The following is a 72,089-nucleotide window of genomic DNA, read 5'->3' on the forward strand; positions in this document are numbered from 1 at the left end:
TAGCATCCGTACATATGACATTTCCCCCCTATTTGTCTGCTTCTAACAATATTTGAATAGAATTATAAGAATGATGGGAAATTTCATAGTTGAAATATTGGCTTCATTCAGATCCATTTGAATGTTGTCATTAACTTTAAGGATAGTAGGATTTCACTTTGGCAGTATTAGGTATCTAATCCATGCATATTTTACCTTCCTGTATATTTCCTTGTCCTTTTCTTTTCTGTTCCTAATGTGCAAAATGATATGTCTACCACTATGTAATCGAGAATTTCAGAGTTTTGGGTAGGGTATAATGTAATCCAAGGATAAGATCTTTCTAGTAAACATCTCTGCTGAAATGCAGAACTATGTAATATGGTGCAAAAATTAAGGCCTTTTATGGTGAGTTTCAGCCAAGTCAGCAGCTAAACACCCATAAACCACGCCCTCATTTCCGCTGTTTTCTTGCTGGGTGAGATGTTTGAGATATCTTTGGTCAGTTCAGTCAGCCCTCCCAGCTGTGTCTTCATCCAACCTCTTCCTCACCATCAGCCCACTTGCTATAGGGGCATAGTGAGAAACAGAGGCAGCCTTGATGCTGTGTGAGCACTGTTCAGTAACAGTTAAGACACTGGGATATTCTCAATGCTGTGGTAATCACAAATATAAAATAAAAAGCACCATATGGGCTGCTTTGAAGAAAATGAGCTCCATCCCGTCTAGACACAGTACATTTGGCATCTATCAAATTTCTATTTACCAAAACCAAAAGTGTGTTAATCAAGCAATGGCATTTTAACCAACACTGCATGCAGGACCTGTCAAAATAAGATTAAAGAGCTTTGTGAATGAAAGCCTGCAAACAATATATTCCAGTGATCCTACTGATAAGATCTCAAAAACTAGTGGAATAATGGTTGAAGATTGATTATAAAATGCAAGTCAGTCTGAGAATGACAGAGGTGCAGTGTCTTGATATGTCTTAAAAGTTTATCCTCCAGTGATGCTTGCAAAATGGCAAGAAATGAAAGACAGTGAAGAGACTGAACATTTCTAGTCCTCATAAAAATTCAAGTATTAAATGTAAGAATTATTTATTGTCAGAAAATTTAACATTTCTTAGTGCTAAACTTTTTATCTTAGCTGTTTGGTGTGTACAGATGTGACCTGCTTTTTTATTTAAGTCAGGAACCTATGATAAATAACATTCAGTGTGAGCAGATGATGAATCCTGGAGATACTGCTAAAAGCATTCAGTAATTTCTCTGATACTAGTGTAGCATGTGTGTGGCATTAGAAACATGGAAACAAACCAAGCAACCAAATCGGAAATGTTTTTGAAATGCATTGGCTAGATGGATCTAGATGGATGTTACACTAGGGATCAAATTCATCCTTTACAGTGTCTTCTGGTGATATTATCGTTCAGGTAAAATATTAAAGTTACAAGAAGATGTTGCCACAGTAGGGATTTGACTAGAAATGAACGCTGCTTATTTCTTTCTCTGTTCCAGTCAGTTGGTTCACATAGTCCTTTATTTTCCTGCTGTAATTCAGACAATATCTCTGAAGTATACAATTAAGAATTATTTCTGTTATTTTTGAAGCAAACACCATCTGACCTGAGATGTTTTAATCACTCTTATTTCCACAAAACTATGTTAGGAAAAACTATGGCACAGTAAGTCATTTTACTTACAGGCTATCTTAGAAAATTTTTCTTAACATCTTTATGACCATAGAAATGTAAAGATATATTGAGTTACAAGGGACTGACTTAATTGGTTGCAGTGCATTTGAAATGTGATGTAGGATGATTTAATCAAACTGTGACAGTAATGGAGTTAAGCACTCTGTCCACTAGAAAATGATATAATCTTTCACTGCATTCCTAAGTGCCTGTTTATGGTTCTTTTGGAGGTGCTGTATATTGCCATCCATTGCAGAGACTACAGAAATGAAAACTGCTACTGCAAAGCATGAGAAATGTGTCAGATGCCACAAGATAAATATAATTTCAGGGGTGATAGATATTAACTGTTTAAAAAAAACCCATAATATTGAAGTGTAAACTAGTCATACTAAGATGAATTAAAACAAAGATGCATATATTCTATATTTTTCTTGTCAAAGCAGGATTTACAATAAATTAAAAAAAAAAAAGAAAAACCAAGCAAGTAAACAAAAAAATAAGTATCAACATTTTCTCCTTATATTTTTTTAGAATGAGAACTGCCTAGTTTCATCTGTCTGTCCTCAAAATTATGGGAGTGGACAAATGCATAACAAAGGGGTAAAATTTCTCTCTGATTTTCCACCTATGACATTCAGAAATCAACTGGCTGGACTGTAGTGTCATTGTGAGGAACTAAACACATTCAGTCTCTGCTGTGTTTAGCTACCAATTAACTCACCCACTGTCACCTCTAGGAAACTTTCTTTGCAAAAATCTGTCTTTAAAAAGATAAAATAATTAATGTCAAAACTGCAAACAAATGTGCCTTCATATGAACCTTTTAGGAAAGTTGCATTAACAGCTCTTAGGCAAGTAGCTTACTTTGCTGTGCCCTGGTATTACTTATTTTGCATTAGCAGGAAAAGCAACTTCAAGAAATAGTTTTTCTTTCAAGCATACTCAGAAAAATGATGGTGAAGGAATGCAGGACTTGTGTGCCTATTTTCTGATATGCTGGAGATGGAGGGAAAGTACCTAGAAAGGCAGCTGAGTGGTGGTTGTGGACACGAGAACAGGACATGTTTAAATTCACAGTGCCGGGAGTTTGGAAATGATTGACTTGAGACATTCTATGCCCGATGTCACAATTGTAATGTTAGTGATTCAGAAGAAAACAACAAATTAACAAACAATACTTCCTCCTCCCCACCAAAACCAATCTGCAACTGAGAATCCAGATCAGGAACACAAATGTTTAAATATTACCTAGGCAGCACTTACAATACCCAACTGTTTTCTTGGAGATTGTTCAAGATGAAGATTTTCTTTCCTAAGGCCTATTTACTTTTTTAAAATCCAGAACTGGCTCTTTGTTTCTGGTTTGTAGAATTCAGTGAGCTATATCTATACATTTGTCCAGAAGCTGAAAGATTTATATTGGGCCACACTGAGACACACCTCAGATTTCCTTGCAATGAGCAGGTCAGCACAGGTATATCATGCCTAACTGTCATTCACATCTCTCTGTGACTAAGTTAATATTAACTGAATGATTCATTCTAATCAATAGAAGATTATTTGAATAACTGGAGAATATTCATCTTGGACCTCTCTACTTCTGAATAATTTAGCCTGAAAGGTAGATTACTCTCCTTTGAGGTCTGATGAGATCATCAGGCAAAGAAACAGCCCTAGCTTTCACTACTGGAAACGATGAATGCTATTCAGGACTGAACCATCCCAGAAGACTCTCAGAAAACATAGCTGAGCCAAATCACTTACCAAATTTCTAAAATAATTCTGTTAACCAGCTATTGATTTGGATAATGTCTATGAAATACAATATTTGAATAGTTGTGTTCATGATAAGAAGAGCTTTCTATTAAAAATTCAGTGCAGGCTTTTGGCAATGAATAGCAAATCAGAATTATTCACATTCTGTTTAACACTTAGTACCTGTGAAAGGAACTTAACCATTTCATGTACGTGTCACAACTGGAAGGGGACAAGAAACAAAATCCGTTCTATAACTTATTTGTCATACACTGTTCATTTTATTTTAGCTCAGTAGCAATGTCAGGGAGAAGGAACATGAAATAACTCTTGCATGCATACATTCTCTTTATAGTGGTATTTCTAGATATATGAATAGTGCTGTCCTGCTGCTGTATATTTGAATTAGCATTATACTCGGTCACTCTCTTGATTAGCTGGGTTCCTGCACCAGAGATTGTGTGGCATATTATATATCTCATTTTGTTATTTCAGATGACAAAGCCTAATTTAATTGTAAGTACTCCTGGGATTTATGGGGAAGTTGAAGCTCAATTTTTAAAATCTTTAATATGGTTGCTGTAAAACTTAATTGTACTGTCTGGCTCTTTTAGTGGTAAATTCTAATTAATCTAAAGTGTAGAAAAGAAACAGAAGGCTAATATAAAACAAAACAAAACAGAACTTGCTTTTGTTCATGTCTGCTTCTTAATCTGAATATAACCTAATGAGGCAATGTTAGTTCAAAGCTTAGCCTGACCATTCTTTCTAAATGGTTAATATAACAACTGATTTTATTCTCTTAATTTTTTTATGTACACTGTAACATAGCGAAGGCTATTGATTTAGTCAATGAACACTTACTCATGTCCAGACCAACCCTAATTGGATGGACATAAAATAAAGTGTAATACAATAATTACTTGATTGCCTATGAGAAGAGATAAACACATGAACTGAAGTTGTCTTCCTCTGGGAAAGCGGTCTGTGCAATTGTCTGTCTGAAGTGCCTGGAATTTGCTAAAACTGGGAAGGGATAAGGTATGGGAAATTAACTGGTTTGCTGTTGTACTTCATTTGGATCTCAGATGCTTCTGCAAACAAGCAAAATTGCTTCCTATCTAGTGAAGACAGCTGCACACAACAGCTGCATAAAGTTCCCTCAGACTCCGGGTTGCATGCAGACTCTCAGAAGCACATGTATCTGGGACATATCATTAATTTTTCACCTCTATTTGCTACAGTGAGTCATCATGAAAATTTCCTGATGTAATTAACACAATTGTTTTAAATTCTGTATTTTGGGGAACGTGATCCACTTGCCTCCCCTCTGCTAAACTCCTTATGGTCAAGCTTTCATAAATTTTCAAGGGTGAGCGCTGTAGAACTACCTAGAATTAAACTGCTGGACCTTCAGTAGGTAGAAAATTTTTAATCAGAAATACAATGACGTGTTTATGCTGCTTTCAGCAACTCTAAACGTGCAGTCATCTAAGAGATGACTGAACCTCTGCCAAAAGAAAAGAATTTCCATTTGTTTTAATCCCTGGCTCCTATTAGAGGTGAAAGAAGTGAAAGCATGAAAGCATTACCACCAAACTATCTTTCATTGCAATACGGATGGTAGAGAACAAAAATATTTTCTCTTTCTCTTCTCTGAAGTGGAAGGAATGAAATCATGTTTTCCCATACAGTCTTCAATCTCTGGTACTGTAGTACACATGGCACTGTTTGAAACATAAATGCTAGACGCCAGTAAGGGATAAATTATACTGAAACCTAGGGTTTGGGACTGTGGGCAAGGTGTTTCCTTGCATTTGAAAGGGTGTGTGTGCAGGAGTAGATGACACCAAGGTGGGAGGTGCTGTATAGCATTGATTGTTTTGAGGACTGGAAAGGTATAAAAGGGAATCAGTGGGCTTTGGAAAGCCATGCAGTTTTAACAGCTTTTTGAGGTCAGGCCCACTTTTCCTGCTGCCTTTGGTCATGAACTGAAGTGCACTTGCAGCCATCTCTCATGATCCCTTCTGTAACCACCTCCTCATTCTCCACAGGGTGCAGCTGCCTGTGAAGACCTAGACTGGGTATCATTCAGCTTCATAACCTTGGCTCAGACCTTCAAGGAAACTGCTAAGTTGAGACGAAGTCTGCAGACCAAAGGTATGCAAGATAAAAAAGATAAAACTGCAGATTGTTGGAACTGGATCATTAGCAGCTAAAGGTTTCAAGAGGAAGAACATCAGCATGAAATTGTATTAAATCCTGAATGAAAACAACAAAGTCAGTGAAAGATGATCTGCTGCAGGGGTAGTGGAAGCTGGCCTTTCCCCTCCAGGATGGTGCCTGCTCAGCCTGTGAAGAATCCGGGTATCTTATCATGCCAGAATGCGTGTTGGTACTTAGTCTAATAGCTTGTTAAATCGTAGATATCTCTGTATGCATCACCCAATAAATAGCTGCCTTATGCATCTTAGAGATATTATTTTGCTGGCAGATACTCTTTGTGCAGCACTAGAAATGATTGAAAAATGACCCAAGAAAAAGGGTAACACACCTAGGCAAAAGGCTCCTCTTCCTGTGAAAGGAGAGATTAGGGCACATGACAAGAAAGTTCTGTATTTAGAGCAAAGCATTTGATGTAGCCTCAGATTATTGCTTTTCCCTCTGATGTTTTCATCTCCCTACTGATGCTGGAAGTGAAGCTTTTGGAGTGACTGATGTGTGTAATCTGTGACTAGATAGTTCTACTGTGTATACATACACTTACATATGGCCACTTAACAACTAAAGTGTCAAAAATACCTACTATACATCACAGTAATAGTGAACACTGGCTAATATAAACCTAAACTGGCTAATATAACAGGAAGCAAGTTCAAAACTCATATCAAAATTTCAGTTTTTAGTGATCTTGCTATGTCTAGGTATTGCAATACCTCACCTAAAGTATCACTCTAGAGGAGTTTATGATACAGTGTTAGATAGGAATGATTTTTCCATTTCAGCCCTGAATTGCTAAAAGTTCTCCAGAAATGCATCTAAATGTTTTTCTTAGTTAAAGCATGCACAAAAACAAGTACAAAGAAAAACTGAAGGAATAGTAAGAGGCGCAAAACAAATTTACTTAAATATACTTAAAGAGGTAATTTCTAATACCAATCATTTCTCCATTAACAGTGACAGTGTACAAGTAAAACCCCTCTGAAATTTATGTCATGGTTTACAAAGCATATTTTTACCATCTATAGGGACACATTATCTTTTGATATATTTTCCAACTCCACAGAAGAACATTACTCTAAAGTCACACTCGATTTAATTTCTAAAGCAACTTCCTTTTTTAAAAACACAGATTAAAACACTCTAAAGAGGGAAATTGTTCAGAATGTTCCTAAATTATTAAATTGGATTGTATTTACTTCTTTCAAGAGACGTATCTAGAAATACACAAACTCACTATCATGGAGATAAATTCAGATTATACATTCTAGTAGAACTACTCTAATTTTAGTAGTCCTACACAGGCACTCTGGTAGGGCTACTGTGTTTTCAGTAGAGATGGATAGGTATGGAGTATTTAAGTAATGATTACAAAACTTGTTCATTATCGTTACTACCAGGCTTCCCCTCCTGCTTTTAAGTAGCACTATTTCAACAACTGTGTAAGTCTCATAGACACCCCAGCATTAACCAAGCATATACAGACTGATATGACCTTCATTTTTATATCTTTAGTATAATTGATTATCAATGACATTGACTGGCATAGATGGTATTGAAGATGCTGGATATGGCCATATATTTGGTGGAAACAGAAACATCACAAGTGAAGTAGCACTTTGTGCTATATTTCAAGTCCTTGTCAGCTTTTCCATTTTAATGAATCTTAAGTGACAGATACATCAGCTGGTTAGATTTTCTAAAAACAAACTTGACACAAATTTAGGTATTATGTATATTGAGTTCAAGTGTGCTTTCAAAGAAAATGCTTGCAATTATAGTCAATGTTTCATTGAATTAAACCACTAGGAAAGCAAAAAGCAAATATGCTTTGTGCCATGCAATACATGAGGAAATTGAAAGAAAAAAAAAAGGTAGACAAAACCTTGCAGATCAAAATTGAAATTATGAAAATAGCAACATGAAGTTCTGTATATTTTATATAAGATTTGGAAAACTTTCAGTGTATCTGCTTTAAAAGCACAATGTTGTGTCAGACCCTTTTGACAGAAAAATGTACACAATTGTATTGAATAACACAACATTGTTTGACAAAAGAAGCACAGTCCTGGAATTCCAAGAGGAGTGAATTCTGTCATGAATGTCTAATAAGCAAGAAAAATGATCGGGTGGTCTGGGCAGTGATTCTGAGTGACCAGTCTCACAACCTCATGAGGTTCACACAGGTCAACTTCTCAAGCTTGTCCAAGTCCCTCTGGATGGCATCTTGTCCATCTGGCATGTCAACCACACCACTCAGCTGGGTGTCATCTGCAGCCTTGAAGAGTGTGTACTTGACCCTGGTGTCTGTGTCATCACTGAAATTTGTCTGTATTCATAAAGATTTCCCAGTATGATTCAAACACAAATTTGTCCCACTTATTTTTTTTTCAGAGCTTGACAGTAGATGGTGTGACATCTTACTGATTGTTAGAAAAGCAGTTTGAAAGGAAAAAAGCCTCATTGTTAGAGAAAGGTGCAATCCACATCATTCTCCTAAAAAGAGAATTAGTAGAATACTTATAAAAGTATGAAATAAAAGTACTGATTTTTTTTTTTTTAGCAGTCCTATGGTACCTGTTAGTAGAGCTGGATATATACACAATTAAAATTAAACAAAATCTTCCTGCTAAAAACTAATGAGAATTGTGTGTTCAGTCAGAAATAAACTTGAATAATGTTTAATATTCAGATAGATTTTTTCCCCTTCTTTTTGCAGGGTTAATTGGGGTCATGGCATTATCTGAAAGATGGAGAAAACTTTGCTCAATTTCTGATTTGTAAGCATGGGAAATCTTTCTGGTTATATGAATGGGGATAAGTATGTTATTTACAAAGACTACTATGATGAACAATGGACTAAATCAGAGTATGTGTAATGAAGATGCTGAAGTAAAATATTATGCTGTTACTGTCAGATTAGACCAGGTAAAGGTTGTGGAAACTAGCTTACCTGCCTAGCAACAGAGACTACAAACTGTAAAAGCAGCTTTGCTTACATTTGGCTTCGAAAACATGGAAATGTATAATGTTTTTGAGAAAGACGTGAAATAACTAAAAACCATGGAGGAAGAGCTCTTTTCCTACCTCCCTACCCTCAACTTGTCTAACTGTGTAGAGATCTAACTGTGTACATTCAGATACAGCTTTGCATAAAAGAAATTCTATATTGCTTATTATAATGTGTAGAATTATAAGAGTAATTATCAACTGCAGAACAGACAATGATGAAACTGCAGAACTTGGTAAACCAAAGGATCTTGGGAAAAAGTCGTTCAGGAGAGAATAAAAAATGCAATAGGAATTTAAAAGGAATTTTCTAGGCAAAAATGCAAAATGCTGATATAAATCTTAGAAATTCTTATGGAAAATGGGGGTGAGTTTCTTTGTGTACCATATTGCACCTAGAAAACTAGATTAGTGTGCTCATTTTCTAGAAAATCCTGAGATTTATATTTACACATAAGATTTATATTTACACATAAGGGTACATATTTTTAGTCCATGAATATCTTGCATTGTGAAGGACATTTGAGTAGTGCATATGTTCAGGTCAACATACCAAATTCTGAAAATAAACAAATACACTTGAACATAAATCTGCTCTTAATTCAATGGCCCTTTATCTTATAGTGATTTTGTTTTTCAAACTGAGATCAAAAGAGAAGTTAAAGAAACCCAAGACTGGGTTTAAAAGGTGACCTAGAACAAAACTGAAATCGTAAATAAAAATACTTCTTAAAATAGGTTAATTCCTTTTTCAATACCCGGGGTCTACACCTATAAAAAAGCATTCTGGCAACATATATGTTCAAGCCCTTGATAGTTTTCTGACACTGCTAGAGAGCTGTGAAGACTGACTGCTATCTAAGGAAGGTGAGCTGGAAGATGAGGTTGACCCAGACTCTGATACTGCAAGCAGTGGACTGAGTGCAGATGTTTAGGAAGTTCAACCTTGAGGAAAAGGAGACAGGGCCAAGGATAGGGCTGAAGAGAAGCCTACCAAGTATTTTCCTGGTGTCCTGGTCTGAGCTATGGAAGTTTTAGCTTATTAAGTGGTTGATGTACTTTCTGCCCCAACTACTGCGTATGTTCAGAAACTGCATCATCAGAAAATCTGAGTACCTTTTGATAATTTTTATAGCTACACAAACAATGCTTAGTTACAAAAATACTAGATACTAATGATCATATTTCTTAAGGATCACCTTATAAAAAGGAATTTTTACAAGTAAAAAATGAGTTACTTTTCATATTTTTTAGTAATATGTCTTTATTTTGCAAAAAAATTTTGAAAATTTGTGAGAATAGACTGTAAGATACTGCAGTTAATATGAGATCATATATACTTGATGAAACTTCCCAAATTCCTTTTTAATTATTTGTAGAGGGCACACCTTTGAGCTCCCACATCATGGATTTTTTTTGTCTTATCTGCTATATAAACAAACAAAAGTAATTTTATAACCACTTCAACATGAAGTTTGCCCTCCAATTTGAAATACTGATTAACAGTGAGGAAAGAAGGGAAAATATGGGGACAGATCTAAACTTTCTATGAACTCATATCCCACTGACAGTGGTCAACAGTGGCTGCCTACGGAAAAAAGAAATGAAACTCTAAGCTCAAAGTGATCCCACAAACTCCAATCACTCAGTGAAAGACCTGTGTGAGTTTATAGATGTGTCAAAATTCTTCTTGATTAGCCATTCTGATAATTTTTGTTACACTAACCTAGATATTTTTCAAATTATTCTATATTGCTTTAAAGTAGATTTATCATAACTGTGGTGTTCAAAATGCGGGGCTACTATGGATTTACCTCACAGCACAATAACATCTTCTTGCTTGTTCTCAATTAATTTCTTCACTATTCTTAACATTCTATGTAAATTTATTGTTTACTCCTAAGTATGCTAAGTATTTAGATGACACTTTCTAAAAACCATCCAGAGTGATTTGAAAATATGTTTTCACAGTCACAAAGTCAATCCTGCTGTATGTTTTCTCTGTGAAGTACTCTTTTTCCTGACATTATTAATCTTGCATTTAATCTGTTGATCTGTGATTTGATAACTTTGTTATATATTTTGGATATTTTGAAAGGTCACAATATTTTAAGAGTCTTCCAGAGACAGTTCCATAGGATAATCATAATTACTAGATTTCTGCTGGATTGAGAAATTCTCAGTTTCAACTTCGGATCGTGAAGGTCATCTATGTGTCTTACAGAACAATTTTGGTACTCAAGTATATGGAATTATTCAGGGAACTCATAAAGATATTGCCACACTATGAATCCATCCTCATGTTCACAGCTGTGGTCCTTTGTTTAGACAAAATATTGCATGCTAATGGCACATTTGTGGTTTAAGTCTGGAGGACTATTGGCTTGAGTACGTTTTGATGGAAAATCGGAAGTTTGGTCTTTTGTAACTATTTCAGATAGTTAATGATAACGCCATGACATGGGATAATAATATGCAAATTATATTGTTCGCATTGACAGAGGGTGTTGACATGTTATGAAATTTTTTGCAGGACATCCATCATGTATTGGAAAACCTGACTCTTGTCAAGAGATACAAGTTTTTTTGTGAACATGATAGATATTCTGAAAATGTTGTTTTTGAAAATTACAAGACTGACATACTTTTCTTGGTTGTAGATCACTTTTCAACCAGGCAGTCTTATAGCTCTGTGTGACTGAGAAATGCTATATTGGAATAATTTGGAAAAATCATTAATGAAAAGTGTTAGTCTAACAGTCCTGTGAAATCTGCTGTTAAGCAATTTGCTCCCTTCAATCTCACTTATTAGTATCCTTCCAACAAGCTTCCAAGATGTTCACTACATAGAAGTCAACACGTAAAAGCAGACATTCTAATTAACCTATTTAAATATCTATAATTCATGCTTTAGTAATGAAATGTGGTCTTTGCTTGCCTGGCCTATCTTGTCTTCCGTGACGTAGAACTGCTGATAGAGGTATCACTGTGAAACTGAGAATATTTTTAAAGTAAAATGATACCCATCTGTATGCCATACATGCACATCACAGAATTTTAGCTTTCATTTGTTGATAACTTCTCAGTTTGAGGTCTTTTTTGCCTCTCAATTTAAACAATTCATATAATCCAGGAGGACCAATCAGACTACAAATAGTTTCTATCGTTATACGCTTATGAAGAATTTGATTTAAACTGACTGGTATTACTGTTTTTTTGCATTTCTGAAATAATACCTTTATGGCATTGTCTTGGTATACTGTAAAAAGATCTATACAAATGGATTTTTTTTTTCATTTTGACACTAGAGAGAAGCTTAATTATGTTTCCAGAGTAAGAAACATCTGCCATAGGTCATAGAAAGAGAGAAGTAGCAGTACTTTTAGACTGGTTATATGGAAGAGGATAAGGGTGGTTTCTCATAATGTCAACAGGAGATGAGAATAAGAAATAATTGGATTGTCCGCAAAAACCATGTTGAGACCACTCTTTGTTTCTTCCTACACATTCCTGGCAATGTGTAGTCATGAAATTATAACATTTCCTTTCTGTCTAGACAATTTGGGAGGTAACTTTGTGTACAAAGATTGCAGAAAAGGTAAAAGCTGGTAGACTGAGATTGTGTTCTGTATTTGTCCACATGACTAAAGCAGAAGCTCAAAGAATATGAGTTCTTCTAGGAACGCTGAAGAGCAATGGTAACAGGAATAGAAAAATATTCTGTGCGCAGCTGAACTGAAATGCAGCAAAAGTGTAGTTCTGGACACCAGACTGTTTTGTTCTCTCCACTCTGTTTTCACTATATCTGTTATTGCCATGCCCAGTTGTTATTAACATTGCCATCTTTCCCCCTTTGTTCTGACCAAAGATGAGAAAAGGAAAGACTACATTATACAAAGAAAAAACAAATGAAATAGAAAAATCTTAATGATATCCCAGTTGTATTCCTTATATTCCAACTATTTTGCTTGACTAAAATCTCTGTTCTCTATCCTCTGTTTGTTTCTATGTTTTTTCAGATTTTAGGTTATATGGAACTTTAGTATGTCTCTCCTCTGTGTTTGTACAGCACGCAAGACAGTGACGTTTTAAAATTGGATTAAGTCATCTGTGCATCAATCCATGCTAAAACCATTGGCAGTTAATAACAAATATTACCTTCCCTAGGGAAATAGGCCTATGTAAAGCTATATATTACGTTTGTTTGTTTGTTTTTTTCTTTTTTTTTTTGTTGTTTCTTTTTTGTTTGTTTGTTTTAAGGAAAAACACTTAGAAAATATATAAGCTTTTGGCAAATCTAGTTCAGGCTCTTGTTTTATGTGTAAGATTGTCCTATATTTTACCTTTTCCTTTTTTGCTGAATGAAATCAATTGTAGCTAAATCACAATAAAATAGTTTATCAGCATACACACATATATCCAATTCTAGCTGATGAGGTTACTCTTGTAACAGACAATGCTTAAACAGCATCAGTATCACATACAGCACAGCTGTAACAAATGACAAGAAATGTGCTACAGAAATGAAATGGATAGTGTTTTATCTGAAAGAAGACGGAAGTATAATATGAAATCCCATTTTGACAGTGGCTTGGCCTTTAGCAGAATATAAGAATTATTGTTATTGATGCTGTTACATGTATTACACTTCCACACATTGATTTTTACAGCAGAACCTTTAACAGAAATGAGAAACCCAAATATATGTATATATAGCTAAAAGCTAAAACCTTATTTTAATTCATCAGCATGGATAGTAAGAATATGGCTTGGACATTTTTGAAGACAGTTAAATATTTGAGTTTGAAAATTTTCCTTGTGGTACCACTCACAGAGGTTACAGTTATAGTGCTTAATCTTCTTGCCTGAGATCATTATGCAGAATTCCTCTCTGCTTATCTTGGAAAGACATTTTGCACTCGCGTATACATGCCTGTGTAGAGTAGGTGATTTTGCAAGTTGTATGGGATATTACAGTTATAGGAAGGCCTGTTTGAGCCCTGTGATGTAAAATTACAATAATTTGTGAAATGGAGATATAATGATATTTTTCTATTCCTTTTGGAAAGTCACCAAGTTTTCAGGAAGCAGACAATTCTGCAAAGGCAGGTAAGATGTAAGAACAGAGCATAGAATCATACAGGAGAAGGAATACCTGTCCAATATAACAACAGCAATGAAGAAGGGCAGAGTCTAGGACAGTGGTCACCTCCAGTGTTTTGAAATTTCACCCCTGACCGAGGGCAGAATCCTGACAATCTAATACAATATTTGGGAAAACTATGTTGTTGACATTGCAGTTCCTGAAACAGTCAAATCACTGCAATGTGCTAGGGCCTGACCCATGCCTACTGAGTCCTTTTCAGCACCATTTAAAAACTTCAAGGGGAAGATGAAGATCTCTGGGCCCGAAGACAGGCTGATAGACACTGTGGCTACTCAAACTTCAGCAGCAGGTGCTGAAGCTGCACCAGAGACCCAGCATCTGTTGTTGGTATCAGTTGCCCCTGTACACAAAAAGAAATTGACAAGAAAATCAGTTCAACTTATGAGGGAAGATGGTGAACCAGGGCCATCATGAGAACAGGAGGAAGAGAAGGATTGCCCACTCTCTATCCCTGAATGAGCTGTGAGACATATGAAACGATTTCAGATAATTTCGCATTATCACCTGGCTACCCAATGATGGGATAACAGGGCCAAAAGTTTGGAATTAGAGGATAAGGAACCCAAGTAGCTGGGGAAGGTGGCATGGACAAAATGACTGGAAAACAGACACAGGCCCTCAGCTTCTGGAGGTAACTTCTGTCAAGCACGAAGGAAGAAGATGATGTTACATTTCACCTAGGCAAGTGGACCACTATGAAGAGCAGTATCCAGTCCCTGAGGGAGTTAGCTGTGCTGGAAGCGATTTATAATGACCTGAATGACAAGCAGATCCAGATGAAGTCCAAAGCACACCACCTGTATGGCAGTAGTTCCTATGAAGTGAGCCGCCATTATGTGTCGTCACTCCAATGTCCTGGAAAGATGGTCAGGGACAAACGATGGGTGAATTGGCTGGCCAACTCCAGCAATACAGGGGAAATCTCTCTTCATTCTTGTGGGCCTTCATTTTGGCTGTGTAGGAAGTGTCCTGTGAGTTCTAGCAGTTCAAAGAGGACATGTCCTACTTCCCACCTCTGCAGTCCTGTAACTCAGCTATTAGGAGGTGGAGGGGAGGAGGTGAAGGCAAAAGATTTGTGAGCAGGTGCATGGGGCTTGGCTGAATCTGGGCCTAAACCCATGACATCCATATATAGCTTGCTATTCACTGCCACTTAGTCCTTACCAAAAAAATAAAAATAACTTTAGAAATGTTCAAGCCCCACTGTGAAATACATACAAGAAACAAATAGATGGCATGGCATGGGAATATTACCCAATTGCAAAAAGTTCCTGAAATGAAAAAAAAAAAAATCCCCCTGTCTGTGTAATATTGATTAAAGGATTTTGTACTCAATTTTGTACTATTATGTTCAGCATATTTTTCCAAGTGAAATCAAGTCAAAAACAAACATTTCAAGAGAGTGTAATTATTTATGATACAAAGGTTTATTGTTTTTATCTCTCATATGTTGGTGCTTTCATCTGGTTTATATTTTTCTTAAATAATTTTAGTTTAAAGGGGGAAATTACCCCAACAGATTATCAATTACCTCACTATTCTGCAAGTGCAGGTCAAATTGTTTGTGGAGAGCCCATTTTGGATAACACTTTTGTGAAAGAGTTCTGTTGTGATAATGGCTCTGCATCAATTATTTAGGAAACAGAGAAAAATGAAGTTTAGACCTGTACAGTATGGAGATGGAGTGTGCAGTTCATAAGATAAAAAGTAATGGCTGGTTCAGACACTGAAAAAGAGACTGACCTTCTATTTATGACAGTGCTAGGCCCAGGAGTAAATCAAAGAGCACAATTCCTTAGATACGTGCTTACTTACATGCTAAGGTTTGTATTTGATCTATATGGTCATTGAAGCAATCATTCCTTATCCCTTTTTTTGCCTTTCTCTCAAGTATAAAACAGAATTATTACAATGCAAGGACAATTTATTTCTGCTATATGAAGACAATTATATTAGCATTTAATTGTGCTTGAGCTCATGTCATTTCCATTCAGACTCTTGCTGGAGGTCAAAAATATTAAGATATCTGCTCCTCGTTTCACAGGAACTTAGAACAGAAGGGCTGCAAGCAATACTGAGGCTAAAGGCCATTATCATGCTGAGCAGTTCTGTCAAAGGTGTTATCATGAACCTACTGAATTTACATGTGTTTTGTTTACACTGCAGAAGAGGAAAGTGAGTTTAATTAGACCAAGAACATTCTGGGGAAAAAAAAAAAGTCCATTAAGAAAGATTGGTTAAACAAAGATCTCACAAAGCATCTCCAGCTTCAGGAAGAACATTTTAAATCTAACTTCTACTTATGGTTTCTGTGCTATGTGTGGCAAAAGTGTTAATTTTGTTGTAAAAACAGTTTAATCATTTCCTAGACTATGCAGTTATCAAGAAAATATTTTACTATAATGAACCAATTGCTCTTAATCTTAAAAAGGAACTCATAGCTTTAGGTGAATTATTGTGAAATTTAATTTGCCCTAATCTGCTATGGTGACAAGTGCAATATAAATAAAAATGTGAGAAATAAAATGCTCCATTAAGCCAAGAGTGAAATTCAGGAGATACAGGTTAAGATTTTTCAAATTTGGAACCTTAATTTCAGCCCAGGTGCAATTGTACTGAGCCTTCATTAAATTATAGTTAATTCAAGGAAAAGCAATGTGTATAATTAGCTGGCAAAAGTCAAGTTGCTTCTGTAGGCACCCAAGTATGGGTGTAAAAGCTCACCTTCACAATCTACCCAACATTTTCAGTTCTGCTGCTCTTTTTTTTTTATGTTTCAGTCTCAAATTAGTTTTTGCAGTGCTTGAAGTCTAAGCACCTGGGGATAAGTCTTCTGGTGGGAATTTTATCTATCTTTTTCTCTATTGAGTTTAAGAAAAAAACATCTCAAGACTTTATGGTGGTAGAGAGGAACCTTTAAAAAGAACTATTAGAAAAACAACTGAAGGCAAAAATCTATGGGAGTAAAAGCAAACAAAAACAGTATTGATAATATAAACTATATGATTTTAAACCCTTTTCAAAATTCTAAGGGTGAGAAATACTTCCAATTTCTTAATACTTATCCCTATTTATACTGTGCCAGGCAAGTTATTTAACCTTTCCTTACCTAACTTCACTTCTGCATGTTGTATCTGAAATAATAGTATTTACTAATCTCTCAGGGTATTAGGAGATTTAATTTAATAATGGTTATGAAAAGCTTCGTTAATCATAGAGAGAAAGTAATATAGAAGCATGGATTATTATCATTACTAATTAATTAAAAGAATCTCACAGGACAAGAAAGGCATGATTATTTTTTAAGGTATACTGTACTGTGACTTCTACAAGAATTTTGGGACAGCCTTGGACTTGGATTTATAACCTCATTGAAATGTTCGGGTTTTTAAAACACTCATTGTTTCTTCTCTTCTGTTGAACTGATGAGTAATTACTATGCAAATCTTCTTAGATTTCTTCATGGGTAACCTTTGGCTTGGCATTTTAGTTAAGTATTATGTAAGTCTATTGATAAAACACAATTAAATAGTAACAGAAGCAACAACAGCAGTTACTGCATATGTAAAATGCTCTCTGAAGTCTGAATGTTTTTAAATAGGACAGATTGAATATTTTGACTACAAAAAAAGCCAGTGGTGTATTTTTTTGTTCTCATATACACCAGTATATTTAAAACGCTCAGTTTCCCAGATGATCACATTTTTTTTTAATTAGAAGCCAACATGCAATTTCATCATAAATGTTGGCTTTGGGACAAATTCCTTTAAGCAATACAGAAAGAAAAATAAATAAGATTGCAAAGAGAAAGAACTTAATACTTTCATAGCAAACGTAGTCCATGAAATGGAATTGCAAATTCCATTTTGATTTTTAATTGTGATACTCTATTAGCCCAGTTTCATTACATTCCTAAACAATTTAGGAAGACAGAATACTAATATGTGGAGTAAAACCAGTGGTTCCACATCTCTTGCTCATCCTTGTATAAGTTTTTTACGGGGCATAGTGTGGCAAAAATGGCAGAATTAAGCCTCTTTGAAAACAGAAATTGAACATAAGGTTGTAAAACAGAGCTACAACAACTCTGGATAATAGATAAATTCTCCTTCAGTTTCTGAAGATTTGGAAATGTTAAATTAAACTTACCACACCACCCGCACAGATGCCATCTGTCTATCTGAAGAACTTTGAGTTTTCTTCTGAACTGTTGGTGTAAGTCTACCCTGCAAAGGCAGAGAGGTATCATCACGCTGTTTTAAGAGACATCTCATTTTGGCTGTATTCTTTTTGTTTATTGGACTTTCAGTGGAGACTTGCAATATGCTGTTAATAGGTTGAGGAATTCTAATATACTGAAGAATTAACATACTCATGAGATGTGTCCACTTACACTTTTCAGAATAGTTGAGGTTTGACTTTCTGTAGACATAGCTATAGTCTGACTATTAGTCATACAAATTATTTTTAATTGTTAAAGAATATTTAAATTCTATTTTTTTAGAAATTTCAGAAATGCTTTCATTGTTCATATTTTCATAGATAAAAATAAATAAACACTATTTCTAACTTGAAAAATGTTTAAAGGACAGTTTATGCCTGTAAAAATGCTACCCCCCTTTTTTTTAAAATTTACAGTCTTACATTTTTAAAATATTGCAGTGAAATACTTTCTTCTCATTACAACTGCTGTCTTGCAGTTAAAATCACCTGTTTCAAAGGAATACATTCTCTAGGGTGGAAAAAAAATCTTCAAACTCAGGGCTGCAAGCATCCTTCTTTTTTTTTTTTTAGAGAAAACTTAAGTGTCTGATGCAAACATGACTCAAAAAACATCAAGATAGCTTGTTTTACTGAGATGCAGAGGTTGCCAGCAACTGAAAGACCATTAGTAGAAGACATATTTTATCTGTGTTGCTCTCAGTTGGAAAAAAAACAGGAAACACCTTTTTAGCAACTGTGTTCTCTGAAATTATAATCTTGCTAGAGTAAATCAGTTAGTTTAAAATAAAGAAAACAGCTATTTTCAAAAGTGAGTTATATAAATAATAAAGTAAGTTTTCATTTTTAAGTTTTTTTCTTCATGCTAGTTAGCTGAAAGAACCAAATAATTTAATTTTTTATAGAGAAAATATCTACTTTGTATTACTTTAAATGTTAAAGTCATTTATTGAATGAACTTCACAAACTTAGTGATTTTTGTTGTATAGAGCTGTCAGAATGATATTTAAAATGAGTGAATACGGTCAGTGTATTAAAAAAAAATCAGGCATTTTAAGTAGCAGTGTAGCAAGACTAAAGGCCAACCTTCTAGATATAATTGCACTTGAAAGACTGCCAATTAAGTTAAGAATTGCAACTACAGTACTTACTGTACATTTATAGATCTGAAAATACAAGTAGGTGGTATGGGGGTGGGGAAACTATTTGAGATGATGACCCTGGGGAGTGAAATTTGCAGATGATGTACATTAGAAGAAGCTTGTGATGCAAAAATGTGTGTGGATGAAACATAAAGATGCATTCACACAACCTTTGTCCTTCCTGATTTATATGAAGAGTTGAAGAATATTGCACCTTTATATGGAATTGTCCTGTCCTTTTTGACTCCCAGAGAGAATAGTGACCGAGACATTGCAGAGCCCTTGCAGTGCAGCTGCCTTAGCTAAAGTGATCTCCAGGCTTTTAGCTTCTCAGCCCTCTTTTGGAGCCCATGTGTCTGCTTATGTAGAAATATGTAACCAAACAATCAAAGATAAATAGTGGTGAATACAATAAAAGTCATATGTGTCTATAAAGCAGAGACTGGTGTGTCAACTACAACAGCTATGCAGCCCTGTCAAAAGCTATGCTAGTGTGGAGGATAAACCTCTGTAATAAAATTAGATCTATTTATAGATAATTTATATTTAATGTTTTCGGTGGTGGTATCTTCAAACACTTCTGTAAGTTATTTACCAAGTGTATTTACAGATTCTGTTATTCGGTTGTGTGTAGCACATTCCACATGTGAAGACAGTTAAACGCTTGCCTGCGTTAGATTTAAGCACAAATCTGAGAATTTCCAACACAGCAATTTAAACTGGAAATTCTGGTGCCATGATCTGTGGTTTCCCACAAGGGGGATTCTGCAGCAAATTAGCCAGGTACTCATGGCTTGCTCCTCTGTCCTGTATCTTCCCAGATGCTGTAAATATAATTCAAGTCTCTCTTGGCTCAGAGATGACTAAGGGGCCTCTCTTGTGTGCTCCGTCACTGGGCTGTAGCCTTTTCTTGGCTCGTGGAGGACTAAGTGGCCTCTCTCTCGTGTGCTCCATTGCCAGGCTGTACCCTTCCCGTGTCTCTTCTGGGATTCAGTTCTCTTGGCAGCGTGTGGCTCTTGTTGCTTTCCCAGTGGGAACACAGCAAATCGCCTACCATCTTGGCTGGTGTAAATACTGTCTGAAGACAATTAATGCCCTCTGGTAGCAGAGGAACCTGACAGCTGAGCCTATAGAATGGGGCATATCCACACAGTAACAGGTGTGTTACAAGATTAATTACGTGTGCTACATATTTAACTGGGCCATCTGAACCCCAGGAAGTGTCCAGATTTGCACATTCACAGGTGCTTAACCCATTGTCTGGAACAGGGCATATTTTGGGGCTTGTCCCTTTCAGGACAACCTCTCCCTTTCCCACAAACATATTTCTTGTCCCAGAAAATTTGTCTCTGAAAAAGATACCACCTAATAGTCTACCAGAGATTTTAACGTTATCATTTCTCAATGATTAATCTTGTTGATAATCCACAATTCTTTCCACTGAAATAGCAAGGATTTAATTGATAGCTTGGGTTTTCCATGCTCTGTATTCCATAATGTATATTCTCTTGGCCCCTTGGAACACATATTTCCTAGCTGGCATTCTTATTAGGAATGACTAAATATCACCACTGCTTCATACCCATTTATGCTACTATCAGGCGACCTGCTTAATGCAGTTGTAAATAAGAAAAGCTAGTAGCTATAAAACTGCAGGGCAAATCCTCAAGGACAACATTACCTTTGACAAACTGGTAAAATACTTAAAAAGCTTGAAAAACTGTAGTTGGAAATCCATAAAAATGAAGTTTTCAGCTTTAGTGTTATTCTAAAAGTGAATTTTCCTTTTGTATTGCATGAATTCTTTTCCGTTTGTATTCTTCTGTACTCTTTAAAGTGACATTTAGCTAATGTAGCAAGAAGCCACAGCTGTTTGGGAGCTCACAGCCTGCAATGTTTTAAATATATGAAAACTGAAGACTGAGGATGAGGAATGATCTGCTGGGTCACCAGGTATTGTTCTTGGAATGTTCCAGAGAATCACTTCCTTGATGACTAGAGAATTTTTTTTTCCTATTTCTAGCATAAATTTATTCTTAGCCAGTGCTTACACATTTGTTTTCATGCCAACAATATGCTTTGTCTTCTATAGCTCCTTTTCCTCTTAAGTGGTTGCCCAATGATGTATTTAAAAAAACAGTCATAGCCCCTTTCAGTCTGAATTTTGCTACCAAAAATACAAAATAGAAAAGAAACACAGAATTTTCAGGCCTCACAAGGTTTTATATTCTTTTGGTGGAGAATATAAATTATGTTCATTTTTATCTGATACATTTACTGTTTTCCTTAAACATTTGAAAATTAATTGTTCTATTTAAAAGCAGCTGGATGATACTTGTTGTCAGAAGTTTTTCCACACTGATGAAAATATAGAATAAAGCACTAGGATAAAGACATGACAATTAAGATTTTAACGAGTAGTTATCAGTACACACACGCACATATAATGTACATGAAAAATAATTGCCACAGAATTATAATTTAAAAATTTTCTTAATCTCAGATATGCAAGGAATATTCTGCAGCTTTGTAAGGTAAAATACATGGTTAGTCCTCCAGCTCTAATAATTATTTGACATGATCCATATTGTACTGTACCAACTGTTTGACACTGAAGCATTATGAATATCAAAAGGAACATGTAATAGCACTTTTTGCTAATAGAAACAGTACATGCTACATAAAATACATGTTTCTGCAAAATTTTCATAGCAGTTTAGAGCCATTTTCTGGGAAATTGATATTTCAAGGTAGGCTTGTTAAACTGTGTTTAGATAACTATAAGTAATGCATGAAATTAAAAATCTATTTTGAAGGAAATATATTATTGTAGTTTTAACAAAAATTTCTCTTAAAACAATTAATATTTTTATAATATATATACATTATATATATAAATATTATATATTTATATATATAATAATATATATAAATAAGGCAAGTCCCTGTTTCAGCAAATCATCCCTGAGTGGCAACAAAGAAAACCTGAATTGTCTGACTAACATGTGTGTCAAAAAGATGTATACCTGGAGGACAAGGTCTGCCAACCGAATAAAATGGGCTCTACAATAGTTCAGCCTGATATCTCCTATATCTCCTTACAAATTCTCTATTAGGACCATCAGAGATGTACATTTAAGATTTTTTTTCTGCCTTGGGACTCTTAGTGCAGTAATGAGCCTTCCTGGCACAGACTGCCCCCCCTCGGGGCCTGTGTCATGCCTCACAGACCCACGATGCCATTTCAGCTCACTTGGGGCCTTTGGTTCCTGCCCAAGCAGTGCCTCAGGTCTGCCCACCCCTAGTCCTGTACTTGAGCAGTTTGATTTTCTTCTCCAGTCTTGGGCATGGTTTATTCCCATGGTTTATTCCATATCCTTCCCAAAGCTCATTGGCCCTGCTGCCATCAGCCCTGCTTCCATCTGAGGGACCCTGTCTGTAGGTGAGGTGACAACCTGACTGCCTCATGGCTGCCCTCCCTGAAAAGCAGCACCACTCATGCTGACCCTGGTATCCTGCCCAGCTACTCTGCCTGGACAGTTCCAAGACTTAGACATCTCCTGGAGAAGAAAAAAAAAAAAAAAATCTTTTAAGTGGTAGTTTTCATTGCAGAACTGAATCCTTGCATCAGTCCTACAAAAAGTAAGTACGTACTTGGGTGGATATTAGCAAGGGGAACTAACTAGTTCTCAGCCTGCATACTTGGGGAATTAATTCCATGCTATTGCTTAATAAATAGCATTTGTGAATCTTGTAAATAGGCTTTTCTATTTTGTATGCCTTTGATTGTGCAATAGTAGGAATGCTGGTGGTTCACAGAGAGCAAGGTGCAGCAGGCAGCCTGCTCATAGAGAATCAACATCAAAATTCAGTGTCTAGGCTAAAAACCTGTGGGATGTTGCTCTGAAGGTACTTGGGTGAGATTACTGGGATGTGTAGTAATCCAATTGGAGTGAACAAGGGGGCCCTAGTCTGCAGTCAGACCTGCTCTTCTCACCTCCCCCAGAGATAAACCTCATGGTGCCACCTGTTGTGTCTGGCAGTTCACTGGTAATAGCATATGGGACACTGACTGTTGTTTATAAGTTTATATTGTAAAGTCCATCGGTTTGGTCTATTTGAACCTCATCTCATCATCCAGTGCATATGTAATGCACAGATCTGTTATTCACATGGAAAATTGATGAAATTGTGAAAATCTTGCCAAATTCTGCCCTTATATAGAAGTAGTGCTGAAATTCTAAATTGCACAAATAGAAGCGAATTTTAGCCAGAACTGGGAAATGTCCTGCACATTCTGTTTAACTGGAATGATCTGTGACCTCAGGCCTTTAAAATAAAGATTCACGTTGTAACAGAAAATTTAATCAGGACTTTCATTAAATGTATGATAGCTATTGATTTGTATTGCCTTCTATTCTAAGCCAATTTTGTATTCTTTTTCATTAAGAAGACATAAAACATGTCTTAAATAAACATCTTAATCATTTGCCTTACCTTTTAATCTTACTCAAGATGACCTAAATCATAAATCAAAATTAAATCAGTACAGGTTATAATTTAAAATACACAATTACCATTGAGAGAGACAAATACCATGTCTATACCATGCCTTCTCTCCTTTTTTTTTTTTTTAATGCTCTGCTATTTTAGCCTCATTAATGGGATAAGAATTAAAGGAATAAAAAACAAATTTATACATAAAGCAGTTATTTAACTCAACATAAATGATGTGATTCATTAGATTCTACTTAGTTTAAAGTTTCTAAGTGGTACTTCAAAAGGCTGTTTAGTCAAATGGAATACTGATTCTTACATCCATATAAGTCTTATGTTGGAATAATTTGCCTGTGTTGAAAACCAAAATGAATCACTCAAAAAGCTGATTTACAAAAGGCTAAGCATTTCATGAGCACTTATAAACTACAGTGATCACCTCAAATGTTCATATTTTTACTTTAAAAAATAATAAAAAAAAAGTCAGATTATAGAACTAACTTATTCTATGTACTCAGTTTTGAGTACATAGAAACTGAGAAACCATTTTCTAAAGCACATTAATCTTTAAATCAACATTGTTTTGTCACGTTAAAGGACAATCAGAGTAAAATATACACAATTTTGTAGAACACTGTTAGTTGTGGATTGCACTAATCCAGGGAAATGAATGTAGTACATATTATTATTATTATTAATAATAATGGTAATAATAATGGTAATAATAATAGAAGCTTTATCATTCTGAGAAAATCTTTACAATTAGTTATAGAACACACATTTATCTGGAATCTAACATCTGTATCTTGAACAAGAACCTTTTTGTAGAGACAATTAAAGCAGAGTTGCTTAAAAGAAGATTTAAAGAATAGTCAAAATTAGATGATTGCTAAATATGTTGAAAATGTCCTCATACTTGTTTGAAACTAGACTTCTGTGTGTCCTGGGACACAATTGTGTGTTTTTCATATCCACAGCTATTATAGGTGCCTGGCTCAAGCCTAAACCTGAGAATGTTCCTGAAACAAAAATATAAAGATACAGGAAACAATCCATTTGGAATAAATAAGAATTATTCCACCTTGCACAACATAATCTCATGGCACCAGGTCACTAATTGCTAGGTGTACACCCTTTTTCCCTAGACTGGTCATTTATCTTAAAATCCAGTGGAACAGTGAAGGGGGAGTAGCTGTCAGAGGAAGGGGTAGATACAAGGTAGTTGGTGCTTGTATCGTTTTAACTATGTATAATTTAAAATATTAGTGTTGTTGCAAGAGAAATAATAAGATTTATTTGATGAGTACAAGGACTTTAATAGTAAATTCCTGCCTTTGCATATAGAGTGTATTCCTTTTGTTGATTAGAAGATTGCATGTAACATGTCAGCCTATTCTGTAATTTGAGTGAAGAGCTTAGTGACAATATCATAGCAAAAAGCAGAGATAGGAGTCCTTCATTCACCCTGCTTGGTCAGTTTGCACACTGGGACTGGAACATGGAGCTTGGTAAGAACATGGGCTACAGTTTGGAAAGGGAAAGGCCGAATTCCACTCCCAGGTTTTATTTTATGTATTTAATTTTCGTAGTAGGGTCTGGGTAAGGTCATAGTTTGCAAGTCTTTTCCATCCTTTTCTCAGAGTTCTACTTCTCTAAAATTCAAGTGTTTGCATGAATCATTTTAATAAACATTTTAGTGCAATAAACATGTTTGGAAATCACCCCTGGAGTTTACTTGTTATCTTGAATTTTTGAGAAAGGTAGTTATTTGCAGCTTTTAGTCCATTTATGTTAATTTACTTCATTTTCTTATTCACATATGGCCTTGACCATCTGTAATGCAACAGTAGATGACAGTAGAAACAAGGCATTTTTGTTTCAAAAATATTAGAAACTTCATCAAGGGACAGTAAACTAGTCATAGACATCTTTTAAAGTTTCACAGTTCAGCCCTCCTTCTACAGTAGAAGTCTATACTAACATTTATGATTGTAACGAAGAGGAAAGCAATGTTTTTAGAAAGATATAAATTTAAATTAGTCTATTATATTATCATATGTATTTTTGCTCTAAATAACCAATATTTTGATACTGGAGGCATAATGGCATAATTTACCAACTAGACGGGAAAAAAAAAGGCAATGTCCTGAATAAAATCATCTTCACAGTTAGACATCAATATCAAAAGAGGGCATTTGAAGACATAAAAGCAAAAGGTAATGACATTATCCTTGAATCTTCATGACATTCCAAAAGGTGAATGTATTAAATAAGAACTGCTGAAGTGTTGTTAGCACTGTTTTATGCATTCTGTCTGTTAGTCATCATATTACATCAGCTAATTAATGCATGTTACCTTGTGTGTAAAACAACATACACTCTGTGGGTTGCAGAGTCAGCCCTAAAGTAGTTCTCAATGGAAGAGCCTAATTTTTCTTTTTGGTCATCAACTAGAGGTTTTCCCTGTGAAAAATTCTGTTTTCATTAAAATATCCAACAGTTAAATTTTTTAAAAACTTGTGCAGAAAACATTTGTCTTAAAATAATCTCTTTTTTTGCTTTCTAGAATGATTTGTCTTACAAATTTAAAGAATTTTTTGATACTCTTTTGTCTTTGTTTTTCTGTGCAGTACATTTGATCTAGATGATGGTGTTCTTTCACTGTCATATCATAGTATAAATTTTCAAAAATTGTGTTATGAGATGACAGTAGCAATGGGGCACAACTAATTAAATCTAATAAAGTCTGTAATTTTTACTTTTTTTTCTTTTTTTTTTTTAATGAAGGACAACTGCTACTTGGTATTGAAAAAAAATCTAGACTAAAATGTTTATTCTTTGTTTCACAATGAAGCAGCTGAATCAGTTCTAAGTTCTTCTAATTATTTTGGGATGTGTTTTAGGTGAATATCACATGTCTTTTGTAGAAATTAAGAAAATTTTATTTTGTTCCTTAGGAAAAAGTTTTTCAGCATTGATATATAATTGTAGTTATATCAGATGTGTTACTTCATAAAGTATCATTTTCTTTTGCAGAAAAGAACTGAAGTATGAAGTAAAACAAGTTCCAAGATGATTCACTTTCTTCTAAATCTTCACTTCCTGGGTAACTTTTGACTCATAAGATACTTCAGTTTTTTAAACAATCTGTTTGCTAGACACTAAAATCCTTGTGCAACTGTATCTGGATTTTTTGGCAAGCTGTTTATTTCACCTTTCTTCTTGTATGGATCTAGTACAAAAGTCTCTGATTCATCCACTGTTTATATGAAATATATATAAATATATGCATAAATATATATGAGTTCTACAGGTAGCTGTGCGCATGTTGAATACAGTCTAATTAGTTATCATCTGGCTCATTACTGCTTTTCTTCTTACAGACTTAGTTTACCTTTTTTAGAATATTTATATCAAATGAAAATTTTTCTGGTTGGTAGAGGCACATCTGATCTTCCTTCTTCTATTGTGTAAGCTTTTAATATTTGTGGCTGTTGCCAACGTATCTCGTTGCTACCATCTGTACATTAAACTCCAAGCATATGTAACCCACAAATTCATAATTTTTCTGGTGTACTGACTTAACCTCAGCCAGCAAATAAGCGCTACACAGCTGCTCACTTACTCCCTGCCAGTGGGATGGAGGAAGGAGTCCGAAGGACAAAAGTGTGGAAAACTCATAGGGTAAGATAAAGACAGTTTAGTAAGTAAACCAAAAAAGAATTAATTCACTATTTCTAGGGCAGGTGTTTAGCCATCTCCAGGAAAGCAGGGCTCATCTGCCCCAGCTTTGTTCCCTCCCAATTTCTTGTGAACCCCCAGTTTACTCAAGGTGGGATGGTGTGAGAAGCCAAAAAGATCTTGACTCTGTGTGAGCACTTCTCAGCAATAGCTATAACATTTCTGCATTATCCACAATTTTTTCAGCACAAATCCAAAACATGGCCCCATACCAGCAACTATGAGGAAAATTAACCCTATCCCAGTCAAAAGCAGTGCATTCAGATAAACCCACTAGATTATTTTTTGCTTTTAGTCTAAGAAACATTGTGATGTTCAGTTTGTAGATACGCAGAAATTTCTCAGAATCACAGAATGATGATCTGTCTCCAAAATTAGCTTTTAGAATTGTAAATCATGATGACTAAAGTTATGTGAGGCTTTTGTCAATCAAAAGAAAAAAGCTGCTAGTAAAATAATGCTTCAGGTATTTAATTAAAGCCAGGAGTTTATGTCATTCTAGATACTGAGTAGAATAGGGATATTGACCCAGTTTTCTGTCGTCTTTATATGATGATGTTTATCAATTTCCAGAGCTGGTGAGAACATGTCTATACTAGTGCAATGTTCAGCCATCTGTGTAATATTGCCTTAAAGTCTCTGTCTCTGTCAGTGATTGTCTTCTAAACTAAATTCCTCAAGCACCTCTGCAATGCTTTTATCTGTTGCTAAAGACTATTGGCTGACAAGAATAGGGAAAAGCATAATCACACTTGGAATTTGCTAGCCATATGGTAATGGATTTATAGGAAGTATTTTTGCATTGCAGATTTACAGCTGACTAATAAAATTTGTACAAAAATAAAAAGCGGAAAATGTGACTCCTGGGAACGTTCTCACTTTTTTTGTTTGTTTGTGGATTTTGTGGTAGGGTTTATTTGTGGATATTTTTTGTTTGTTTGTTTGTTTCTTTGTATTTTAGTGGGCTTGTTTGTTTGTATGGATTTTGTTATAGCCTTTCTCTCTCATCTTATAAAAATCTTTCTTCCAACAGAATTCTTGATCTTAGTATCTGTAAAACTGGTAAAATATAGATTGTTTTTGTGATCTTTGAACATAATTTAAAAAATATGATAATAATAATCTATTACTAATGATACTGGAGCTCTGTTTCTGACGATTTCCTATGTTTATACATTCAGTGCAATGCCTTTCCAAAAACCTCTCTGAGCACTACCTTTCATCCTAGTCATACTAATTTATTTTGTGCTGAGATTCAAGTGGTTAATGATAACATAGGTTTTTTTAATTTACAAGGTAGTCCTTTTTTGTAAACCTTGACAGAATTAAATCCTTCGGTCTAACATTAATATTGGATATTGGATTTAGATGTGGGTAACTTGCTTAGACTGAAATCCTATGCTAGCCTACAGGTTCACAGCTTCTGTCAGCTTTTCTTTTTGTGCTAGTTCTAATTCCAGCTGTCACAACCATGTTGTAATAAATAATGTTGCATACTCCGAAAGGAGTATAATTCTTCAATTCAGAACCTATGATTCCTCCAGGAAAATGAAAAACATTTTTATAGTAAACGCTCTTAAGTAAATGATGCTAATTTTATCAGATAATTTCTGTTCTTTCTAAATATGATGAAATATTACCTACCATCCAGTTGTAATTAATTTACTACTGATAATACAACCATAGTTAGCAACAACTAATATTGAAATATATTAAAGCACAATTTAAATAAGAAACAGAGTGGCATTCGTTATGACCTGTTAATAGAACTTTCAGAACAAGTACAAAAAATATATAATTAATTAGAGGTAACAACTGAAGAAATTGAACTTAGCTATTAGCTCTTGGTTGAACTATTTTATGCAGGAGTCTTCAGTGTGGTTCTTTGATTTATATGCAGCACCAAAGAGATGGGTCTGTGCAGCAAGGGAAAATAGGTCCTTGAGTATATCAGCCTAAGAGATTAAGAGCCTAAATAAAAATATGCAACTATTCAGTTTCTAGTTTTTCCTGGTTTATCTGAAATTGTCTTGGATACCAGATCTGCAAAGTACTTCTGCTACCAAGTATATCTGTGAACTGTTGCATGCTATCAACTACTGCTGGCCTCTCTGAGAGGCAAGAACATTCAGCAGGAAGTCTTCTACATTCTGAAAGATTAGATGACAGAAAGGAAGACACAGAAATATGAACATTAATAATCTGGATGAAGATTCAACAGTTTATAAGCATTAACAGCAGAAATTTTGTCAATCTGAGCTATCGAAGAACAAATGCAACGTCACTGTTACCTTTTTACCCAACATATACAAGTTACTAATGCCTTTTTATCCTAAATCCAGAAAGCAAAGTAGGTCTCAGAGAACGAAGGTTTACATTCCTCTGCTTCCTGATCTGGAACCAAATCTATGCGCAGATTTGCAACAGTGTGAGAGCTGACAGTTTTAAGCCATCACAGGATTTTACATTAGATTCACTAACCAAGTCTCAAACACAAGGTTCCTGTCAGACCATTTCTCCAGCCTCTTAAAATTACTATGGATGGCAGCATAACCATCTGGTCTGTCAGCTACTCCTTTCAGTTTTGTGTCTTTCTGCAGACTTGCTAAGGACACAGTCTACCTCACCATTAATGAAGATGTTGAACAGAATTAGTCTCAGTATCGACCCCTGGGGTACCTAGCTCCTTTTTGGCCTCCAACTAGACTTTGTGGTACTGATCATAACTCTTTGGGCCCATTCATTGTCAGTTTTCAATCTACTTTTTTGCTTAACTAGCCCATATGTTTTCAGCTTTTGTATGGAGATCTATGGGAGACAGCATCAAGTCTTATTGAAATCAAAGCAGACAATAACCCTGCTCTCCCTTTGTCTACTGATTGATTGGATCTGTACTAATTGAAATCTTCTATGGGATTTAAATAAAGTTCCAACTCTTTAGAATAAACTTTTAAAATTCTTGGAGTTAAAAAATGAGAAAAATATATAAAGTTATTTAATTAATGTAGAGAATTATACCTTTTCACTAATGCTGCCCTTTGTTGGCTACTATAAATATCTTTACACTTTCAGTACATAATATTCCAGACATAAGAAAGCTAGCTTACATATTTGATAAAAACCTGTATTTCAATATTAGAAAGAAGTGGCCTATGAATTAAAGAATATAACCCTTAAGAAAATCAGATCAAAGTAGTAAAGCCAAATACTGTAAAGAAAACCATCACAAAATAATGTTTTTTATTTCAATTTTCAGGGTTATCAGAGAACTTGTTCAATTTACCATCTCTTCAGTTCTGAATCTACAAGCACAGTAAACACAAGAGCAAAATTTATTTTTGTAATGGTATATTTTTAATTTTGATTTGGTCTAGATATCAGTATGCAGTAAAGGACATACAACCAAGGACTCCTAAACTTCAAAGTTCAGATATCCAAGTCTAATTTACATTTTAGAGGAGACACATGAAGGACTTCAGTCAAAATAGTGGGGTTCATTGTGTTTCTGTGTTCAGCATTTGATAGGCTTTTCTAGTAAATCAGTCACATCTCTCATTTTCATGTCAGAATTTTGATATGACAATAAGTATTCACTTTGATTAACATGGTAAAGACTTTTTTTGACCTTAGATGAAGACAGTGCTTCAAAATGTCATCACATCTTTAAACTGGGTGGAAAATGAGTCAGGAAAAGGCTACACAGACATCAGAGCATGATACATACAGGTTTAAGGCCAAAATACTTTACTATTTTCCAACAGATTTTCTTCTAGAACTAGAGTTCATAGAAGATGAAATAGAAATGTTATTTGGATATCCTTTATCTATCCTTTGAAGACTGTGTATTTGTTGTGACAATAAAAGGTCCAAATATGTATTTTAAAAAGTGCAGAATATAACACATTACTGTTTTAAGGTGGCTGTGATGGGTGGATTAATGTATATATCATCTTTTCAAAGTTTGTCATTCACTTCATAAAGCATATGCATTCAGCATACAACAGAAGGAGTGGACATGATGAACTAAACTTCATGCTAAATACCAAGTAACGTATCAAATAAACTAGTTTCCTTGCAATGAGATTTCAAAAAAGAATAGGAAAGGTTAAGCATACCCTAACTGTCTTATTAAGACCTTACTCTGATAAATAATACCAGATTAAAAAGTAGAAAGTGGAATGTAGGCAACAATCTAAGGTTTAAATCAGTACTTTTTGAAATCTAGAATTCTACAGGAATATGGTGTTCTTTTTAGCGAGAAGCCAGAATCATTTCAGTCCTGACATGACACTGATGAGCTGAGCACTTTTATTTCAAATTCGTTCAAAGTTTGATCAGAAAATTGGAAGGCTGTAAGTAAAGGATATTTTGGGAACATGTGCAAAACGCAATGAGTACAAGTAGAATTTGAGTGGAAGACAAGGAGAAAGAAATAATGTTACAGCTCCTTCCCCTACAAAACCAACCTAAAGCTACAGTTGGGGAGGATTATATTTTCTAGGGATGCTATTAACCTATGCAGTGGAAGAAATTGAATAGAGATCTACCACATGCTGGACAAAGACTCTTGTTATTTAACTAATGAAAAAGTGGCATGTATGAGGAAGTCAAGGATGTATGAGGAAGATAAGCTTCTTCTACAGTTGTGTGATGGTTTGAAACTGTCTTTTTAATTTTTCCTTGCAAAGTTCAAAACAGAGAAAGTGAAAGAATGTAAATAAGTCACTATTGGGTGTAAGAAAGCAAAATAACGATTGTTCTAAACACTTCCATTGGATAGATAGAAATGTTTAAGAACTATTACCCAAAACAAAGTGGGCACTCTGCACATTCTGCGTTCGGCAGTGGGGGCAGTTGCTGGGCTGTCTGGCTGCTGTTTCTTCTTCTCTTCTGGCTGAAGATAACACACTGACCTTGGCAGCTAAGTTAACAACTTTCTGCTTAACTAACTGTGCTTCTCTGTCCAGGGGGGTCTGGGGGGAAGCTCCTGGGAGAGGGAGGCCCCTTTTGGAGGGTCCCCTTGGGGGGAAGCAAAGGGAGATCGATTGTGCTTTTTCTGTTGATTGTATATATTTGTGAATGTTGTGAATTTTGTATATTTGTACATATTCATTGCATTTCACTGTAGATTTTAGACTCTGCTTGTAAATACAGCTTTTCATTTGCTTCCAGACTGAGCTAGCCTGGTTATTGTTGGTGGGGGGGGAATTTCAGCTCACACCGACACACTTTTTATTTTTGGCGCCCAACGTGGGGCTCGATTGCATGTGATTTATTTCTGCTCAGATTAGGAAGCAAAATGAAGCTGTTTTGGATTTTGAGTAATTTTATTTCATCTATTATCGGTGTGATTGTCTACAGATGGGCCATTTCTTGCATGATAGACAAGATTGTGAGATATGTGGCATATAAGTCGTTTCTTTGGGTTAAGAACAAGTTACTGAATGCTGTTGAATTCTGTTGTGGTCTTATTGGGCTTAGAAGATATGGTAACTCAACTATGAATCTGCTAGCAGACACATTTGAGTTTGTTACTCCTCTTACAACTACAGAGGGTCTTTGGAACCAGTGGTACCCTAGATATCTTGTGCTAGCCTTAATTTTGTTGTTTCTTGGAATAATCATATGGCTGCTGATAGCACTGTGTCAAGAAAGACGTAAGGCTACTCACTCTTCCAACCTGCGTAGATGTAAGAAGAAACATAGAAAAGCTCAGAGAGGTTCGGAATTGGTTTCTGATTCTGATTATGGTGACCAGGAAATCACAGTTCAGGTTTGTGAGAAAGCTGCCGATAGTTTTGACTCAGAGCCAGCAGCAGTAGCTGCGGGACCTTTGCCAGAATCTGAGATAACAGACTCGGGTACACAGGCAGACATAGTTACACAGACAGACTCGGCGACACAGACAGACTCGATTACACAGGCAGAGAGGGGTGCACGGGCAGACAGGGGTACACAAACAGACACAGCTGCACAGAGAGAAATGGATGTGCAGACAGACATAGTTACACAGAGAGAAATGGTTGTCCAGGCAGACATAGTTACACAGAGAGAAATGGATGTGCAGACAGACATGGTTACACAGAGAGAAATGGCTGCGCAGACAGACATAGCTGTGCAGGCAGACGCCATTAACGAGGCACAGTCTCCTCCTCCTCCCTCTGCTGCCCAGATGGACGCAGCAGTGGCTGCAGGATCTCAAAGCACACCTCCTACCAGCCCTGCACAGACTCCCTCTGCTCCTGCTAACCCTGCACAAAATTCCTCTACTCCCTCCAACTCTGCTGTGAATGTGAAAGCCAATCCAGTAAATTTGGTGGCCACTGTAAGCAGAAAGCGCAAAGGAGCTGCAGGAGGAGATGCAGATGCTGCAGGAAATGGTGCAGATGGAGATGAGGGTCCTTCTACTCAGGGTCCCTCTGTTAAGAAAGATCCTTCTGGTGAGGAAGAGAAGGTTAGCCTTAAAACTCTGGCAGACCTCTTGAGACCCCACATGGATGATGGAGATGTAGACCCTGCTGAATTAGCAACTGCAGGCAGTGCCTCTGAACTCAAGGAAATTCAACGGAGGATTAAAATAGGATTATGGGGACAGCGACCTCAGGATGATGATGATGATGATGAGGATGACATACAGTCAGCTAATGCACCCAGACAGGAAATTAGACATGTGAGGAAGGACTACATCAGAGGAGATAACGAGCCAGTCCTGTCTTGGCTAGCCAGGTGTTTTGATATGGGAGCCCCAGCATTGGTGGTAGGCGACAAGTCGGCCTCTCAGTTGGGGATGCTCTCAAAGGATACAGGCATAGACAGGCATCTAGGCAAGTGCATTGGTAAAGTTTCTCTGTGGGCACGCCTCCTACTGGCAGTCTCGCTGAGGTACCCCAGCAGAGATGATTTACCATGGAACCCTAAACCCTGGACCACAATAGATGAGGGAATCAAGCGTCTGAGAGAGTTTGCTGTGAGAGAAATAATATACGGAGATCATAAGACTCTGAATCCTGATGAAATTCCTGTTGGAACAGGCCTTGCCAAAAAGCTCATTAAGCTTGCTCCTCCTAATTATGCTACTATTCTGGCAAGCAGGATTGTGGCAAGAAATTATGGTGGAGTGCCTCCCACTGTTGGCTATTTCACTGACCAAATGAGGCAATTGGAGGATAGTCTTGCACGTACTTCTTTGGTTTCAGCCATTGAAACTTTGTCTGGAAAGATTGAGAATTGCATGAAAGAGCTGAAGGAGGAATTTAAAACCTCCATATCCAACTTGATGAAGGGGGATGATTCTGATTCCTCTTCCTCCAGATGGATACAAGTTTCAGCTGTTAGGAAGAGACGTGCTCCAAGAAGGCCATTCCAGAATAGGTCAAACCAAAACAGACAGCAGAGGCAATCACGTGGCAGTATCTGGATAACTCTACGTGATCAGTTTGGTGAGAACATGAACAGATGGGAGGGTCAACCAACTTCTGATCTTTTCAAGAGGTTACGGGAGCTGCAGAGGGGCAGATCCCGAGGTAGCAATACCAGGAGGGTAGCTGTCGCTTCCTCAGTTTCCCAGAACAACTCTGATAGCTCCAACAGTGATCCTAATTCTGGTGCTGGACATTGTGCCGGCTGTACATGTGGAGGTAATCCCCACCATTAGGGGTGCCCTGCCTTCCGCCAGGGGGAGGTAAGGGATAATGGAGATAACAGAATCTATTGGGATGTGTACATCCAGTGGCCTGGCACTTCAAAATTTCAGAAGTACAGGGCCTTGGTTGACACAGGAGCTCAGTGCACCATAATACCATCAAATTATCAAGGGGGAGAATCTATAACTATTCAGGGAGTCACTGGTGGATCTCAAGAGTTGTTTAAGATAGAGGTTGATATAAGTTTAACTGGGAAGCAGTGGAAGAAACATACTATTGTAACAGGTCCTAATGCACCTTGTATTTTGGGAATTGACTTTCTGAGAGAAGGGCGTTTTAAAGACCCTAAGGGTTACAAATGGGCTTTTGGAATAGCAACTGTAGAAATTGATGGAGGAAAATTGAAGTTGTCCCTTAGACCTGAGCTTTCAGATGAATCTGCAGTTGTGGGACAACATGAGATAGAGGATGTAAAGCTGCCGGTTGCTTCTCAAACTGTGCATCACAGACAATACAGAACCAACCGTGACTCTTTGGTGCCCATTCAAAACTTGATTCGTCAGTTGGAGAGTCAGAAGGTCATCAGCAAAACTCATTCACCTTTCAACAGTCCAATCTGGCCTGTGAGAAAGCAGAATGGAGAGTGGCGTCTGACAGTTGATTTCCGTGCCTTGAATGAAGTAACTCCACCCATGAGTGCAGCTGTACCAGACATGATGGAACTCCAATATGAGCTGGAATCCAAGCAGGCCAAATGGTATGCTACCATAGACATTGCTAATGCTTTCTTCTCTATTCCCATAGCAGAGGAATGCAGGCCTCAGTTTGCTTTCACCTGGAGAGGCATTCAGTACACATTCAATCGTTTGCCCCAGGGGTGGATTCACAGTTCAACCATCTGCCATGCAGTGATCCATGATGCTTTGGAGAAAGGTGGAGCTCCAGAACACATTCAGTTCATCGATGACATCATCGTCTGGGGTGAGACTGCTGAAGAAGTCTTCGAGAAAGGTAACAAAATCCTTGACATTCTCTTGCAAGCTGGTTTCGCTATCAAGCGAGACAAGGTGAAAGGACCTGCCAGAGAAATCCAGTTTCTGGGAGTGCGGTGGCAAGATGGTCGCCGTCACATCCCAATGGATGTGATAAACAGAGTCTCCACCATGGCAAATCCCATCAACAAGAAAGAAACTCTGCGTTTCTTAGGCATAGTGGGATTTTGGAGACTGCACATTCCTGGATACAGTCAGATTGTGAAACCTCTATATGACGTGACTCGAAAGAGAAACAGTTTCCAATGGGGTCCTGAGCAACAAGCAGCCTTTGACCAGATCAAGCGAGAGGTAGTCCAAGCGATGGGTCTGGGACCTGTCCGAACTGGTCCAGACATTAAGAACATTCTGTACACGGCCGCGAGTGACAATGGTCCAACCTGGTGCTTATGGCAAAGAGCTCCAGGGGAGACACGAGGACGTCCTCTTGGTTTCTGGGGTCGTGGCTACAGAGGCTCAGAGGCAAACTACACTCCAACAGAGAAAGAGATTTTAGCTGCTTATGAAGGAGTGAAAGCTGCTTCTGAAGTGATCGGAACTGAGTCACAACTTCTTCTAGCTCCTAGATTGCCAGTTCTGAATTGGATGTTCAAAGGCAAAGGTTCTTCACCACATCATGCAACAGATGCTACCTGGTCTAAGTGGATGGCTCTGATAACACAGAGAGCTCGAATGGGAAATCTCGAAAGGCCTGGTTTGGTGGAGGTGATCACAAACTGGCCAGAAGGCACAAGCTGTGCAAAACCTCCAGAGGAGAGAGTAACTCGTGCTGAGGAAGCTCCTCCTTACAGTGATCTGTCTGATGATGAAAAGAGATATGCTTTGTTCACAGACGGTTCCTGTCGTCTTGTTGGGAACAAGCGGAGATGGAAATCTGCAGTGTGGAGCCCAACGCGCAGAGTTGCAGAAGCGAGAGATGGAGAAGGAGAATCCAGTCAATTTGCAGAGGTAAAAGCTGTCCAGCTAGCTCTTAACATAGCTGAACGTGAGAGATGGCCAAAGCTTTATCTCTACACCGACTCGTGGATGGTAGCCAATGCCTTGTGGGGTTGGCTGAAAGACTGGAAGAAGAATGGCTGGCAGAGGAAAGGAAAGCCAATCTGGGCTGCAGATCTGTGGCAAGACATTGCTGCTCGCATTGAGAGAATCCCAGTGAAAGTGAGACACATCGATGCTCACATTCCTAAGAGCAAAGCTACTGAGGAACAACAACACAACCATCAGGCAGATCTAGCTGCAAGAGTTTCCCAGGTGGACACAAACTCTGATCCTGATCCTGATCTTGACTGGAAACACCGAGGTGAGCTGTTCTTAGCTCGGTGGGCCCATGACTCGTCAGGACATCAAGGCAGAGATGCAACCTACCGATGGGCTCGTGACAGATCCATTGACATTTCCATGGATGCTATCACACAAGTCATCCATGACTGTGACATTTGTGCTGCTATTAAGCAGGCAAAGCGGATCAAGCCCTTGTGGTACGGTGACCGATGGTCCAAGTACAAGTATGGTGAAGCCTGGCAGATTGACTACATCACTCTACCTCGTTCTCGATCTGGTAAGCAGTATGTGCTGACTATGGTAGAGGCAAGCACTGGATGGCTGGAAACTTATCCAGTTCCTCATGCAACTGCACGTAACACCATTCTTGGTCTGGAGAGACAAATCCTGTGGAGACACGGAACTCCAGAGAGGATTGAGTCGGACAATGGAACTCATTTCAAGAACAATCTTGTGAAAAACTGGGCCAAAGAGCACGGCATCGAGTGGATATTCCACATTCCCTACTATGCACCAGCTGCAGGGAAGATCGAACGCTACAACGGTTTGCTGAAAACCACTCTCAAAGCCATGGGGGGTGGATCTTTGAAAAACTGGGAGAAACATTTAGCACAAGCAACCTGGTTGGTGAATAGTAGAGGTTCAGTGAATCGAGCTGGACCTGCCCAATCAGATTTGTTGCGAAAGGAGGAAGGTGATAGAGTTCCTGTTATCAGAGAAAAGAATCTGTTAGGCAAAACTGTTTGGGTATTTTCTCCTTCAGGAGAGGCCAAACCTGTCCGAGGGGTGGTTTCTGCTGAAGGTCCTGGTCACACCTATTGGGTGATGCAAGAAAATGGTGAAATTCAGTGTATTCCACAAAGAAATCTAACTTTGGCTGAGAGAGGTTAAATTCAGAGTGTTGCGCAGATACAGCATCGCGCCCAAGAGGAGAGTTCATGAGATCTACGGTGCACGAACCCTGAGAGCCCTGAGTCACCTGAGAGTCCCTGTTCCTTTCTTCACTCCATCTGCGAGGAAACAAGCTGTTTGCTGTTTTTCCTGTGATTTGACTCTTCTGAATCATCTACATCTGAGACAGCCGGAATGGACTATGGTCTTTATTCACCTATTGTTGTAGATATTATTTTAGATTAGATAAATGATAGTAGCAGCCAATGGAATTGTTTAGAAGGGGTGGACTGTGATGGTTTGAAACTGTCTTTTTAATTTTTCCTTGCAAAGTTCAAAACAGAGAAAGTGAAAGAATGTAAATAAGTCACTATTGGGTGTAAGAAAGCAAAATAACGATTGTTCTAAACACTTCCATTGGATAGATAGAAATGTTTAAGAACTATTACCCAAAACAAAGTAGGCACTCTGCACATTCTGCGTTCGGCAGTGGGGGCAGTTGCTGGGCTGTCTGGCTGCTGTTTCTTCTTCTCTTCTGGCTGAAGATAACACACTGACCTTGGCAGCTAAGTTAACAACTTTCTGCTTAACTAACTGTGCTTCTCTGTCCAGGGGGGTCTGGGGGGAAGCTCCTGGGAGAGGGAGGCCCCTTTTGGAGGGTCCCCTTGGGGGGAAGCAAAGGGAGATCGATTGTGCTTTTTCTGTTGATTGTATATATTTGTGAATGTTGTGAATTTTGTATATTTGTACATATTCATTGCATTTCACTGTAGATTTTAGACTCTGCTTGTAAATACAGCTTTTCATTTGCTTCCAGACTGAGCTAGCCTGGTTATTGTTGGTGGGGGGGGAATTTCAGCTCACACCGACACAAGTTGGATAGGATTGAATTTTTTTCCTAAAAGAAAGTTCATTAGTACCTAGCTTCATTGGTGAACACGTCAAAATATCTGTATACTTTGATGACCTTCTATATGCTAAATCTACACAACTTTAGTTCTGTTCCTTTAAGAACCAGTAACATCATATCATATACAACATTACATTTTTGCGTCTATCCAATTTTTGAAAAAAAACCCAAAAAACAAAACCCAAACATCTTTGACAAGCATATGGCTCTACGATTATAATTTGGGTATAGTTGTCTTATTATTATGAGGCTCCCATGTGAAGAACAGCCATGGCTCTCAGCACAGGTTCAAAAGCAGTTAAAAATCTATGCAAATTAATTTAGAAGTCAAATTAGTTTAACTGAGGAGGCATAATGAAAGCTGATAGGTCAAAGCCCTATTCAATCCAAAAAGATTTTTTTATCATAGATTTATAGCATTGCATAAAAAGTCTTGGTGCGGTATTCTGTAACTGTATTCATTAATCAGAAGTATACCTGTCTCCCACAGTTTGTTCATTGCGTAGCTTTTCAAGTTGAACTATAAAATCCTTCAGGATTTAATAAGCTTGGCAACATAAGTAAGTGTTAAATAGTGTATATTTTCTTCATGATGTTCCAATGAACTGAGAAATGGTCTTGTTTTTATGGTATGCTGTGACTAATTAAAAATTAATCTAAGTCAGAACATGCACAATTTCCCATGAGATCTAAGAAAATGGGGGGAAGGGAGAAAGTATTTCCCAGAATTTTCAATTTAATTCGTGATGAATGGTTTGTTCATTTGATAGACCTGTGTTTTAATGATCAGTCCTTACTGCAGAAAGACTTACTTTGGGATCATAGATGCAATTCTGAATTGCTGAATGTCTGAAAAGTTTCCCTGAAATAAATAAACCACGTTGAAAAACTAGTAATATTCAAGAATCAGACTATGCATGGTGCTTGGCACTTTTTAAAGACAGCAGGAGTTAGAAAATTCTGCAGCTTAAAGTTTGACATCCCAACAGAATGGACATTTTCTTAATTAAAACAAATGGATATCATGTAAGAAAATCTGTAACTTTGCAGAACAGTCTCAAGTTACATCATAAAGGATAGTCCTCTGAAGTTCATTTGCACTCATTCTTGATACAACATTGCTAACCCAACTAAAATTCCAGTATGTATTTTGTATATTCAAGAGCATTCTACATTCCCTGATCTTTAAATTTTCCAGACTATTTCCTTCCAAGTTAAGCTTTTTAAGTGCTTCACTTCTGCTTAAACAGTTTGATTGAAGAATTTGCAAATGAGAGTAAAGACATTAATTTTGTTCTCTTTAAGAAATGAAATTGTTTGATATCACAATAAAAGCATGTATTTTGTAGGCTGAATCTTCTTAAACCTAACCATTGTGTTTGAATTTGACTTGGGAGTAGTTTTGTTTCAATGATTCTGTATATTTGATATTAAATATATCTAAAATGTTCTCTTAGGTTGCCTCATTGGTGAATGCAAAAATTTAGCTGAATCAGGGATAAATAATACTGCTTTTTTAGGGTGCTCTGATGAATGATACAATAAAGAGGTGAGCTTTGCTTTTTCCGTTTCACTGCTATGGAAACCGGGGCAGAGCAAATGAAACAATTTATCTGAAGTCACAGAGTTAGGAATAGAGAGCAGGTCACCCCAGCTCTAGCCTATTGCTGTACACAGTGGACAAGATACCATTTATTATCACTGCCTCAGATAACGACTTTTATTTAAAGTACAACTATCCACATTTATTGGAGACTTCTCTGTTACATTCTGTTATTCTTGGCTTATATTTCTCAATGACTTTTTAAAAGTTTCATTTCATGAGATCTCTACCTCAATGCACTTACTGAATGCAATGCAATCTCCTGGTATTCTATCTTCTGTGAAAAACTAGTCCAATAGTCAGACTGCACTGAATAGGCGTGTGGTATGCAGATGTGAACTGGAAGGGGCAACATTTTAGGTAAGTCCAGTGGGATGCAGCCACGGAAATCCTATTAACATTAACAAGAATCAAGCAGCTAAATCTTAGTGTGTTGTGCTGAAAATGCTCCCTGATGCGTTTGAAGGAATACTATTTTCATGTCAAGTACTTACAAATGTGCTTGTGCAGCTCCATAAAACGTAGCATTATAGAAAAGGTTTCCCAGGTCTTTCATGTTCTACAGCAAAGGTGATATCCAGTAACTGTTGCTTTAGTAATTCCACAGGATGCTGTACATCATTTTTACTGATGAGGAAGTTGTGATTTCTGTAGCCTCAATATAAAGTTAAATGGCAACTGGTTGCTTTAAAGCATTATGTTTTTGATTAGCCATCAAATTGTCAGTGAAAAACCAGTTTGATTCAAGCTCTGTTTTGGATTGGTAATTTTTTTGGTTTATTTTGTGGTGAGTTTTGTTTGTTTGTTTGTTTGTTTGTTTTGGGGGTTTTTGTGTTGTTTGTTTTGTTTTTTTTTTCCTTGTCTCTCTATCAATAAATTTTAAAGCCAGAGATATAGTTGTCTATGGATCCCAGCCAGATTGCCAAATATTTTTGCCATCCTAAAAGTTTGTCTAGTTTTGCTGAATCTGCAATGGCAGATTTATTGTTTTTTAATTCAGTAGCCAGCTAGTTGGCGGTGGAGAGAATCTGTCTAATTTAAAGTAGCCTGCTTGACCTGGAGAAAATGTTTATTAAAAATGATGCAATTAATAACTGATCTCCTATCCTCCATCATATACTTTTCAAACATATTTGTATGGTATGAAGTATGTAATTAGTGTATTACATGAGATGTCAAGTAGTTAGTAACTATATTCACCATACTTTTAGTCTCTATTACCGAACAAAGAGTTCTGGGAAAGGAATAGTTACACTTACACTGGAGGATATCAAGCAAGATTGAATAATGCCAATATTTCTAACCAATTATACACCCAATAAAAATGTTTGGAAGTATACAAGATTACAAAATGTCCTTCATCCTCAAGTAAAATTAATTCTACAGGGTAAATAATTACTAAAACATCTACATTGCAGCCTAGGGCAAGGAATGTTTATGATTTTCTGTTGTTCTGCTGTCAATTTCTGCCTTCTGCTCTTGCACTTTAGAGTATTTAGGGTATTATCTTCATACTGTATAGCAAATTCTTTACTCTTTGATTGGCCTATGTCATTATTGTGAAGTTTTAATATTGAAAATTAAAAGTAATTCAGAAAAAATAATTTGATGAATTTCACCATTCTCTCTTCGAGAGTGATTACTTTCTCAATTTTCTTCATTATTCAGAGTGATTCAGTAATTCTTTTAGCAAATAATTCTTGATGTGTCATTTTAATTCTGAATTATGAATATTGCAATCAGTTTATGTTCCAACTTCTGTGCAGTAGCACGTGCATTCGACTAACTTAAGCAATTCAGTTTGAATTTCCAACTGTGTTTGATTATAATAGGTCTTAGCAAGGTATGCCAGGCAATCAAAATGCAGATATCATGTGACTCATGGTAACTAACCAACCCAGCATGATGGCAAACCACAAATGTGATAATCAGATGTTCAGTTTAAAATTTACTTTCAGCAATACTCAAGTAATCAAGCCAAAAAGTGAAGTGATTTCAGAAAGTGATCATAAAAAGATAAATTGAATTTAAAGAACTCAAGAATACTTCCTTCATCTGGTTTGAGGATTTAACTTACTGCCATGCCAATCTGCTTTTTTTTGTTCCTACAGAAACAAGAGATTCAGTGAAGCATTACAAATTAAATATATAGCTGAACATTGTAAAACTATCACTGTTCCTGGGATGAGTAAGGGTGTATTCATTCTTATGTAAATATCCAATTTTTACCCTTTCAAAACTTTCAAAACTCATCAAAAGATGGATTGAGATGACTTATACTGCCTCTGTATTCAGATTCTTATTTTTTAATATGATTACATTTAATCAATATGATTGAATAGTGGATTTAATCGATATGATTGAAGAGTGGATTTCTGATAGGTAATAGAATGTTGACACATAGAATTTTACAGAGTGAATGGCTATTATATTAAAACTTGCTCGTGGGGTACCTAAAACAAATCTCCAAATTGTTTTGAGAAGTACAGATTTTCTTTTTTTATTCTTAATTTTTTTCCCTAGCTTTACTATCCACTGGATTTCTGTGTCAGATATGGAAAACTTATTCATATCACACTCAAAAATATTTGAATCTAGCAAGTTGATTAATACCATAATACTGTCATAGGTCTTGATGGAATTTCATTGGTGATTTATGAGGTAACACATCTTAGAAGATGAGCTCAAATTAAGCTGGCTTTTGATGTGTTTATTTCAGTGCTATTCTCTAGCAGAGCTGTAGTCTTTTTTTCTTATGTACTATTTAATCAAATGGTATTAGTAATTTAAAAAAAAAACCTGAATTATAAATTCTATTTCAGGACAAAGCAAGTTCCCAAGAAAAGAATGTAAATGATAAATAAAATAAAAAAAAAAACAACCCAAAACCCCTACATGATCTAAACAATCATTTGAATTTATCACAAATATGTAGGAAAAATGCAATATTCCCGATTACAATACAGTAAAATTTGTTGCAAAGAGGAGTGTATAGTTTGTACATGGTGAAAGAGCTGTACTGTTCACTTCTTTAGATGTTAGTTACTTTGACATGACAGAGCAAAGAGGCTAGAGCCTAGCCTTCATCAAGTTGTTTTGACAAAGTGAATCAATAAAAGCACAAATAAGCATCTGATTATTCTATTTTAAATTGTCTGATTATTGTGTCTGTGAAGCAAGGACACTTGGTGATATCTCTGTCAACTCAAGGTATAAACTCTTCTATAAAGCCTGTAACAAATTTTGTCTGATATCTTCAGTTATAAGAAGCAGCTTTTGTATTTGCTCCTGTTTAATAATTTTTATAGATTTATTATATCAAAGTTTGATCAAAATATTAATTTCTCAGCATCAGTTTGGTGAGAGAACCTAGTCTTGATCCTTGCAATCATTTTGCTAAAAGATGCTACTGCCTTCATACTATGAATTAAGGATCTGTAATCTGACTTTTGGTGGCTGAATACAAATTATATGCCTCTACCAAGGATGTGTGTTTTATAGCTTGTCTCTTTTGTCAAATTTTCTTACTTAATAGAGTTTCTGAAATCTGTTGCTTTGAAGCTGTAAAAATAAGAAATAGTTCACTCTAAACAAGGCTACTTTGGAGTCAAACAGAAGTTCAAAAGATGTAAGGAACAGGAAATCAGTTTCTGGTATTAGCTACTAGTGTTGCAGGTAGTATAGAAGAATAGGCACCTGCCATTCTGGACTGCATAGGAACCAGTTTCACACTACAGATGTATGAAGTAGAAACCTTCTAAGGAAAAACGTTTGTGGTTATGCCAGTAAAAAAAGTGGTTTGTGATACACAAACACAAGAGAATGAGGAATATAAAGCAAGATAAACTTAGTTTCAGCAAGGCAGTTCAAAAAGGAGTTGGGGAGTGACAAAAGTTTAAAAAAATTGCAGCATTTACAAAAATTGCATGCTGGTTTAGTTGGTGAATAGATCTCAGTGTGTCATAAAAAGTTTGTCCAAGAACAGTAAGACTGTTCTGGAAAAGGTATATGAATCACGTGACTTTGTATACACTCGAATGGGGTAAAAGGTATTTCTATTACTGATGAAAGGTATGACAAAGATTTAAAAAAAAAAAATTATATGTCAGTACAAGGAACTTCTAATATTTTTTCCTTTGTCATTTGCATTATTGAATAAAATAGAATAGTATTTTTCAGAAGAGATGTGACAGAAATCAAAGTAGTTGAGTAGATGGAGTTAGCTTTTAATGCCACTTTGTATCCAAAACAGACGAGCCCCTCCAAACCCCTTTTCTCTTTCACAGCTTCAGCAAATGACAGTGAAGATGTTGGCACTGTTCAGTTTAAAGCTTGAAGCTGACAAAACATTGTTAAAAAGGAGCTTTTTTCCTCCCTGTCCTATGCATGAGACTTTAGATTACTGTTAATATACAGAAAAGCTTTACACGACAGTTTCTTGATAAGCTGTTTCTAATGCCTGGAGAACTAGAAGAGAGTGAGGGTGTCATTGCACATCAGTTGTGCTCTCATAGGTATGTTCCTTGTGGACTTGCCAGAGAACCAGGATGCTGGTTGAATGCTTACTTCTGGTTTCAAGCTTCATTTGCACCAGTAAACAGCTGAAATAGTCCACATGCTGACATTGTGAAGTTTAATTTAGCTATTTGAATTTTATGGAGAAAACTTTGGATTTCTTGTCATTGTTAGTATTATAATGGAGGCTAGGACTATGCACTACTTTAAGAAGAAACAACTTCATGAAGAACCATCTGGCTTGAAAATCCTTTTGTTTTACACTTTTCTGTGATCATATATATATTTTATTATGTGCTGTGAGAACATTCTCTCTACCTTTAAGCCCTTTACTTGTCTAAAAACTTAGGGGGGAAAAGAGTTTTTCACAAAGGTGAATGCTTAGAAAGAATAAGAATCAATATAAGAGCAGGTTCGTCACAGCACGTTTTCCTAACATTTGGGAGAATGGTTGTGTGTGGGTGAATGAACATTGGATAACAAGCTTCAAACAAGTAATGACTGACTGGCTGCATGGCAATCAAAAGAACATGTTAGATATACATTTGCCCTGACTTTTGCCTGATCTTTGAGTAACTGATAGCATAGCTGTATGTCTGCAGTGAAGAAGAGTATATAGCTAATCTGCAAGTACAAAATAGACGTGGTACTAGGTAGCATGATATTGTGCCTGCCAATTATGCAGCAAAAGTATGCATACTTTCTGTATGCCTCAGGATTTTTAATGTGCTTTTACCATCATAGTAGATACAGTATGTTCAAATAATAAGAGTGAAAATGTTAATTTGCAACATTTCCAGTATGATAAATAACACAGAACTGGAAACATTTATGATTATTTTAAACACTGTAAGTATATTTTTTTGTGCATACACAATTATCTGTGACATTTTGTGGAATAACAGAGGGTCATCATCAATTCATGTTAACAGTAGGAACAGTATATAGCTGCAAATGCTTGAGACACAAAGAAAATAATAAAAGAGACCAATTCAAAATAAATTCGAATTCCAAATATTCTAACTAGATTTTACTTAATTCCCATAAATATTTGGAGAGCACTCATATATGAAAGAACAAAGCTAAGAAAAACAGCAACACAAAATTAACCTTGCCACCTTTTTTCACCCATTTCAAGCCAGGAACAGTGACCAGCAGTTTATTACACCCTTTACATTTGTACCTTCCATGTGAAGTGCAAACATATTGAAAGGTAAACTATTATCAGAGAAGAATGACAGAGATGCAGTTATAAAATAAGCAGATTTGGATGTTGTTTTCATTCCCTATGTGATATAACAACACAGAGGGATCCATTATGACTAATGTGGAATCACAAATACTATTCCTTTCATGCTAAAATTTTAAATAAAGAGTTGAGGTAGAGCAGTTGTCTGTAGGTCTGCTGAAAATACATTCACTAAATACATGGGAATGATTGTAGGAAAGAGAAAGATATTGCGTAAGTTAGCAAATAAGAAAAATGTTGGACTTAATTTTGCAAACTGACTTGGAATTCCTCTCCTGAGGAATTTAGAAAAATTTAGAATGTGCTATAGGTGCGTATTTAGAATGGGCTTCATCATTGCATCTAGGATAGCTGGAAAATATACTGTCTAAAAAAATTTTGTGTTCAGAATACTTAGGAGTTCCTGTTTCTTGGTTCCTTGAGATCTCAGAATGACTAAAAATTCCACAAGAAGTGGTACCATGCACTAGTTGAACTCTGCATTGAAGTTATTTTTATCAGTGGATTGCCCGCTTGTGAAGAAATCCACAACCATCTAAGTATAATGTAGGTTTGCTACTACTAATGTAGGTTTGATACTACTAATAAAGATAAAACAGTAATAATAATATTTAAATTGTGTGTAGCAGGTTTCACTGGTAATTCCAAGCATTCGATACAATTATCCCTAGGAAAATGACCTGTCAAAGTTCAGTGACCTCACAGTGAATTAAAAACCCCCAGGAAGAATAAGAAGATAATGAGAGTCTCAGAAGGGTCTATAGTGCAGATCTCCTTGAATCCAGCATTTCCTCTACAGAAATAGACCATTGTTGTAAGATTATGAAATGTTCCTCCAACTCCTGTACTCAGTGCTACGATAGGATGGAGAAAGCAGTCATGCTTTAACATGTCTGAAAAATATATATTGATGCAGCCACCAAAAATATCTCAGATCTATGCCTTAGAAATCTCTCAGCTTTGCTACTTTCTAGCTGTAGGAACTTAAAAGAGCTAAAAGAGGACATTATTTTTTTTGTTTACTTTCCTTTGGAAACAGCTGTAACCAAGAAATATTTTTACATTAACATCCATTCTGCATCACTTTAAATCATTAACTGTAGAAATTATTAGCATAGAAAGTGTTTTTGCATAATGTCTGGCACCCTCTACTGTGCATAAATATTCCAAGCATAAATATTATATTATTGCTGATGTACTGCTATAATTAAAGTACAAAGGAGAAAAAAAATATGAAAACAAAATCATGAAGTGAACAAACAGGATGATATTTGTCTGAAAGTATGTGCATGTGTGTCTAATGATAGCTATTTCTTACTATCAACACCCCCTTTCACTTCCCTTGCATTTGTTTCCAATAAATATGAGTATGGAATATTTTCTTTGAGGGATTTACCGTTCTGAAGCTCCATTTGTAACTTTGTGATGTAGCTCTTGCTTTACTCTTCTCGTTTCAAAATACAAAACCAAGATGTGCAGAGCTTCATATATCTCCCTAGTACCCTCTTAGAATAAAAGTGTTTTATAGGAACAAGACAAGTAAAAGCACTAAACACACAGGCTACTCTAACCACCTTTTCTTGAAGGGAAATCAAGCTGTGTTATTTTATTGCAGGACTATAGTACAATGTGATAAAGTGTAGGCATCCCCCTATCTGGTTAATACATCAGCTTGAGGATATGTTGAGGAATGATGTACATATCTTGGAATTTCATATTACAGTTTTCAAATGGTTTGAGGTAGTCAGTGGGTGCATTTTCTACTGAAAGAAGCCTATACATTTATGCCTCTGTCAGAATCCAATACACCGACCAGCTTCTTTTAGATATCTCATAGGTGGAGGGTGTAGTATTTCATATCATATTGATTTATTTGAACTTTTGAATTTAGCAGATATACAAAATATACCTAAACCACAATGCAATACAAATACAAGTTACAATTAGTGAAATACAGCAATTGAGATATGCAGTTCAATCATAATACCAATGGGATTCCCATTACAGGTCTCTTTTGCACACTCACCACCATGACACTGGGGGTCCCCAACTGCCAAGAAAGAATGAGCCATCTTAAGTCTATTACTCTCTTAAAAATTCTTTTTTTTTTATTTGTTTAGTTTTTATATGCTATGCTCAACAGAGCCATATATTCACTACCCCCAATCCTACAATTTACTCTGTCTAACTCAGGGAGAAACACTAACACTGCCAGCTGAACCACTCAGTTATAAAATCTAAAAAAAAAAAAAAAAAAAAAAAAAAGAACACTCTCTTGTTCTCTGTCTGTTAAGATAAAAGTCAGTATTCTTTAAAACAGCTGTACTACGTCACATAATACATTATTTTCTGAAGCCCATGGGCCTTGCTCATCCCGACTGAGCTTTCTTCCATTTTAGGGAATCGATGCAAATTAAAACTAACATCAGAATAAACTTGTTCCTTCCTATTTTTATGTAACAATGACATCCTTTGTGATATTTAGTGTTCAATCTTGTTTTTAATAGACTTTTGACATGCAGAAAGTCTTCTTCTATACAAATGAATTTAATCATATTATTTTCAAGATGTGAAGATACTTCTTTGCATAGTGCACAGCACACTGAGCTCCTCAAAGCCATGGGATTACATACCATACAGTGAATTTTCTTACTTCATTTAGAAATGCAATTATTTTCAGTTACATTTTCCATTAAGATTGGTCACAAAAATTAATGTCAAAGCAGGTTTGCATTCTCATGTACAGCTTACTAAAGAGATACTGAGTAGACATTTATAGTTTTTTAAGGAGTTCTTGACAAAACTTAGGTGAAATTCACCAATACATGCCTTTCAAAATTATTGCTTCTCTGACAACATGTGGATTGTATATTTAGCTTAGGATATGACAGAGTCTATATGCCCTGAGACACTGTGCTCACCAGAACCTATTGAAGGTCCATGATTTTTGGTCTGTGATAGGTGAGACTCTGTAACCTAGGCAGAATAGGAAGTCAGAAATGGTTTTTGTATTGTCTTCTAGAAAGTTTGAATTTTGTGTATTGTTGTTTCCACCCACAATGAGTGGTGAGTATTCAGGTAGCACAGATCATCTGGTTTTGTTGTTGTTCTGTATTAGAGATTTCAAATAGATGGGTGTGTTGGTTTGTTGGTTTTGGGTTTGTTTGTGTTTTGTGTGTGTGTGTGTTTGTTTCGTGGTTTGGCTTGGTTTTGGTTTTTTTTCTTTGTTTTTAGGTGGTTTTTTTGGGGGATTCTTTTTTGTTGTTTGTATCATTTTATTTGCTTGTTTGTGGGGTTGGTTTTTTTTTGTTTGTGGGTTTGTTGTTGTTTTTGGTTCTGTTTTCCATTATTGAAACTGAGTATGAAAAAAAATCCTCTAGATATTTATAAATTTCACGAGGTGCCTTCAAGACATTTACTTCATCTCTTGAAATGAGAAATGAATGATAGCAGAGTGCTCTCAGGAGGGCTCTTCACTGTGATGCAGTCCCTTATAGTCTGTAATCTTCTAGATTTCTAAGTTATTAGTACTTCAAATCTCATTCCTTGGACTTCTTGAGAGAGGGTTGTTTGAAAAGGGTGTAACAATTGTGTGTTACTGTATTAAATACTCTTGCAAAGAACATAGCCAGGATTTTAGTGAGAAAACAAGACCAGGAGATGTATCTAATTTTTAGATTTCCTGTCCTTCTCTGTCAGGGCTGTGATAGTGTCCTGTGATAGTGAAATTCACTCCTCCAGTCATATCTTTCCCTCTAATACTGTTTTCTTCTGACATAATTAGCTCTGAATTGGTGTATATTATATCAAAAAGATATTATACTGAGCTACACTATATATCAGTAAAACATGTTATGTTAGAATAGGTTTTAGCTGATTATAAGGAAGTGGTTGCAAAATTTTCAATTTTAATACACAGATGTGATAATTCTGTTCTGCCTAGCATCCACAAAATAGTCCTCATAAATTCTAACTCTAACCAGGAATAATAGTATAGGATTTAACAAGAAATATGTTCTAAATAAAAGCTGAGACAGTTATTATTTATTTTGACTAGAAGTCTCTGTGTCTGCCGAAGTCTTTTCCTTTTCCTTTTCCTTTCCATTTCTTTTATTTTTTGTTTTCTTTAGTGCAATTTTGCCACTATTCTATGCCTTTGAATATTTTCACCCAGTTTTCTAACAATGACACAGTGTCCTTTATCTTAGAAATAGCACCAAATTCTGCCCTGTTAACCCCTTCCTGAATACCAAGGAGTAAAGCTGTGGTCTCTGTTGTTTAATTACTTCAGCTTGAAGAGTTAAGCAAACAAAAAATCTTCCCATAGTAATTTGAAAAATGTTGCATAGGCATGAATAGATATATAAGCTTGTAGACAGATACATAAGAGGGAAAAAAAAGGGAGAGAATGAGATATGTCTTGGAAAACATCTGCTTGGGAAATAGTATTTTAATCATCCTGTGCTTTTGTCTGGTGAGATATCTAAGCAGATATATTAAAAAGTGTTTCTGTTTCACGTATCACTTCTGGCTTTCAGTCAGATAAGGTTTTCCTTTTTGATCACACTAACTGCTTAATTTCTTCACTTTTCAGACTCTGTTCTCACCTCTTATTTCATCTTTTCTCTTTTGTTCATTCCCTAATGCCTTTTGTTATCTGTTGTGGTTATCTGTCTGTCTCTCCCTCAAAGCAGAAGATATCCTGAAGGCATAAAAATTATCTTCCTGTATTTTTAATGTATATTTTTATTTTACAAATAATTCCTCATCTTCTCCTATGTTAACCCAAATGCTTTGACAACCAGAAAGCATCTCTCTTTCCTAGTCAGCTATGTTGCAAACAAGGCATTTTGTCCCATAATGATACAAACAGATTTTTTATCTTTGTCAAGGGATATTACATAAACTTTAAAAAAAACCTGCAAGTCTAAACACCTTTCTTGATTGGATTTTTAAATTGTTGTACTGAAATATATTAATCTAGAGATATAGTAAAGGAGTGTCTCTAGATTTTATTACATCTTTCAGGTGGAAAGACAAGATTGCTGTTTTGTTTTTAGTATATGCTATTATAATCTGAATGTTATTCTTGTTTACAAAGATAAAACTAGTAACTTGGGAATTGGTCTAGATGATTTTTAAAACTCCCTTTCAACTCAAACGATTCCGTGATTCTATGATAATTTTTCTGAAATTGATCCAAGTTACGCATTTGGAAATGTTCTGAGGAAGGACAACTGAATAAACCATTATTGCTCTTTGCTGAATTGTAGGACTGCCAACTATACCCTCTAGCCATAGATAGGAACCTTTGGAATATTGCCATGTTAAGAGAATTTTGTGTGATAGAGGATTTTCTTGGAACCAGAATTATACTGTCTAAAGAAAATATGTTCACCAAACTAAAATTCCAACTATGTAAACCATATCAGTGAAAAACGTGTACCCAAGGAAAATCTTCACTACAACTTCTAAATAACCTTTCCAAGAAGCTGTGTGTTGCTTCTGTGAGAATAGTTCCATGACTTGGCACCTGGATCCTTATATTGTCATGAAATAAAGACATCTAAAACCTGTGCTCACTTTATGAAGAAATAGATCTCTTCAATTTACATAAAGTTTTATCTCATGTGTTTATTTAAATAGAGTCCCCTCGAAGTTTATTGAAATTACACTGGAATAAAGGTCCTAAGGATCTAGTACCTTTTTTTTTAATTCAAAATTTATGTTTTAAATCTATTTATTATTGTAAGTTGTAATTGAATTTTATTATTTTGATCTGGTTTTCAACATAATGTTATTGATAGGCTATTTTTTCTTTTTAAATGGTTTCATATTTTGACAAAATACAGGTGAATGCAAACATTTATCAAAGACTTAGTGTTATTTTACTTACATAACTGTCCTAGCTCAGTGATTTTCCAGGTTTGCATTTTCTTCCATAGGCTATTGGTCTGTAATAAAGCACAGCAGAAGAAAAAAAAAAAAAGAAAAAAAAAGCACAATTTCAAGGTACAATTTCAAAAGAGAGTTTGAAGAGTACCAAACCTACTACAAATCCTCTTTGAAGAGAAAGTAGAGCTCTGGTAAGATGTTCACATCCTTCTGAACTTTGATTCTCTATTCATCTTGTGAAGAAAAGGTAAATGTCATCTATAGAGGAGCCTAGAGGTACCTGTCTACATCTAATCCTGTGTCTCTCTATGACCTATGTAATAGCAAAAAAAGTGAGGCAGCTAGCTATGACTCAGAATCAGAGGATGAATGTTATTGTAAGACCTATTTGAAGAGCTGAATGGAAAGAATATGAAGGAGGTGGAGGACAATTCCTCCACATTCCTTTTAAGAATGAGGAAAAATGTTTGCATTGCAGGTTTAGGAAATATTAATGTTGACCTCAAGGCACTTCTCAAGCAGCAGAAGTTTAGATACTCTGAGATAAGTAAAAGTTTTGTGAACACTGTTCAGTGTATCCTATAGCTGAAATAAAACTCAAACCCATTTAAAATGTTTGTTTATTCAAATCTTGTAGAACACAGAGCCCCACAGTAGTACATGCATGGAGATACATTTCCAAGTTAGATAAGTATAATTACTTTTGAGCTGCCTGACCATCTACACGTTCAGGACCAGTACTGGTGGAAGGAGCAGAAAAAAATTCTGAGTCTGTGAAAACAATATTGAAATAGTTTGTTGTGTTGGTGACATAGCCATTGACTTTCATCATTGCTTTGCTATTGCTGTATCAGTCAAGAGATGGAAGATTTCTCTCCAGCAAAGACAACAAAGCCATGCTGGAACTTTGATACTGGTTGTGTAGATTAAAAAATAAAGACTCACTGTATGTGAGTGGGCTTGCATCTAAACATATAATGAGTGGGAAGAATGTGGAGAAGAAATTGTGGGAGGATGAATGCAAAATGCAATAAAAAAATCTCAGTAAGTTTTGGTGTGCTTGTCATCATAGCATTGTAAAGTGGTTAATAGGTATCATAACACAAATAACTATTAAGAAGCACATTAGAGTGGCCTGGAGGCTTTTAAAAAAGAAAACTGGCTTTATACTGTCTAAAAAAAATAGTGAAGAAATGAAACTGTAGCTGCATGACTTGGATCTTATTTTTTCCCCCTCTCTTAGATTTTTCAAGAAGAATGATACTGAATGTTTTTATAATCTTAAACTTCTACTTCTAATTCTACTGAATTTTTTACAACTTAATAGGCAATTTCATATGACTTGAGGTTAAATGTAGGGCAGCAGATGGTGCAGATATTAAGGAAAACTCAAAAAAATTAAAATTGATAGCGTCTCTTTAATGAATCATGAATTATTGGGTACTTCTACTGTGGTTAAACCAATCTATATTTTACTTATATGGAAAAGATATTTGGGCAAACCAAGAAACAAAGAAACAAACCACCAGAGAAAACTGAGTACTTGAAACTGGTCCTCACTTAAAATGTAATATTTATTTTTAATTTTAAAAATACATGTAAAATGTAAGGAAACCACAAAGTTGATTTTTTTTAATTACAGACTTTCATATTTAAGAATGATACTAAGTCTGTGTAGTTAGATGCCAGTGTTTATTTCTATTTAACAAAAATTATGAAGCAACTTTTCCAGGGGCTCTGTCAAGGTGAAGACTGTTTGAGAACCTTCCTGCTGTAAAATAACTTTAAAAATAACTTTTAACCATTACAAATCTGACCCTATTTTGATCTTGACTATATGACTGTTAAAATGCATAGTCAGTGGTAACTGAAAAGTATGAATTTTCAGACTTATCTGTCAAAGTATTTTCCTGAGGCAAAGCCAACAGCTAAAATTATTCCATACAATCAGCAATTGGGACCAGAGAACAAATCTGTCAAGTCTGCCCAGCTTTCAAAGTATAATATAATACAAACCAGATATAAATGAGTTCTTTTTACTATTTATGTTTTTATTTGTCACTTGAAAAACTGCAGTTTTAATGTGTAGCTTAATACACAACTAGAAACCCATTACTTAAGAGCTCTGCTTTTTATTTGTCATGGCTCACAGTATTTATTCTTTATTTTACTAGTGATATACTAAAGTGGTGTTCACATAGAATTAAGTTTCAGCCATAAACAGCACCATTAAGATAACAAAAATAATGTGTATCTGGTGTATCTGTTGTCAGACTAGTAACCTACTGCTATTCTACTTCCAGTGCAAACATTTATTCAATAGAGTGTTTACAAATATTCCAGCAAAATTTGTTTGTAATGTGATCTACTGAAATATCATTGGACTTTACCTAACTAGGCTATTATAGCAAATGAATATAATGTTTCATTCACCAGTCCCACAGAAAAGGCAGCAGAATTTTGGTACAGTTTAATTGCACTGCCACTGAATCTTAACTCTCTAAAAAGTAATGATACCAACAAAACATGCATGAGGATGTTGATATGCAAACTTTAATGAGGTGTTGATATGTAAACTATTTCAATTTTTTATTGATCATAACATAATCCTTTTCTAACACCTAGTTCTGCAAAACCCCAATCACATCAGAATCAAAAATTTTTTTTAATAAGGTAATAGAGAAAATTTTACTGTTTACATTTACCTTTCATCTCTTTATTTCACTACCCTTCCTTCCAAAACTTTCACATCGTCTAAAATGCAAAGTTGGTGTGTGTGGGCATTTACACTGAGTTTTACATAACACTATTTTCTGCAGGGGTTTGTTAATAATTCTAAGTTTAATAGACATTTTGTAACATTGGAAAGTAAACCACTGTAACTGATGAAAACCTGGGCATGGTTTAAAGCCTTGCACAGTGATAGCAATGCTGTTTGCCTCCATCGGCAGAATTTCACTAGCATTTTATCTACTCAGGTGCCAGCTGGTGTCAACAAACTACCAGTCTGTTTTTCAGATATTGCAAGGCTAGAAACGCTATTCTGAAATCTAACTTTATTTTACTTACACCATGACATTTCCTCACTAGCCTAGGTTTGTAGTGGTTTCTCCCAGTTCACCTGCATCCCTGACTAAGTGTTCCTGTATTTGGTATAGTCTCAAAGATTAGGACATTTTGGAACGTGCAGGCTGTGCTCTCCATAGAAGAGTGCAATAATTTTGCAGATGCAGATAGGCTTTTCCTCTTGACAGATCTGAGAGCCCATGCTCAGAGGCTTGAGGGATTTCAAGCAGAATACAGTGAATATATAAGGCCACCATTTATATCCAAATACAGACAAGATAGATATGGGGATGATGGGAGTTTGTTGGAGAGGGTCCAGAGGAGGACCACAAAGATTATCACAGGGCTGGAGCACTTTTCCTACAAGGACAGGCTGGAGGAGCTGGGTCTTTTCATCATGGAGAAGAGAAGGCTGCAGGGAGACCTTATTGCAGCCTTCCATTACCTACAGGAAAGCTGGAGAGGCACATTTTATAAGGGCATGTTCTGACAGGACAAGGGGAAATGGTTTTAAGCTCTTTACTGTGAGGGTGGTTAGACACTGGAACAGGTTGCCCAAAGATGTCAATGAGGCTTTGAGTAACTTGGTCTAGTAGGAGGTGTCCCTGCCCAATGCAGTGGGAGTTGGAACTTTAAGGTTCCTTCCTTTATGTGTACAGCACCTGGGTAAGGAACAATACAAATTCTGAAGCAAAGTTAATTTCCTCCTAGATTATCTTCAGTATCTATAGCGATGTATCAGGGACAAAAAAGGCAACAAATTGAATTTAGAGGCTTAAAAAGGATCCTAAAAACCAAAAAATACTATGTATTTACTTCCAGAAAGAAGAAAGAGTTCATAAGTTTCAGGAGAAAAGAAAAAAAAAAAAGGAATTTTTAAAAAAAATTACATTTTCTAGATTTCTTTCAACATCTATGCTGTTAGTAGGGTATTTGGAAAATTCCAAGGATTATTTACTTTGGAGTATTACATTTTTAAGGATTGTTAAAGTACCCTGCGTTTGAAGTAGAAGAGTATATTTCAATAACAATATAGACTAGAGAGAAAGAAAGGTTTAATCAAAAAGAGAAAAGAATAAACCTTCTCATGGTTGATTTAATCAAAAAGTTGTAATCTTTGTTAGAATATATATATTCTGGTTTTTAACAGCAGTATTGCTCAATTCAATGATACAGTAAATACAGCAATGATCACTTCACAAGAATGCAGTTTATATTTTTAACTCTCTCCTAAAAGTTCCTCATCTCCATGCAATTAGCTGTGTGGAGAAGTCCTTGGAGACATATGACACAGTTTGACAACCTTTGCAGACAGGATGCATCTTGATTATAGGGTTCAAAAGTTGCCAGAACAGCACAATCTGTTTTTGGGGTTTTTCGTTTGGTTGGTTTTTTTAAAATTTAAGCCATGTTCTTTTGCAAATTCTCTGAATGACTGCCATTTGGCTGCTGTTCTTATGAGAAACATTGGGAAAAAAATGATGGTACTTTATTCATCCTTAGAAGTAACTGATATTTAATAGAAATCTGTTAGTTCTATAATTTGCGATGAAAATTGAAATAAATTGATGACTGAAATATGTTATTAGGAAAATTACTGCTTAAAAAAAAAAAACTCTTCAGAGTTCTATAACAGAAAAACTAATATTTAAGTTGGCAAATTTTTCCTAATATAATAAGCTATTATTTACTTCATAATTTCAGTATTACCTAAATAATTATTCTATTGTGCAGCCAAATAGTGGCTTTCAATAATTCAGAGTGCTACATGCAGCCTTGAATTAGTTTTAGCAAAAGCTTAGTAGAAGCTACAAATTATATGCCTTTTAATAGCTGATTTAGGATGGCCTTAAGAAAAATTCTAAACTGACTCAAATTGGTGATGTATAAAGTTTGGGAATGGCTACAATAGTTATTTCTGAAGAAGATGGAATGTACTCTTCTGAAAGCATTTTGCTTGCTCATGGGAGTACTTCGCCTCTACTCTTCATCATTGTCTTTTGATATGAAACATGGACTTGGTGAAATTAAATATTCTCTCTAGCCAGCATCCCTTATTTGAAAATTTTCCCTTTGAAGAAGAAATTCAAAGACTCTCTCAACAAACTGTAATCATATTCAAATAGTTCTAATTTCTTTGCAAAACTTAGGGGAAGAGTGAAGAGAAAATAAGGGTGTTTGGAAAATATTGAAGCTAGAGGATAAGAAGTGAAAAGGATAAAACAGACACAGTAACTCTGATTCTCCTCTATCATAAAAAATGTTTAAAGACTTTTTAAATTACTTTATAAGCTCTGAGATAGGTTGCTAGTTTTGTTGACTAGACATGTGTATTCATGTGTGATTCAATGCAGAGCAGCCCTAAATGCTCTTCAGTGTTTTTTTTATTTCATTTTTTTGGAACAGAGTTGAATCTTTTTGATTTTTCCATAGCTGACAACTATTCTAGAGGTGACTGCATGATCTTTTCCATTTTCTTTCTTTTACTGAAGTAACATCAGAGCCGGAGAACACCTAAATGTACTTTTATTACACATCAGTTTCTGTAGTGACTCCCACTAAGCCTTAAAACTTAAGAAGTAATAAATGAAAATAATTTGTAGTTTAATTTTAAAAGAAAACATGTAGTTTTGTATTAATGTATTAATTCTTTATATTTCCAGTCATCAGTTAAGAAAGCACAGATCTAAGGAAACGATGTCTGGGAAAGGTAATATTTAAAGAGAGATGTCAAATTATGTCAGGCAGAAAAAGACAAATATTTATTTGTGTTTTTACCAATTTTATCAATTTTTTTATTGGCATTATTGAAAATTAGCTGAAGACATGCTTATTTCAGTCAGCTGACAAGGCTGAAAAAGCTGAAAGGATGACACTGTGTGATATATCACAAAGGATATGATTTTGAAGATTACAGTCCTTTTCAATGAAAAGCTTGTCTGAATGACTGTTTATTTGTCTGAATCAGATGTGAATTGTGTTCTTCCTCAGTCTACTCAGCCAGCGTAATTTTAGTGTATTATTCAGCAAGGATTTACCTATGTTATTATCTATGCATGTTTAGGAAATGTCACTTGGCTTAATTTTTATGTATAAATATAAAAATATGACATGAATAATGGGTTCAAGCATATTCAATCTTTGTTGGAAGCCAGAAAAAGAAAAAAAAAGGAAAAAAAAGAAAAACAAACAAGCAAACAAAGCAAACCAAGAAACCAAACACAGAAAAGGAAAAAAAAAAAAGGGGGGGGGGGGGGAGGGGGACAGGGACATAGACAGAAGGTAAAAATGCATTCTGTGTGGGATTGAATCTTTAATTCTGTTACCTTGATTTTTGATCTTGAAAAATGGTGAAGATCAAAGTCAGCAGAAGCAGAGCAGGACTGGGCTTGACTGTTACAGGTATAAACTGAAGATCAGTGGGTTGACTCAGCCAAGAGATAAGAATTCTGTTTTTCAAATAACCTTTATACCAAGTGGGAATGATTCTGTCAACATCTTTTGGTACATGATTAATCTTTCTTCTCCTTTCCTATCAGCAGAATCAGCTTGTCATGCTAGAGAGTCATATAAAGCTGCATAAAGCTGTGATAGAATTCTTTGTGTGATGGCAATGAAAGTCACCTGGAAGTTAAGTCATTAGAATAATAAAGAAGGAATAGTGAGGAAAGCATATAATGATATATTTTATCTATCAATATACATTAATTCTACATGTTATACTAATCAAAAATCTGTTTGTATAAAGTTACTGAACAGTAGTACATTGAAAATGCCTTGGCTCTTGGGTTTTCTCCCCTGGTACTAATGAGACAAGCACTGTGAAATGTGGCATGTGGATGAGCTGTGTTCTGAGAATCAATTGTAAAATATGCTGGATCTCTGCCACAGCAAAAAAAAAAAAAAAAAAAAGTAATTTCAGTTAAGCCTATAAACCTATTCTGAGTGAATGAGGTGTCTAAACTGTAAAAATCACAATCAGGAAACTATCAATCAACATGTTTTCTGCAAAAGAGATAACACCAAATACAGTTAACTAGACTTTGGGTTTTTTAAAATATATTTTTAAAATTAAAATCACTCCTGACCAGAATTTGAAGAAGTATGACATAATTTGTTTGTTTGTTTGCCTAAAGCAATGACTTCTACTCTAGCAGAACAGTGATTTCAGAGAAGTTCCAGGCAGTACGGTTGCACAAATTGCACGAATGACTTAAGTGAGTAGGACAAATGAAGGAAAGATAGTAAATTTCCTTCCCAGTCAAACTGGGAAGAAAGTGACTCAGGAAGTAATTTATAAGGAATCAAAGGATCTCTTTAAAATCAGAAGAAGAATCCTCAGAAATCCACAGTGATTTGGCAGCTATCTAGAAGTACATGTGGCCTACTGCCACTCCCTGGAAGCAAAAAAATTTCTCTCAGCAGTAAATAGTAGGCATTTCTATTCACGCAGGACACTGCATCCTACAATCCTGAATCTTTTAGTAAATATTTAGTCATTAGAGCATTTCCCTTCCAGAAAGACCTGGTTCCTAGGATCACTTTAACTTGAAAGGAGTTAAACACATCTGGCAGACTTTCCGGAGGAGTTTTGTATTCTGGTCTACCAACTTAGCGAGCAAACTGAACAGGGACAGCTTTGCATCTTTCTACTGATTCTTAACTGGAAACTGGAATTAATTGCTTTTGTGACACTGAGCACAATGGAAATGGTCAAAACCCCTCTCCCTTCTTATGATGCAAATATGAAAACTGTACTCAGAAGAGCTAAGTATTCTAAAAATGACATCCAGAGTGTCTCACATTAGGACCCTGCTTCTATTTGAAAGACAACCTCAATACATTTGTGGGTTAATTTTATATTGTTAGCTCACAAGATAGTAGGAAGTTTGAGAAATACTGTGTTCTTTGAAAATGGACATCTTAAACTAGGAAAAGTGTATAATTCTTCCTCCAAAACAAATTAAATAAAAAACCCCAAACAATTCAGATACCTGTCATTATGGTAGGGCTATATCTTGAACATAAAGAAACAAAATTATAACATTCTTGTTCATAGAAGTAGTGGTAGTCATTCCAAACAACAGATGAAATGGGAAAAAGCCTGTTATTGATTAAGTACTAGAATGTGGTGGATATTTATAATCATCTGTTTCCATGTTAATGGTTGTCATTTGAATTCTCCACTGCGAAGGTTTATAATATTTAATATTTTTGAGAAGTACTTGCAATATTTTTGTCTCATATACAATTACTCTCCTGATTCCTGAATATATATGCAGTGCTAAGCTAGGCAATCTTTTCATTCTTTTCTGTCCAACATTATAATTATCCTTAAAAGCTAAACACTAAAGGTGATGAAATAGGAAATATTTTGGGGATATTTGTTCTGTGCCCTTACAACTATAACTTTTCAGCGGTTTCCTGACCAGCCCATCAATCAAAACTACTTGAATATAGGAGTACACAAAATAGCAACTGAAGCATAGCAACTGTCCTTGTACTATAACTGGAAGTGCCTTGTTTGTGAACTACAACATTCTGATATCCTAGAAAGGGTATTCTATATCTATTTTCCACTGTTGTGAAAGAAGCGATTTTAGGAAATTATTTGCTGAACATCTCCAAGGTAATTTATATGTCATTTTTACTGATGACTGATCAGGGGGATGCTATCTATGAAGCAACAGCACCACTTTCTCTCAGTCTAGAGGAGAGTATTTTAACTTAACACATAGAAATATCCACCAATGACAGAATCAAAACAATAAATGATCTTGGGCTGCCCAGAGGGCTTGTGGGGTCTCCCTCTCTGGAGATATTCAAGACCTGCCTGGATGAGTTCCTGTGTGATCTGGTATAGGTGATCCTGCTCTGGCAGGGGGGTTGGACTAGATGATGTCTTGAGGTCCCTTCCAGTCCCTAACGTTCTATGATTCTGTGATTCACTACAGGACTGTCTGCTGATACTGGACTACACATATCATAGTATTCAAGATGCTGTGTAGTTTCATGATTGCAACGGTACACAAATAAGGAATAGTCTTACATATCCAGCTATAAAAATCTTTGAAGAACAGATATGTTTGTTTATATTGTAATCTTTATTTTTTCCCCTGGTTTCTTACTTTATGGAATTTACTTTAGAGAAAATAGAATACTTTACATTATTCTTTCCAACATGTACAGTGGCAGACAATGTTTAAGTCCACATAAATACTGTATAAATCTCAAGCAGCACAATGGAGTCAGGCAATATTGAGATGTCAGGATATTTTTCTTACAGTCATGAAAAAACTGAGGTTGGATGGGACCTCTGCAGATTGTGTAGCCCTACATACCTGCTCAAACCAGGACCAAATACAAAAGGTTGCCAAGAATCATGTGCAGCTGGCTTTTGATCACATACCCTCGGCTTTTGAATATCTTCAGTGGTAGACTCCATATTCATTCTAGGCAAATTGTTTTAGTGGTTCATAGAATCATAGAAGTATAGAACGGGTGTGCTGCAAGGGACCTGGAAGATATAGAATTTGTGCTTGGAAGGGACCTTAAAGATACTATAGTTCCAACTCTCTGCAGTGAGCAGGACATCTTCAGCTAAACCAGGTTCCTCAGAGCCCCATTGAATGCTTGTCAGAGCCTGATGTTGAATGCTTCCAGGGAGAGGGCATCCACAACTGGGCAACATGTTTCAGTGTGTAACAAACCTGACAGTAGAAAAGCTTTTTTTAATATTTGGTCTACTGCCAGAGTCTGACTCCGTCTTCTTTGCTCCTCTCCTCAGGAATTTCATAGAATCATAGAACACGCTGTGTTGGCAGGGACTTCTAAAGATCATGTAGTTCAACCCCCCTGCAGTAAGCAGGGACCTCTGTAGCTGGATAAGGTTGCTCAGAGCCCAATTATTTGAGCCCCCAACATTTATACATGCTGACAAATTCCTTACAGAGCCTTTTTGCCTCCAGGCTGGACAGCACCAGCTCTCAGCCTGTCTTGGTGTGAGAGTTGCTCCATTCCCTTAAGTCATGTTTTTAGGCCTTTGTTGGACTTGATCCAGTGTGTCTATGGCTCTCATATATTGGGGAGCCTGGAAGCAGACACAACACTTCAGATTTGGACTCATCAGGGCTGAGTAGATGCGAAAGATCAACTTGCGGATGATTCTCTAATTAATGCAGTCCAGGAGGCTGTTGACTTTCTTTGCTGCAAGGGCATATTTCTGGCTCATGTTAAATTTAGTGTCCATCAGGACCATTGAGTCTTTTTCTACAAAGCTGCTTTACAGCCAGGTGGCCTCCAATTTATATGGGCATATGAGATTAATACTGTCTTGGTGCAAGGCTTCAAATTTCCCTTTCTTAAAGTTTCTGAGATTCCTTGTGGCCCATCTCTCCAACCTGCTGAGGTCCTCTAAATGTCAGTGCAACCATGTGGTGTATCAACCAGCCCTAGCAACTTTGTATCATCTGCAAACATCGTGAGAATGCACTTTGTCCCATCTAGATGATTAATAACTTCTTTTTGATACCTTCAGTCCTTTCATCTTTCAGACAGGCAGAAGATTAAAACTGCAAAGTCATTAAAAAATGTCTTCTGAAGTGGCTCTTTTTCAGTTCAATGAGTTGAAAGCTTTTATGTAGTCTACAAATACTCTATCTAGCAGAGAGTACTGTCCTCCTTCCTAACCACTGCAGGGCAAAATGAAAATTCTGTCATCTACAGAAAAGAGGTTTTCTGTTTATCAGCACAATGTCCTTCAGCACAGGTGTTTCATAATGATGATATATTATGAAAATTCATGGTGTTTAATGGCTCTCATGCTCATATTTCCACCTCATCAGTCACATGTCAGTGTAACTCCACCCTATGCTCCCAATAATCTTGGAATTATATTGATAATGTAAATAAGTAGTCTGAAGTCTACTTACATGTACTTACATGTAAAATTATTAAAAATTAAATTAAAAGCATGTGTTTAACATGATGTGTAGTAGTTAGGAAAATATACTGCAAGACTAGGATTGTGTATAACAGCCTTAAAAAAAAATTACTTACTTCAATAAGACCTCAGTAGAGCCACAGTAACCAATTAAGTGAATGATCTCTATCTATTTCCATGAAAACTTTAACTACATTTGGGCTTTCTCCAGGTTGATACTAACAGTTTCCCCCCCCCTTGCTAAGCTGTCCCATTTTAATCTGGAACACATATCTTGTGTATGCTTATTTATTAGAAATCAAAACAGAGTAACCGAGTAAAACCATAAGTTTGTCTTAGAATTATAAAATTATCTATAATAGATTTAATATGCCCTATAAATAATAAGCTGTTATTATTTTATGCATCGTATTATACACTGTATTATACACCGTATAACAGTGAACAATGTGAATTCTGTGAGAAGAGCAGCCTAGGAAGTCTTACTCAACATGTATGCCACATGTAAGATCTATTTTATTTTTTCATTATTTTAATCCACATGTCTCCAAACAAAACAGAACAAAAGACTAAAGATGTAAGGGGCCTGGCATTCTACAGACTAAAACCTTTATCCAAAGAGAAAACCATGGCAATAAAACATTTCTAGGTACTTCATTTTTCGTTCTGATTACCTAAGCCTTTTGATTCATCTTATGATTTCTGTAAATGTGGGTAAAAAGAGAAGGAAAACAACAAACTGGAAAGAAATAACAAATATAAATCACGAAGCTTGATGCAGAAAGTGGAGGCTACAATAAAGTAACCAACTGGGACAATTTAAAATGAAAGATTAGCCTTATTTGTTAGGAATGATTTTTTGCAAAAAAATGGAACTGGGCATCTTTTATTCAAAACCAATAGGGACACCTATTGAACTGAAAGATACCCTGCTTTTCCTGTCAGCAGGTGTCCTGTTTCAGCAGCCTGGCATACAAAACATAAGCATGTTCCCTGCACTGCTTTCCCTTGGTGGTCTCTAACAACTGTATCGTCTTATGGAGAAAGGAATTCAAACATATGTGAAACTTGTTCCAACAGTTTTTCACAGGCATAACTCCAGTAACATTTACACTTTTCTGAAGTCCTGCCATATCACAAAGGTGGTCTGAGATATAGCAGTCTGATTTGTGGTATGTTCTTTGGTATACTCAACTGGTATTAACTTTGCCTATTTGACTAGAATATTGCACCTATCACTACTGAATGTTAGAATCATAGAAACATAGAATCATTTTGTTTGGAAAAGATCACTTAAGGTCACTTTAATGTCACTTTAAGATCACTGAGTCCAACCATTATCTAACTCTATCAAGTCTGTCCAAACAGGCCAAAGTCTGCCTGCTGGATCTCCAAAGTGGCAGTTCTGATGACTTTCCTCTTTACTTCTCCAGCAACCAAGAACAGTATAATTTTGTGATACCCAAGATGGCCACTAACCGTCATATCACCCACAAGTCTTTTTCTGTTCTCAAACAGCAGGTCCAACAGTATGTCTTCTCTGTTTCCAGAGGAACTCATCAGTTTTGTCAGGAAGTTATCCTCCATACTGTAGGAACCTCTGGGACTGTTGCTTCTTTGCTGTTTTGTATTTTCAACAGATATCAGGGAAATTGAACTTCCCCAAAAGAACAAGGGCAAGTGATCATGAGACTTGTCCCAGATGCGTAAAGAATATTTTACCTGCCTCTTCATCCTGGTTGAGCAGTCTATAACAGACTTCTACCATGATATGTGCCTTGTTGGCCTTCTCCCTAATTCTTTCTCTATTGCCACAACTTGTTCACAACTTTCATAGCATCCACATATAGGGCCACTCCACTTTCTCTCCTTCTTTTCTTATCCCTTTCACAGACTTCGTAGCCATTGATTGTGGTACTCAAATCATGTGAGACATCCCACCACACTTCTATGATGGCCACTATATCATAGTTTTCCTGATGTACAATGGCTACCGACTCCTGTTTGTTACCCATGCTGTGCGTGCTGATGTAAACGCACTTCAGTTGGGCTAATGGTACTGCCACTTTTTTGTTGGTAGAAGTCCTAATTCCTACCTGACAGTTATCAGGTGTACCTGTGGTTACTAACCCATCAATAACCCTTGTATCTTTGTTGTCATGTGAACTTCTATTCCCTGCTACCACTGAAGTGGCATACTGAAAGTTCTCACCAGCACATCATCCTTCAAATATTGGTGTGCTGCCCTAGATTCCATTTTAGTGAGCCCAGTTTAGTGCATTTCCACTTCAAGTTTAGTGCATTTCCACTTCAAATTTGTTTAAAGCTTCTTCAATGAGCTTTGATGCAGGTGTATCCTGCAGGCCTGGTATCCTGTAAATTGTTGCACGATTAAAGAACCCAATGCCCTGCCAGAGACACCAAGGTCAGGCACTCATCTGCTGGTTCATCCTGTTTTCACATGGGGTGTAGACCGACTAAACCTCAGCAACACACCCAAGCTGGGTGAACCGTCATCTTTGTCATTGTTCATTTCCTCTTGTAGAGCATTACAACTATTTAGCAAGGGCACCTGGCAAGGTGGGATAGTTACTGGGAAGACACTCCTGTAGTGTCTATTGAGCCAAGCTGGAACTTGCTGCCATTGCCCCCTATCCTCTAAGTCACCACATTCAGTCAGGCAGAGAGAAGACAGGGACTTCTCCATATTATGAACACTGGCTGCCTCTTGGGTTTGTTTCAAGGAAGGCAAGGTGTGACTCCAAGAGTCTGTCTCTCTCATGCATTCCCTGATGGTCCTCAACCTGCTTACCACATCTTGGAGCTCCATCACTAATCAGACAAACTCCTCTGCCTGGGCACACCTCCCACAGGTGTGCTCACTCCTGCCATCTGACACTGAAATGCTGAGCTGATCCTGAAATACCCATTACCTGTATATTCATAAATAGAAGAGCCTTTACAGTTATTATTTTATTTTCCTACTTGCTTAATCTCATATTTTATAATATTATAATACCGCATAAGCCATAAAAATGTTACATAATACAAATATGCACATATTTATTTGTAATATGCACAAAGATAAAAAGTAGAATTAAAAATTTATGAAGATCTGCTTGTTCTAGAACATTTTTGTTAGTCAGTCGAATACAACTGGAAGACTTGAATTCTTTAGAGTATAAATCTTTGACATTTAATACTTAGAAGATGATTTTGTGACCAAGTAATTGAAAATAAAATTAAGTTTTGTAAGTATTTCCAGTGTGCTGGCTACTTCAAAATTGTTGTCTGTCTATGTGCTTATCTTCTTCAGTAATGAAAGGCAGCATATCACATTTACAGTGAGGAGTTCACTGCCTCAAATATTGTCTCATTTGCCATGATATAAGAGAACACACAGAGTCAGTGCTGCTTGTAAATCCACCCACAATCCATCTGCCTCATTTTAACTTCGTAGCATCATCCTCTTGAGATTCCAATCTGGCTTCTCTGCTTTCCATACACAGCAATATTTCTTTACAATAATTATTTCTAGAGTGCAATTTCTTTAAAATATACATATTTAATTATCTGTCCCTGATACATGCATCAAAAGGAAGCATTTGATAGCCTTGTTTATTAAAAAAGTCCTCCTGTTTTTATTAAAAAAGTGGTCAGAAATCTTTATAAAGCACATAAAGAAGGAAATAATTCTTAGCACAGAAAAACTTCAAGGCTTTTACTTCTAGTAAGCCAATATCTATATTCCACGTTAAGTATTATATACTTCTCAGCCCTTATTTTTTGATACTTAATATCTAGAAATAAATAAAGACAGCAAAATATTGCAATAATACTTTGTCTTCCTATTCAGATAACAAAAATAGCAATAATAAAACTAAGCATAAACAGTAGAAACATGCTAGCTTTATATGAGAAGTTATAAGGAAGAATCAAGCAATGCATTTCTTCCTTTGAAGTTCATGGCAAAATCTATGAAGTTTAGCAAGAATATTAGGCATTAAGCATTGCTTTAATATTAAACTTTAAGAATGTGTTATAGCCCATAAAATTTCATGGAACTTATGAATATTTTTCTAGTTAAATGCACTTTTAAGTGTTTTGCTGACTAGGAATAGCTTTCTAGATCAGAACATGATATAATAAATTCTAACTTTTCCTGTAAACTAATTAATTTCCTACTGTTATTTTTTCATTGTTATTTCTCAAGTGCATGGTGACATTTTGTCATATTCACGTATTTTAGATGAAAAGACGGTTTCATTTTTTAAATCAATATTGGCTTTTTGGACTTATCTTTGCTTGCATTAATACCTTGCTGTGCAGAATATATGAAGATGGTCACAGCAGAACTCTCTTTAATCCTCACACTAGGTTGTGTCTTTGATCATCTATTAACTGGGACTATAGTATATTAACTTTCAGCTGAGTCAAGATAAAAGGTTTCTGTGAGTGAAAAGTTTCCTTCTTTGCTATTCAGCACACTTGGATATTAATAACAAGCAATATATGAGCTGTCTTTCCTTATAAACAATGTAGACCAGAGAGAACTAACGCTGAAACACATTTTCCTGCATAGACTTATTCTATTTGATGCATTGACAGAACTTCATATCATATATCTCTTAAAAGAAGAAAGCCCTTGAAAAGAGAAAAAATGTAGAGAGGCAAGCACAGGCTTTGAAGATGTAAGTAAACTGACGTCATTATTACTTAATATGAAAGAGTAATACTCCACAGAATTTTATAAAGTTTAACTTGAGTGAGTAGTTTAAAAAGCTTTCTCAAATAGTTCTTTTGAATCCTACACCATGTGTGATGGTTTGAAACTGTCTTTTTAATTTTTCCTTGCAAAGTTCAGAACAGAGAAAGTGAAAGAATGTAAATAAGTCACTATTGGGTGTAAGAAAGCAAAATAACGATTGTTCTAAACACTTCCATTGGATAGATAGAAATGTTTAAGAACTATCACCCAAAACAAAGCAGGCACTCTGCACATTCTGTGTTCGGCAGTGGGGGCAGTTGCTGGGCTGTCTGGCTGCTGTTTCTTCTTCTCTTCTGGCTGAAGATAACACGTACTGACCTTGGCAGCTAAGTTAACAACTTTCTGCTTAACTAACTCTGCTTCTCTGTCCAGGGGGGTCTGGGGGGAAGCTCCTGGGAGAGGGAGGCCCCTTTGGGAGGGTCCCCTTGGGGGGAAGCAAAGGGAGATCGGTTGTGCTTTTCTGTTGATTGTATATATTTGTAAGTGTTGTGAATTTTGTATATTTGTACATATTCATTGCATTTCATCGTAGATTTTAGACTCTGCTTGTAAATACAGCCTTCATTTGCTTCCAGCTAGCCTGGTTATTGTTGGTGGGGGGGAATTTCAGCTCACACTGACACACCATGTTTAAGTCAATGAGACAAAGGACTAGTGCCATGACCGAACAGACTAGAAGCCTGTCTGGTCACACATCTCTGATAATGACCAGAAGCTGATGAGGAGGTTGGAGTGAGGTGAGTGTCAGTCTCTTCTCCATAGTAGGAAGTGACAGGATGAGAGGAAACAGCCTCAGGTTGCATCAGGGGAGGTTTAGATTGGATATTAGAAGAAAATTCTTGACGGAAAGGGTTATCAAACACTGGAACAGATTATCAAATACTGGAACAGGTTCTCCAGGGAGGTAGTTGAATCACTATCCTTGGAGGTGCTTAGAAGATGCATAGATGTGGTAAGGGACATGGTTTAGCACCAGGCTTGGTAAAGCTAGATAATGATTGACTCAATGGTCTTAAAGGTCTTTTCCAATCGAAATGATTCTATGATTTCACACAACAGCTTGGGTAAAAATTAACAGGCACAATTAGATATTCATATATTAACCTTCCAATTGCATTTGTAGTTCAACACCTGTTTGAAAAAAAGTTATAGGAATTGTCATAGGTCTAACAGTTCTGGATATGCTGAATACGTATCCTAATTTTTTTTTTTTAATTCATATTTCTTTGCCTCAGCAACCTTCAATGTCAATAAATGACAGAATAATTAGAAATTATGACCACAAATCTGTAATTTTTTTGGAATTGTTCACTTGAATGCATTTTGAGATAGGGGGAATTTATATTACGGAGAGGGATGTATTAGTGCCAACCTTGTGCTTGTCTGTTGGATTTACTGTTTAGTTACAATGATAGAGTATTGCTACCTATTAAGTGAAACAAGGACTTTTTTTTTTGTTAATGGAACTTTATATTTGTAAATAGTTCTGCTGCTAGACATTTTTTGGACTTCCATTTCTTTTTTTCTTATGGCTTTAGTACTTCCTTTAACATATGCCGATGTGATACTGAATTTAAAAAAAAAAGTTGGAAGCAGAGTGTTTGGCAAATGGAGGCTGGGGAAAATATTTTTTTTACTTTAGCATGAAGACAGTGAAAATGTGTTTCTCATACATTTAAGGACTTGGTTTTTTAGCATGATGAAGAGTTACACCAGGAAATAGCTATTATCTTATTCACGGTTTCAACATATCATGTTTTTCCTCTATTTGCTGAGCAGAGAAAAAGAATCCAGGAAGCCAAATATAATGTTTTATCCATATATCTGTACTGATAGTAGGGATAGCAGGGATAATGCAATGGTGTAAGCAGTTGAAAATCAGGAGCGTGCTAGGTTATGCAATAACAGCAGTTGATGTAAAAGGTAAAATGCGATTCCCTGAAATTCCAAGATGCCTCAGACCAGATGCACGTCTGATACAGGAAAAGTCTCAAATTTTTTGTCTGATTTTTACTCTTACAAAAAGTGGGAAGATGAAAGGCAGTGACCATTTTAGCCAAGAGAATCGGTGCAGGAAGATGCTTTTTAAGTTACTAGAGAAAGATTCCAACTTAATCTGAAAGACAGAAGTAGAGGCTGTCTGATATACAAAGTGGGTGAAGATTTTTATTGCCATGTATAATCCTAACATGCTTTGCTTTTTATTTATGTAGCAATCCTGCTATCATGAAGCTGGGCCTTTTGCTAAACGTATTCAAGATCTTTAAGTCATGTCTAGTGGGCAAGTTAACTCTGACTTCTCTCCTGGATAACAGAAATTTCATGGTAGCAGCTAAGGAGATCATTAAAAGTCGACTAGGGGTCATTAGCAGCTATTGGTTTCCTTGTGTACTCTAAAGAATAATGTTTGCCTTAATAGAATGCACAGAACATTTTGGTTTAAAGATATATAATAAGAAAAGCTATTTTGATAGGCTACATGTTAAAAGTCTCAGATACACTAGCATTCTGTGGAACATTATAGGCTAGCTGTGCTCCAGCAAACTCTCTGCTAGTACAGTTAGCTTTATAAGGCTCTTAGTGGTCAGGGACATTGTGGTCAGGCTTGCACTGCCTTGTTCTTCCCTGTGAATCACATAGAACAATTTGGACCCAAGATTCTTACCTATACAAACTAGTTAGCACAAACTTTTCCATGCTCAGGAATAGGGAAAATTTACTAGACATGACAGAATTTTAATAATAAAATATTTTTTAGAAACGGAAATAAACAGTCACAAGCATATTCTCATCCATTTACCACAATAAGCTTTTACTGTACCTTGTGAAACAGTCACCTTAGGGATCTACAGTAAAGCAGAAGAAACACTTTGCTAGCAGAAACGATTTTACTAAGTAAGAACATGAGGTCATTTTGACAGTAATTTGAATTTCAAATGAAGACCAAAAGACAAACCTTAGAACAGACTTCAAGGCAAACTGCAGGCTTTTTCTGATGACAATTATTTCAGTTCTTCTTAACCAAGAGTCCCTACTTCTGCTGGAAATCAACAGAAATCAGATATGTTAAAAGTATGTGGAAATATTATAAAAACAAAACATCTGAAAAAAGTAGCGCTGAGCAGAGACAAATTGATCTGATAAAAAATTTAATTCTATAAATCGTTTCCCATGCAAGCAATTTTCCAGGTCTGATTTTGAGTTAAATACAAAAGTACTTTTCTTAACACATAAATTGTTTGAAAGATAATGGAGAAAAATATTAATACAGATTTTTAATGAGTTTTATATTATTTTTTATCAATTTTACAAATCCCATGATCACAGTACTGAATATTTTTCAACTCTTCTGAAGTGGGGTAGTGTCATTATATCCGTTCTGCAAGTTAGGAAAGGAGACACACAAAGATTAAATGATTTTTTTGCATGCTGGAAAGTGAAATGGAGAGTATGGTCCCTAGTAGCATCCATATGACTGGAAATCTACTCCATTTTAAAGAGTGACACTAATTCTGCAGATCTCCAGGATCTAAATTACTCTCACACAGTTATAACTGTCTAAATATTTATCAGCTTGGTTATCTATTTATTTAATAAGTACCTCATAGAAGTCATTCATTCCACTGATTTCTCTTTTGATCTTTGAAAATTCTCTTGATTCCAAACTTTCTGTGTGTATGGCTCACTATTTGATGTCTGACTTTTAGAAGTAATTAAATGAGACTCACTCATCTGTGAGTAAAACAGCCTGGCTCCAATACTGGTATTAGCTTTGGGATACCCATAGAATTGGTTCTCTCCTGATCTTCATCCAAATCATTGGTAAAGATATTAAAGGGAACTG

This window comes from Indicator indicator, chromosome 8 (genome assembly GCF_027791375.1).
Source record: "Indicator indicator isolate 239-I01 chromosome 8, UM_Iind_1.1, whole genome shotgun sequence".
Lineage (NCBI taxonomy): Eukaryota > Metazoa > Chordata > Aves > Piciformes > Indicatoridae > Indicator > Indicator indicator.